The sequence below is a fragment of the Rattus rattus genome, chromosome 2 (assembly GCF_011064425.1).
Source record: "Rattus rattus isolate New Zealand chromosome 2, Rrattus_CSIRO_v1, whole genome shotgun sequence".
NCBI lineage: Eukaryota > Metazoa > Chordata > Mammalia > Rodentia > Muridae > Rattus > Rattus rattus.
The window spans coordinates 64466325-64537804 of record NC_046155.1 but is presented as its reverse complement, the minus strand read 5'-3'; the positions used below and the strand labels follow the sequence as shown (position 1 = coordinate 64537804).

Here is a 71480-nt window from a genome sequence, read left to right as displayed (position 1 = left end):
CTTATTTTTAAAAAAGCATTAATTGGGGGCTTATTTACAGTTTCAGAGGGTTAGTCCAGTACCTGAAAGCTATATCCTGATCCACAGCTGAGACAGCAAGAGAGACACTGGGCTTGGCATGGGCTTTTGAAACCTCAAAGCCTACCCCCAGTGACAAACTTCCTTCAACAAGGCCACACCTCCTAATCCTTCTAATTCTTTCAAAAGGTGCCACTCCCAAACAACTAAGTGTTGAGATATATAAGCCTAGGGGGGACCATTCTTATTCAAACCACCACATCTCTAATTGGTAATGTATGACTAATAAAAAATTACTAGGTATAATGATTTGTAATGGTTTGGATATTAGGTGTTCCCCAGAGTCTCGTGAACTTAAGGCTTGATCCCAATGCAGCAGTATTTTGAGAAGGGATCCCAGGTGTGATGGGTGTTTACTGCTGTAGCAGTGGTGGGCCTGGAAGTATGGAGCCCATAAATGAGGCAGACTAAAATCTCATGCAGTAGCCAACTTTATCCAGAGCATCAGACAATTTATACTCCAAGGGTTAAAAATAAACTAAGTTCTCATGAGTTCCAATATAGAATCACAAAGACAGTCTACATGAGGCAAAAACAGGTTTTTCCACAGATATGTAAAAGGATTAACAGCAGCAAGCAATAATGAGTACTCTGAGGTAAACTCTCTCCCATTTGCTATACCTGGGAGGAGCACACATTCCAAGAACAATTCCACATTTAGAAGAAACTGAAGCCACAAGACTCTTGTCTTGTTTTCTTACAAGCACTAAGAATTCTTACACAACTATGTTCTTGGACCATGTTCCAAGAAATGGGCAGTGAGGTTATTAACCTCATTAATAGAATCACAGCCTGATGAGCCAATAGGAGGCATGGCCTGACATCTTGTCCTCAGTCCCTTCCTCTCTATCCATAGGGAGGGTTCTTATAGCTGCATATGCTCAAAATGTTAGACATGAGTTATTGTGTATACATGATCCAGATCAAAAGTTGTAATTCCTGGGATACAATTAGTGACAAATTAGACACTTTCAAAGAAAAGGTTGGTAAGCTTTAAAAAAGCAATAGAAGTTCAGAAACTGAACACAAAAGATAACTTTCACTGGGTATAGAATTCTAAGTAGATAGGATTTTTTCTGTCACTGATGAAACTCTACTGTTCTGCAGGACCATTTCCCGTGTGAAGTCACAGCCCCTACATTTGTGTCTCAGTACACAGTGTGTCTTTTCGTGTCTAGCTACTTTTACATTTTTCTACCAGCACCTTTAAGCAATTTTCTCACTAGCTGTCTCTGCTACCATTTTCTTCATGGTATCACGCTTGGAATTATTGAGATTCACTGACCTCTAGGGTTATAGATGCCATCAAATTTGAGACACCTAGCTATGCCTGGTGGTACGAGCCTGTAATCCTATTTGGGAGCTAATACAGGAACATCACAAGTTCAAAGCCACATTCTTAGAGTCTGTTTCTAAAGAACAAATGGAAAAATTACAAGAGGAAGCAGTCTTTTCTCCCTAGAACTCATGAGCTAGAAAAATGTCTTGGCTCACCAGGGCATCACAAGTTTGGCTCTGCCCCACTGTCTTGCCCAGAACTGAGCCGTCTTGAGAGGAGTCAGGGATGGACAACTGGGTGGCAAGCACATTCATATGCTGTGGGCAAGCAATGTGACTCAGAAACTCGTATAGAGCTGTCTGTCACAGAGCAGCTCTTCAAGGGAGTTGTCTTTAACAGAACTCTGCAAAGCTGCTATCATTCCTGTAACTTCCTCTGCATTCAACCCCAAATGGTCTGATGTGACTCTTAAATCTTTCAGAGTCTCACACACAGAACTTGACATGACCTTTGCAACACCAATCCTTAGTAAACTTCAGTTCCAAGAAAGAGGAGACACCCCTGATGTCTTCTCGCCCTACTGCTCCATTTCCTCCCTATGGAAGCCCTGCACATCGCTGGCCTAAGTAAAGACCTCTGTGACTCCTTCCATGAATTTAGCCATGGGTGAGCAGCCAGACCAGTTTAATCCCTGTGACTGAGTGTGGTCGTTTGAACGAGAACGGCCCCCATAAACTCATATATTTGAATGAGTCGGTGGAACTGTTTGGGAAGAATTGGAAGGCATGGTCTTTGGAGGAAGTATGTCACTGGGTGCAGGCTTTGAGGTTTCGAAAGCCCATACCATTTTCCAATATCTGTCTCTCTCTCTCTGCCTGGTAGCTGTCATCTCACCATGTATGCTCTCAGCTACGACTCCAGAGCCATGCCTGCCTCCTGCCATGTTCCCTACGACAGTCATGGACTTACCCTTTCAAGCTGTAAGCAAGCCCCCAACTAAATGCTTTCATTTATAAGTTGCCTTGGTCATGATGCCTCTTACCAGCAATAGAAAAGTAACTATAATACTGTGCAAATGGTGGGCACAGGGTTTCTGTAGAGGAAACCTAACCAAACCTAGGGTCCACCTAACCAAGGCTATCACATCACCAATGCCCACAGCAATGTGTGAAATATAGCAGGTGTCCAAGGGAACAGAGGGACACTGTAGATATCCATTTGTCACACTTGTTACCACGGTAACTATTCTCAGTGCTAGAAACTTCTGTTATCAAGGCCAGGATACTGAGCACTACAAGAAGTTGGTGTCTAACTGGCTCTGCCTAAGAACCACTTGCCCAATGCTGATTCTGGCCAAAGTGTTTTCTCAGCTCTGCTGGTGGCTATTGTCTTAGTTAGGGTTACCTAACTGTGATAAAATACCATGACCAAAGCAAGTTGGGGAGGAATGGGTTTATTCAGCTTACATGTCTACATCACAGTTCATCATCAAAGAGAGTCAGGACAGGAATTCAAACAGGGCCGGAACCTAGAGGCAGGAGCTGATGCAGAGGTCATGCAGGGAAGGGGTGCTGCTTACTGACTTGCTCCCCATGGCTTCCTCAGTCTGCTTTCTTATGAAATCCAGGACCACCAGCACAGGATTGCCGCCCTTCCCCATCAATCACTAAGAAAATGCCCTACAGGCTTGCCTACAGCCTGGTCTTATGGAGGCATTTGATCGATTGAGATTCCCTCCTTTCAAATGACTTTAGCTTCTGTTAAGTTGACCTAATACTAGCCAGCGCAGCCATACACGAAGTGCAGAGGTACCCAGTGCAGAGGGCTACGGGGCTGTGGGCAGAAGCTGGCTACTAATCTCAGCTCTACAGGAACCAAACAAGTGCATTTGCATGTGGGCACCAGGGGTTAGACAAGGAGGACAGAAAGCCTTTGCACAAGAAGCTGCTTGACTAATGTCACTCTGGAATACTAGATCAAAGGTTAAGAAGCAGTCAAGATGGGGTTGGGGATTTAGCTCAGTGGTAGAGCGCTTGCCTAGGAAGCGCAAGGCCCTGGGTTCGGTCCCCAGCTCCGGAAAAAAAAAAAAAAAGAAGCAGTCAAGATACCTTGGGTATCATTTCTCAGGCACCGTCCATCTTGTTTGAGACAAAGTCTCTCACTGGCCTATAGCTAACCAAGTAAACTAGGCTGGCTGATCAACTAGCCCCAGGGATCTGCCTCTCTTTGCCTCCCCAGAGGTATGTGTAATTTGTGGTTACAAATGTGGCTTTTTCATTTGACCTCTGGGGATTGAACTTTGGTCCTCACACTTGCACCACAAGAATTTCATTGGCTAAATCATCTCCACAGTCCCACCTTTCTTCTTTTGTGTGCTGCTGGAAATTCAACCCGGGGCCTAGCGCATACTAAGTACTGGTTTTACCACTGAGCCACACCTACCCTAGTCATCCCTATGGTAAAAACAAAACAAAAATCTCAAAGTTGCCTGCTGGTGGAATGGTGGCTATGTTTGGAATCCCAGCAGTGGGGAGACTAAGATAGGAATATTGAGAGTTCAAAGCCAGCCTGGGCTACCAAAGAAGTTCCAGGCCACTGTGGGATACACAGAAAGGTTCTGTCTCAAAAAATGAAACCTAGAGTAAAAGTAACATTGTTGTGCTGACTAGAAAGACACAATCAGCATACATTATGTCTACAGCCTTGTAGCAGCAAGGAAAATTAAATGCTGCATACTTGTACTCCCAGCTCTTGGAGGAGGCACAGGCTCAGGAAAGGTCATTCTGGGCTACGTAACAGAATTGAGGCCAGCCTCAACAACAGAAGACTATATCTCAAAAATACTACTAGGAAGTAAAAAATGAAGGGAAAACTGAGTAGGAACTGGTCAATATGCAACGAGAAGAGGCAGCACCATTCTGCTGAGAGACTGCCTACTCCAAACCTGTTCCATAAGAACAAGTCTCAGCACAAAACCATAAACTTACTTAAAACATTGAGTGTTGTTTGAAGTTTATGATTTAAGTAAAAATAAGTTTATGTAAGGAAATCAATTCTTAGATTTTTAACCAATGAAGACTCGGGAGCCAGATGCTGGCACGAAAAAGTCTCCTTGGTCAGAGAGGTTCCAGAGAAAGCACCCAGCTGACCTTCCTCCACAGTAGATGTCCCAGCATCCATGCCCCTTCTCCCACACCTTCATCAAGACCCCTTAGACTGCATGTCCTTCTCTTCCACTTCCTGTGTATCTCTCTGTCCATCTCCCAGACTTCCTCTTACTGTCTATGGTGTCTTAATACTTCTATGTTCACTTCCTATCAATTGGTTGCTTGCTTCGCCTATTGACCATGGCTGACTTTATTTAATCCTGTTTACAATAGTCAAGCTGAAAGCTCTTGGATTAAAGGTGTGTGCTAAGGCCGTTCTCCCAGTAAATAACACAATCTGTGGATTTATCGTGTGATCAAATATCCTGCAACAATTGAGGGTTCTTTTGTTTTGTTTTGTTGGTAATATTTTTTTAACTCAGTTGTGCAGGTACCTAGTGAGAGGTTGTTGCAATGTCAGATGCCTTGCAGGCTCAGAGCACATGACACAGCTGGCTTAGCCTACCCCAAAACTTCCAACTCTCCTTCAAGGAATGCTTAACTTTCCCTTGCCTTTTCCCAAGGTTTGGGGTAGGAACTTAGGTGCCTGCAATAGACTGAGCCCCTGGGCTTTCACAGTGCTCCATTTATAGGCGTGGCAGAAAGGGAGATATTCTACAGGGACCAGTCCCTTAATCCCCTATCAGACTACTCAAACAATAGGTTCCAAAGAAATGTTAATTTTCCCAGGAATCTCAGGCTGGAAGAAAGAAACCATCCCAGACGGAGGAACTTGTCTCGGGGACAGAGATTTCACACCTGTCATACCACTTCACAAGATGACACTGAGCTGCGCCAATGTTGGCCAGACCACACTTTTGACACGGACTGCTTAGATATTCTTGGCTCTGTTTCAACCTTAGTCTCACTTTAGGACTCCTAAGTCATACTTGGGAGTGATTCCCTCAATCTTTGTCCCTCTTCCGACTAGCTGCATTACATCTTTTTCTGCTTTCCACTTTTAACCTGGCTCTTTCAGTTTATTTGTGAGGATAGGTGGCCAGACTGGACTTGTGGCACAAGTTGTGATCCAGAAACTGAGGCTACTAAAGCTTAAACAAAGTTCTTCACCTTTGCGCAAGCGTAGCAAGAGAGGTGGGACTGTGCACTGCCTGGCCCCGCCTCAGGCCCCGCCCCGGGAGCAGGCTTCTGCGCCCAGCCGGCTGGCCATCCGGAAGGGCCACGCCTCAGGCGCCCGCGCGCCCACTAGAACGCTGCCTCCCTCTGCCCACGCCCTGCCCCGAGCTTACCGCGTCCCCTGCCGCTGGCAGCTCCTCTGTCCTCCGCCGTCTCCATCGGCCCGGCGCCAGGCTGTCCATGCGGCTTAGCGAACCGCCTCTCAGGGCACCGGGAGGCGGGAACCACTCGACCACGTGTCTGGAGAAGCCAATGAGGAGGCGTGGGGCGTAGCCTGAAGAGCAGACTGTGCCTCACAGAGGGGCTGCAGGCAGGAGTAGCCGAAACCCGAGTCTCCTACGGCCTGAGGTGCCGGGAATTCTTCCACCCGCCACAGGTCGACGCCTCGCAAGCCGGGACTGGCTTGTCGCTTCTCCGTTCACAAAGTCAGTCCCAAAGGTCGTTTGTTTAAGATATGCCACACTTCTGCAACCCTTGGTCCGTGAGAGGCGCGCCCTCCTCTCATTCCTTGTGATTGGTTACTGAGTCCTGATAGATACACCGCGGACCAATCGGCACGCCCGAGGCTGCTCTGGGCGTTGTCTTCGGGAGTTGCAGTCTGACAGCTTTTAGTTTTGCTCTAAGGTACGAGAGGCTCGAATTCTCAACCTGGCATAATGTGCAAAGCCTTGCCACGGTTTTGCAGGCGGGTCGTGAGCAGGCACAGGAACACCACCTGGGGCAGGCACAGCCACAGGCGTCGGGGTTGGGGATGGCTTTCGGCCTGGCTTTGAGGAAAGCTACACATTTGACTTCTCCGAAGCTAGGCCTGGTTCCTGAAGCTTGTGCAGACTCTCTCCCGCCAGGGCCCACCGCAAAGTTCTGAACTGTTCTGTATCAAAGCTCCCAGACCCCCGTGCTTTATTGACGACTTAAAATAGAGCTAGTTCTTTGGCAATGATTGTCTAGCAGTGAACATGTGAACTGATTTGAACCAGTGGGAAGTAGAGGTTGCTTGGAGCAGAGACCATAAGATCCCCTTTCCAGTTCTAGTGAAGTGTTAGCTTCCAGAGATGATGGCAGCCTTCACATCACAAGGGCAGCTGGTGGCGTGAATTTTTAACAAGTTCTTCTGAACCATGTGGCGACTGGCTACACTCCACACTTCTCTCTTGAGACACTCTGAGCTTACCACAGGAAACCACTGTGGTGAAGTGCTTGAAGCTGTCCTTAGGTTACCTCAGGATCTCCAAATGGCTCTTCTACCTCAGTTCCTGTAAGAGATAACATTGATTTACTAATACAAGACTAAGAAATATTTACCTGTTTTAAAGAACTTCTCAGGCTGGAAGTAGTGGTGTATACCTTTGATTTCAGAATTTGAGAGGCAGAGGCAGGAGGATCTCTTGAATTTGAGGCAAGTGTGGTCTATGTAGAGAGTTCCAGGGCTGCATCTCTATCTCAAAAAATTAAAAAATAAAAAGTAAAGTATTCTATTTTAAGCCAAGTACTCACTAGGTGGATTGTCGAACTCTTGTGTCACACACCCTTCCTATCTGGTGTATCTTTGGAATCTATTGAATTTTTTAAAAGGCTGGGCAGTGTGTCTTGGTGTTGTTGGAGTGCTTGCCTAGTGTATTAATCAGTGTTGTCTAGAGGAACGAAACAGAAAGGATTTTAAAAATAGGAAGGTAGAAAGAGGAAGGAGGATCAGGCATTCAAGGGTCATCATCACAGTGAGGTGGAGGTTAGTCTAGGCTACTAGAAACTGTCTTAAAAACAAAACAGGGCTGGGCTTGTTGGTGCACACCTTTAATCCCAGCACTTGGGATGCAGAGACAGGCAGATCTCTGTGAGTTCCAGGCCAGCTTGATCTGCATAGAGAGTTCTAACCAACTAGGGTTACATAGAAAGACACTGTTTCAAACAGAACAAAACGAAACAAAATAACATGGCCTGGAGAGATGGCTTACTAGTTAAGAGCACTAACTGCTCTTGCAAAGTACATGTGTTCAGTTCCTCATACATATGCCACCTGACTCACAATTGCTTATAACTCCAGCTTCTGGGGATCCAACATCTTAGACTTGTACTCACATACAAGCCCCTCAAAAAAATTAGAATTAAAAATAATCTTTCTATAAAAAAAAAAAATAAGAAAAGCAGCGATGAGAGAATGCCAAATTGATCAAGATCCCTTCCCTATAGGCTGTGAATGAAGTCTTGTCAGCACAATGCAGTTTGACTTTCTGCTGATCTCTCAAAGAGTCGAATCTACAGATAAGTAATTAAGTGTCTGGAATCCTGGACAGCTTCAGGAGCAGCTCCTTTTTGAGCCTGCTCACTTTTCTTTACAAGATGCTTGAGCCAAGCCAAGAACCATTTCCCCACAACCTTAGCCCATGAACTGGGTACAGCAGTAGGTATGTGTAGAAAGGTGTAGTTTGGATTGGAGATGTAGCTCAGTGGTAGCCCAGGGTAGATCCCCAGTGCTGTAGAAGATGACTTTTAGCTCAGATGATATTTCCCAAACACTAGTCATTTCAGAACTGACTGCAAGATGCGTCTCAGACTTCTCCTGTTAAATGACTCAGACGTTTGTTGTTGATAGTTTAAGACAGAGTCTCATTCTATAGCTCTATCTGGCTAGGACCTCTCAGTGTAGATCCTCCTGTCCCTACCTCCTCATGCTGATTTTCCATCAAACTTGGTTCATCTTAGCCACTTTGAGGTGCACAGTAGTTAACCACACAGTGCAGGCAAATATAACTTCTCCCCATCTCCAAAATAATTCATCTTCCCCAGTTAAAGATGTCCCTGTTAAAACTGACTCCTGTTCCTACCCATCTTTCCACTGTCTTTGTAAGCCTGTCTACTCGGTTTGAAGCAGGGCCTTAAAAAAAAAAAAATTAGGGGTTGGGGATTTAGCTCAGTGGTAGAGCGCTTGCCTAGCAAGCACAAGGCCCTGGGTTCTGTCCCCAGCTCCCCCCCCAAAAAAAAAAATTAAAAAGATAATGCCAGTCAGTGGTGGAGCACACCTTTAATCTCAGAACTTGAAGGCAGAAGTAGATGGATCTCTGAGCTGATACAGATGCCATGGAGGATTGTTGCTTACTAGCTTGCTCGGCCTGCTTTCTTATAGCACCCAGAACCACCTGCCCAGGGATGACACCACCCACAGTGGGCTGGCCCCTTCCCCATAGATCACTAATTTAGAAAATGCCCAGCAGGCTTGCCTATAGCCTGATCTTAAAAAGCATTTTCTTAGATTCCTCTGGGATCACTTTAGATGTGTCAAGTAGACATAAAATTAGCTTGCAGTTGGGCTGGGATTTAGCTCAGTGGTAGAGCGCTTACCTAGAAAGTGCAAGGCCCTGGGTCGGGTCCCCAGCTCTGAAAAAAAGAAAAAAAAAAAAAAAAAAAAAAAAAAAAAAATTAGCCAGCACACCAAGGTCTTTGCTCTTAATGTAAATCTTATGTTTGGGAATCTATTTATTTATTTTATGTATTAACTTACTTACTTACTTATTGTTGTATGTGTGTTGTGACTGTGAACTCAAGTGGATAAGTTTCTCCACAAATGTGTGAAGGTCAGAGGAGGGACAGCTTCCAGTAGTCAGTTCCCTATTTCAACCATGGGTTCTGGAGATCCGATCCGATTCAGGTCATCAGACTTGGACAGCAACTACTTTTACCAATGAGCTGTCTTGCTGATTGTGTGTGTGTGTGTGTGTGTGTGTGTGTGTGTGTGTGTGTGTGTGTGTGTGTGCATAAAGTTAAAGTCCCTCTCTCTCTCTCTCTCTCTCTCTGTGTGTGTGTGTGTGTGTGTGTGTGTGTGTGTTGGTGCATACTTAAAAAGTTCTCTCTCTCTCTCTCTCTCTCTCTCTCTCTCTCTCTCTCTGTGTGTGTGTGTGTGTGTGTGTGTGTGTGTGTGTGTGTGTAGTGGCTGCATATTTATAGCCCCATATTTATAGAACCCTTCAAATTCCAGTGACTTTTGGACAAAGAGCTGCCGTTTCAGCCCGTCCCTCTGAGAGATGACAGATGACACCTACAGTGTCTTCTAGTGAGGAGTCTAGCTTGCAGTAGGTGTTTAATAATGTCCCTGCTTTCCTTGTCTCAGCTCTTCAGATGCTAGTCTAAGGATGCTCTACCTTTGATGCTCACAGTTGCTTGTGATATGGAGGTGACATTACCTTTTCTTAGGATGCCTCCCTTCTTTATACTGCACTTGATCCATTCATTCTCCAGGCCTTAACTGAAGGTCCCTTCCTCAGAGGAGCTCTAACTACCTGACCTAAAGTCCTGGTCCTCTGCCTGACCCCATCTCAGCTCTCTGACACTGATCACTGTACAGTAGTTTTCTTGTTCGATGTTTGAGGTCCCATGTCCTTGACCACACACCACAAACCGTTTGTTCCCACTGACCAGGGCCAGGTATACAGTGGGCACTCAGGAATAGACTCTCCCAACTGCAAGCTTCGTTTCTTACTTTACCATCTGTGACTTCACTATATCCCCACAAGACATTTCAGGACTGTCCTCATGTTTAGATCAAAATGACAACAAAACAAAACAAACAAAACCAGCCATGGTGACCAGAAGTGGAGGTTGGGGTCAGGGTCAGCAATCCAAGGTCATCGTGAGTCTGAGACAAGCCTGCTGGGATTCAGGAGACTTTAAAGGAAAGGAAGGAGGAGTAAGGAGGAAAAAAGAAGTTGAGGCACAGAGGTGCCCAAATCTGCAAAAAAGATCAAGTAACACGCCTGATTGTAAACTAGACCCTTTTTACTTCCCGCTTCTCTGTGGACTTCTGGTCTGCAGGTCAAAAACAAGTAGATTTGAGAAAACTTAAAATAACTTCATTCTCCTCCTTTGTCCCTGAAGCCCAGCTGGGGTGCCAGGGTAGCAGTGGCTACTGAGAGCTTTCATCTCTGACTCTGGTGGGTCCTTGCTGCCCTGCTCCCTGCCCCTCACTCACAAGCCTGGGACTGGCCAGTACTTCAGGGACCAGGAAGGAGCCCTTTGTGTGCTAAGGTCCACTTTACTCCTCTATTGGCCCTATCAATGTGGCCTGCTCTCTGTGCCATAAGCACTCATGTAGCACAGATACTGCTGGAGTATTAAATGAGAAGACCTGGCACGCCTGAGCTGGTCTCCATCACCATATCTTAAATGGCTGGGATGCACACTGGTGACCTCATACTCTGTGCTCATCTCTAGCCCAACCTTTGGCTCTGTTCTCTCCCCTCAGACAGGACAGTCATTCCATCCGAGAGTGTTAGTTAGATCGGAAGCTGCCCTTCTTCCTAAGCTTGTGCTGAGGAAGGACACAGCTTTCTTCCTATGCCATTGTAAATCAGTTTTACCCCCCCCCCCGACAGTGTCTCACACTGCAGCTTATGGTAATCCTCCTGCCTCAACTTCTCAAGTGTTAAACCTCTAGCTGTGAACCTTCAGTCTTGGCTTCAGTGCTAGTTTGCTTTCCAATTGTTGTAATAAAACACTATCACCAAAATTAATTTGGGGAGGAAAGAGTTCATTTCATCTTACAACTCCCTAGGAAGCCAGGGCAGGTTTTCAAGGCAAGAACCTGGAAGCAGGAACTGAAGCAGAGACTGCAGTGGAATATTGCTTCCTGGCTTGTTCTCCATGGCTCCCTCAGCCCATTTTGTGATACAGCATAGGGTCGCCTGTCCAGTAGTGGCACTGTTGATAGTGGGCTGGGTGCTCCTATATCGATCTTTAATGAAGAAAATGTCCCTATGCTTTTGCCTACAGACCAGTCCGATGGAGATTGCTCACCCGAGGCCCCCTCTTCCCAGATTGTGTCAAGCTGACAAAAAACACCAGCAACACAGCTTCTAAACTACTTCTGCCTCCGGTGAGACTTCAAATTCTACACATAGTCCTCATGACAGGCAGACTTCCTAATGGCAAACCTCAGGATAATAAACAGCACATGGTGCTTCCACTTTTCTGTAGACCTTCGTGAGTTTAGCTACTTCCTAAAAGATTTTCTGTCTCTGTAAATATGCCTGACAAAGCGACCTCAACAGATCAGATTTAACATTTGAGAAATACATCACAAATAACAATGCACACTGGAGCTGTAAAAGAGTGTACTACATGTATTGGGTGTATCCATTCTGCAGTATCACAGTAGACACTGAAAGCACACAGAAGGCCAGCCTTCCACAGCCTGTCATCTTGTGTCTTCTTCACAATACATAAGAATATTAATCAGTCACAAATGTGTCTTCCAAAATCATGGCTTCATATTTGAGTGGAACGCATTAATTATATCCCATTTTAACCTAGCCTTGCCTTTAATCACCGGGTGGCATTTGTCAAATGCCACATGCCCCTGCACTTTCTGGGTTATACTTTTGTTTCGGGAATAGATGGGAACTTTAACACAAGGTTTTATATTTTGTCCTAAATTTTTTTACTTGCAAGGATACGCAGTCACATTAGTTATGTCGGATAATCCATTTTGGGCATGCATTTTCATATAAATTATGGGGTATTTTTGCCTTTCGGCTCTCTCACATAAGAAAGGGAAATCTCCAGCATGTGGAAATATGACTGATGCTATGTTCGCATGTGGGTTGGAAATAATAAGGATTATAAATGACTCACTAGGTATAGAAAATAAGGGGAGAAGACTTATTGAGGAGAAGTAAAGAGCTTGCTCTCTTTATGCACAGCTGAGAGAAGGCACCATGAAAGATATATTGCTTTTCACCTTCCTTTTATTTCTAAGGGAGTTTTTATTAACCCCTTTTTATCAATCAAAATAAATTGATTGCTGGAGAATGCAATATTTCCTGACTGTTTAAAATTATAAAACAAAATCAAAGACATGCAAGGCCACATTCCACATCTCTGGTAACTAAGAGATCAACCTTTCCTGGAGAGATTGTTAAATAATGTTAAAGATTACAAGCATCTTTCAAAACAGAGCATTCGTTTAGGTAGAAGGCTGGGCCTCAAGATCGTCTGGGACTCCCACCTCTCCCAGCTGTGCTGGTGACCAGGTATGCCAGACATTGTTAGTTAATATTTATATTCCATCGTAAAAGAACATATTTCTGTAGGGTAAATACAGTTATACCCAATAATAATGGCTCTGGATAAGGAATGATGGTCTAATAATCCAATTCTCGAGGAGAGGAAACTGGGTGACGAGGGACACATCTGTGACTCACTACCCCAAGAGGGGGTCTGGTCATTTGTAATGTCACTTGTACAGTGATTTACAGAGGGGAGAAATCAAAAAATAAAGATTTCCATCACATTGGTGAGAAGATTTCTTTTGATCTCCACTTGTCTAAGTAGATGGTCAGAGAATTTGGGACAATAGGAATAAAACCTGGGGCAGGAGAGCTGGCTCAGGGCTAGGAACCTGTACTGCTCTTGCAGAGGACCTGACTTCAGTCCCCAGCATCTGCTTCAAATGCATTACAACTAAAACTCCAGCTCCAGGGAACTCTGATGCCTCTGGCCTCTGAGGGCACTGCACATGTGTGCACACACCCACATACATGTGCACATACCCACACACGTACACATGATTTAAAAATTGGTTGTTGGTTGGGGATTTAGCCCAGTGGTAGCGCTTGCCTAGGGGCGCAAGGCCCTGGGTTGGTCCCCAGCTCGAAAAAAAAGAAAAAAAAAAAAAAAAAAAAAAAATTGGTTGTTAAAAGCACTGGCTATTCTTCCAGGGGGCCTAGTTTTGATTCCTAGCATCCATATAGAGGCTCGTAATCCTCTGTAACTCCAATCCTAGACAGTCTGACTCTCTCTTCTGAGGGCACCAAGCAGAGATAATGAAGCACAAGCAGTACATGCAAGAAAGACACCCGTACACAAAATACAAATTTAACCCCCCCCCAAAACTGGTTACTATTCAAAATTAGATACAAACTTGCAAGACCCAGGGTATAGCTTAGTGGTAGAGTGCTTGCTTTTGCACACACAAGACTCTGGGTTCAATCCAAAAAATAAAACAAAACGAAACCTAGCTTAGAAGATGGGGCCAGACAGGGCTCTGGCGTGGAAGAGAGGAGTTGAGTAACAGGCTCCTGAAACCCCTCGAGGCTTTAGGCAGCTCTGCGCCTCTTGCTCTTCACTGCTAGGGCAATTGCTACTTCTTCAAAGGCAGATTTCTTCTGATGGACTTGGTACCCAGAGGAATAGTCACTGACCTGACTCTATACAGTTGACCAGACAGCAGAGTAGACATGGCAGAACAGGGCTGGGCACTGCTCTTTCCCTCAGCTTCATGAAGGAAAAGACCACCCATCCCCCCCCCAAGCCTAGAAAGGTAAATAGCAGCTAAACAAAAACCTGTTCCCGAGCAAGTAATGGGCCCTGCCTCCCACTCAGGTGCCTCTCAGAACCCCTGTGAGTGTGTAATTGTTAGGAAGTGAGCAACTTCATCTTGAGATTGTAAGAAAATTACATAGCAATTCACTTATTTAGATACACTCCCGGCTATTGGAGACTGTGAGTTCTTTTTAAAAAAGAGTTATTATCTTAATTATGTGCATATGTGTGTGTGTGTGTGTGGGGAGCTATATGCACATGAATGCAAGTGCCCAGAGGTCAGATATATTAAATTCCCTGGAGCTAGAGTTACAGGCTGTTCTAAGTCTCCTGATGTGGGTTACTGGGAATTGAACCCAGGTCCTCAGGAGGAGCATTGTGTGCTTTTAACCAGTGAGCCATCTGCCTAGCCCCACTGGTGGTTTGCCTTCGTGTCTATCTGTGAACATGCCAGACCTCCTGGAATTGGAGCTATAGATAGTTGTGATCTGTCATGTGGGTACTGAGAATTGAACCCAGGTCCTCTGGAAGAGCAGCCAGTGATCTTAAACTGCTGAGTGATCTCTCTAAGGACTCTGAATTCTTTTTTTTTTTTTTTTTTTAAAGATTTATTTATTTATAAGTACACTGTAGCTGTCTTCAGACACACCAGAAGAGGGCATCAGATCTCATTACAGATGGTTGTGAACCACCATGTGGTTGCTGGGATTTGAACTCAGGACCTCTGGAAGAGCAGTCAGTGCTCTTAAACACAGCCATCTCTCCAGCCCAGGACTCTGCATTTTTAAAATTCCAATCTCCTCCCTTCCTCTCTTGCTGGGTTCTGTGAGTTTCCCATATTTTTTGTAGTTTAGACTGGCTTCAAATTCGCTTAAGTAATGGAGGCTGGCCTTGAATTCCTGATCCTCCTGCTTCTTCCTCCTGAGAGGGATCCTAAGGGTAGGATACCACACACAACTTTTTCTTCTCATCAAAAAGAAAAATGATTTGTATGTTTATGTGTGTGAGTGTTTTGCCAGCATGGATGTACGCATGTGCAGTATGTGGGAGCCTGGCACCAGAGGAGGCCAGAAGGCACCGGATATCCTGGAACTGGAGTTATGGACAATTGTAAGCCGCCATAGGAATGCTGGGGAATGCATGCAGATCCTCTGAAAGAGCAGCAGGAGGTCTTAACCACCCTTAGGTCTCTCCAGCCCCAAGTTGCTTTTTGTTTGTTTTTGTTTTTGAGAAAAGGCCTCATGTTACCCACCCTGGTCTCAAACTGCTGATCCTCTTGCCTCCCACCTGACAGCTGCCATCACAGGCCTGGGTTATCTTGCCTGAAGCTTGTTTTCGTATCCTTGAAGAAGGAACTCTGTCAGTGAAGTTTTATAGAACAAAACCACAGAAAACATCCTGGCTGTTTAAGTCCAGGGTGGGGCTCCAGTCTGGAGAGCTTCCCATGGGAATGCAGGTCCAAACACCTTCTGCTTGCCCAGGTCATCTGATGACACTGCTTCCAAACTTCCTTCAGTCAATGCTGCCCTGCTGCCGAGGCCATGGAGTTGCATGAGGAGGGCTAAGGATGACACATTCCTGCCCGATCTGCCCAGCAGACTCTAGGGAGCTCAGGATGGATAAAAATTCAGATGACAGTAATGAATAGTAGCAAAGGATCAATCACTATTCCTTGGGCCTGGTGGCACAAACCTGAAATGCTAGGTACCTAGTAGGCAGAGGCAGGAGGATTAAGGGTTCAGTGCCACCCTGGGCTATTTGGGAAGGCCTATCTCACAGGGCGAAACAGCTGGATTTTAGCTGTGGTAGGGTGTTTGCCTAGGATCCTGAAGCCCTGGATTCTAACCCTAGGATTGGGGGTTGGGGGGAGACTCCATCCCCCCAAAAAGAAACAAGAACAAGAAGTCCTTATTTCTTTTCTTGCACCCTAGAGAAATATCTCTTGTTTATTAGAGAGGAAGCTCTTGTGACGGTAGTGGATGTTTGAGGAATGTGGCAATGATGACCGAGGTCATCGGCTTAGTTCAGTCTCAGTGGATCTGATTTCCATGCTAGGATGGTGTCTGCTACAGAAGAATCAGTCAATGACTGATTGGTTGGCCTCTGTCTACAGAGTACCCATACAGTAAGGGTGTGTGTGTGTGTGTGTGTCTGTGTGTGTGTGTGTGTGTGTGTGTGCTCCTCACAATATCTACTTTGAATCCTTCTGCTAGCAGGCTGGGCAGGAGTTGGGTCTCCTTTGGCTGCTCCAGGAATCTACTCGGGGAGATGGTATCTCTGAGCGCACACAGCAAGCAAGAGTTTTGTTGTCTTAGGGTTTTACTGCTGTGAACAGACACCATGACCAAAGCAAGTCTTACAAAGGACAACATTTAATTGGGGCTGGCTTACAGGTTCAGCGGCTCAGTCCATTATCATCAGGGCAGGAACATGGCAACATCCAGGCAAGTGAGATCTAGAAGCTGCTGAGAGTTCTACATCTTCATCTGAAGGCTGCTAGCAGAACACTGGCTTCCAGGCAGCTAGGATGAGGGTCTTAAAGCCCACACCCACAGAACACACCTACTCCAACAAGGCCACACCTACTTCAAAAGGGCCACACTTTCTAATAGTGCCATTCCGTGGGCCATATACAAACCATTACACTTGTGCATTCAAGTAGCTGACCAGAACCCTGCAACTGGAAGGTTCTGGCAGAAATGTGAACTCTTTGAGCCACTAGCCTGAGTCTGGCTGGCTAGTGCTTCTTAGCTTTGTAAGGAATTACTTCTAGCTCCACAGGCTGTGTTAGTTTGTGTTTTGCTGTTAGGATAAATATCTGAGGGGGGGGGAATCCAAGCAGGGAAGATTTATTATTTTCTCTTGGTTTCAGAGGTTGGAGTTTGTGGTCCACTAGGGACATTGCTGTGAGGACTTCCGTGAGGGAGTGCATCATGGTGGGGGCGGGGGCAAGGCAGAGCTTTGCAGCTCACTTTGTAGCAGCCAGGAATCAGAGAGAGGCAAAGAAGGACCAGGAATAGGGGATGTCTTTTCAGGGCACGTGCCCATTGAACACTCCCACTTCTAGGCCCAGCCTCTCAGTGCATCATATTTGGAATCCATGAAGGGGTTATTCCAGCCAATTTTCAAAGCCCATCAGCAGGCAACCAAGTCTCCAACAACGCAGCTTTTGGGAAACTCCTGATTCAAACCACTATACACGCTATTGCCTGTGGCAAGGATGGGCTCACCTATGTCCTTGTTTCTTAGAAAAGGAACAAAAATTACAGCTGCCACACACCTTTAGTTCCAGAACTTAGGAAGAAGCAGGCAGAGGCAAGCAGATCTCTGTGAGTTCGAGACCGGCCCAGTCTACGTAGTGCGTTCCAAGACAGTCAGGGCTAGATGGTGAGATCCTGTCTGAAAAAGAAACAAGACTTACAAATAAGAACAGAACATTAACTCTTAGTGGACTAGGGGAATAAATGCATCTGTGTACACTGTTTATATGTAAAGCACTTTGACTCAGAAAAGACAGGATGCACGGCTGCAAGCTTAGGCTGTGCAGTATCCTCAACCGTATGTCTGGGGTGGTCCCTTGGGCATGGACCCCTGGAAAGTAGCTTTGCGCATGGAAATGTGTGTGTCAGTGATTGTGCGAGGAGTTCTTCCTTTTCTCACCCTTCCCATCTCTGTGCTGGCAGTGCTTTCAAATATGCAGTCCAGATGTGGTGGCATTCGTAAGATCTCAAGTACTTAGCTGACTGGAGTGGGAAGGGTCGGGGAAGGTATTAAAACCTCGTAGGTCAGGAAAAAAGCAGGAAGTACCACAAGCATGGACAGAGCCTTGGAGGTGTTTGTGTTAATCCTTCCTGGGCCTCTTAGGTTGAAGAGAGAATCCACTCAACAAAGACACTCTCCAGTCTCGGGTGGAGGCTGATGTCACCTGCAGCTTGGAAGCCGGCTCTACACCACACAGCTCCTTCTGGGCCCGGGTAGAGAGAGGATATGGGTGATTCAGGCTGAGGATGGAAGACTTGTAGACCCATTAAATGGTTTTAACTGAAGACTTCGGGGACAGGGCGGGGTGGGGGGCGGGAACTGCAGCAGCTGGATTAAGTTTGCTGAGCTGCATTCTCACTGACGGACTCTTCCTGAGTTGGCCTTTTGGGATCTGATCATTCAACCCCGTCCAGCCCCAGTGTTCAGCACGAGCTCCTGGTGGAGGATATGCCCGCTCATTCAGCCCATCTTACCTACTTCGGGGAAACCAGATTATGCGGAGCCCATCAGACAGCACCTGCTCCTGAGAAGAAATGGAACACATTTTATTGGCACAGCCAAGATGAAGTATGTCTTGAAATCTGTTTTACAAATAAACTCGCACATAAATTGTCCATTCTCGGCTTGGAAACCTGCTTTTTTTTTGTTGTTGTTGTTCACATTCGAGGAGCTGTCAGAGGTCCCTAATAAACACTGAGCCTTATTTAGTTTACTGGATATGTAATTCTTCTTTTCTTTGGAAATAATTATTTTTCAAGCAAGTGCAGCAGAAATATAACCAATAAACATCTAGCAATGACAGCATAAACAACCTTTATAGCAGGCCCATACATCGAGCACTCCAATAAAAGCCCCTATACCGAGAAGGGAGCGGCGAAATTGGCTGTCTTGTCCCCAGACGGAGCTCCTCCTCCTGAGAATCCAGAGACTGCTCACAGCTACTTTCCACATCTGTGCTACAGAAGTGTCTATCGGCGTGGCAGGCAGACTGTCTAGCCGCCAGAATGGCCGTGGGGTAAGGAGGAGGAGTCTGGCCTCACGGCTGGGCCAATGTACAACGAATATACCTACATGGTTTGGTGAAACCTGCCTCTCCGGGTCCATTGTGGGGTAAAATTCCCCATAGGAGTCCAGAGGGGCCATATGAGGACCCCAGCCTTTGGCCACGTTCACTGTCAGTTCAGGCCAGATGTCACACAAGGTCTGGACGGCTATACCTATGTGTGGAACAAGAATAGCCTCTCTAGAAGACTCCCACCTCAGGATTCTGCTCAGGGCTGGGTCAACCTGATCCTCACCTTTCCAGGACTCTGGGAGAGGGAGATTTCTTCAGGCCTTTCCCAGCTAAGAGCTCAGGTTGCCTCTCACTGTGCCCAAACTGGTGGGCAGCATCCGGCTGTGGTGGGGGAGACAAGATCCTGCTGGGCCAAGTGGGCTCCAGGCTTCTCCTGGGGAGCTGTGTGTTGCAAGTCCCCAGCAGACTTGCAGGGCTCATTGGGGCTCATTTATGCTTTTATGGTAGCTCACAAGATGTTATCGCAGCTTGAGAACTGAAATTAAAATATGTATCCTTCAGGTGCAAATCCTGTACTAACAGCTTTACCGCTGCTCAGCGGGGGGCTCCATTAATCTCGCACCAGTGAAATTCCTAAGGAAATTAATTCCCTCCAGTTGGGGTTATTCTCAACTGGTCTTTGGGGGGCGGAGTAATTGGAATTTAAGAGTCTCTCTTAAAAGAAGGGAAACCTTGGCCATTTTACTTGTGCGGCAGCCCTTTTCAGTGCCATAGTTTCTCCTCCCCCACAACTCCCCCAATATCCCTTTATGCTTGTTGATTCTCTAGGTAGGGTTTACAGATTTCTACCCATGGGATGGGTATGGTCCTTGACAGAATGGTTTGTTCGTGGCCTCGCAGTCCTGGCACTGGGCACGCTGAGTAAGATTTGACCATAGGAACTCAGGACAAATCATTAAAAGCTGGTGGTTAAAATACTGCACTAACAACAGTAACTAAAAAGAGCTTGGCTGTTCAGGAGCAGTAAATATCAGCTGTCACTGTCCAACCCAGCAAAGCCCTGCACCCCTGCAAGTTTATAACACAGTTGAAGGCTGAGTGACAACTAAGTGGGTAAGGTGCTCAAAGCTTGCCTCAAGCATGAGGGCCTAAATTCTATGCCCAGAACTCACTTGAAAAAAGCTGGCTATGGGGTCGGGGATTTAGCTCAGTGGTAGAGCGTTTGCCTAGCAAGCGCAAGGCCCTGGGTTTGGTCCCCAGCTCCGAAAAAAAGAAAAAAAGAAAAAAGAAGAAGAAGAAGAAGAAGAAGAAGAAAAAAGCTGGCTGTGGTGGCCCACTTGTTTTTCTTTTCTTTTTTCTTTTTTTCGGAGTGCTGGGGAGACAGACATTCAGATCCTGTCTAGTCAGCCTAGCAGCCTTCTTAGAGAGTTCAAGTCAGTGAGGCTTTGTCTCAGAAACTAAGGTGGATAGCTCCTGAGGACCAGCAGAAAAGGTTGTCCCCTGGTCTCTACAAGAACATGCACACGCATGTCACACACACACACACAGACAGACACACAGACAGACACACACACACACACACACACAGAGGAGTACACACACGCATATGTCCTGCAGTCGATTGCAAACACAAGATGGAGTTCCCTGGCTGCCTTCCCATTGAAGCATTCTCTGTCCTAGGCAAGGACTTTAGCTCCCTGGCCACAATCCCAGGTCCTGTTTCTATGTTCAGAAGTACCTCACAGCACTCCTGGGGAAGCTTCATTGTCTTAATCTACAGGTAAAAGCGGCTGCTGTGCTGGGAGGGCTGTTTCTGGTCAGGCAAATCCAACAGCTCAGGATAGCATCTTAGCAGAGGGGGTTGAAGGTTCAGGTGTCAATCTCAGGTGGCTCTCAATTAGGAGTCCCAGCGCCTTAAAAAGGCATCTGACAGGGGTTGGGGATTTAGCTCAGCGGTAGGCGCTTTTGGCCAAGGCCCTGGGTTGGTCCCCAGCTCAAAGAAAAGAAAAAAAAAAAAAAAAAAAAAAAAAAAAGGCATCTGACACCAGTGAGTGTTGTACCCAGAATGACTCTACAGGGACATAGGCCCGGATCAACTCCAATCTCTTGCTTTCCTATTTTTTTTCCCCACCTGCATAGAGAAAGGCCATTTGGCCATTTTCTTTTACAATAATAGCTTCTAGTTAGGGTTACTATTGCTGTGATAAAACACCATCAAAGCAAGTTGGGAAAGAAAGGGTTTGTCTAACTCAGTTCTATATCACTGTTCATCCCTGGTGGAAGTCAGAACAGGAACTCAAACAGGACATGATCCTGGAGGCAGGAGCTGATGGAGAGACCATGGAGGGATGCTACTTACTGGCTTGTTCAACATGGCTTGTTCAGTGTGCTTTCCTACGGAACCCAGCCTAGGGATAGCACAACCCACCATGGGCTGAGCTCTGCCCCATTAATCACTAACTAAGAAAATGCTCTCCAGACTCACCCAGAGCCTGATTTTTTGGGAGCATTTTTTTAAACTGATGTTCCTACCTCTCAAGTAATTTTAGTGTGTATCAAGTTGACATAAAATTAGCCAGCACACTATAAGTGTGGGTTGCTCTGAACAGGCCCAAACCACTGAACCTAAAAGTGGCCAGTGTTTCCCCAAGGTTGTCTGAAGGAAAAGGTTTGACTTGAGGAGAGTTTGCAGTGGTTACAAGGGGAATTCTGGTATTGTCCTCACTGCTGTGAGTGGTCAGCTTCCTTAGCTATAAATGGGGTGAGAGCCATGATGCTCTACACTCTATCAGCTTGAGGGATGCTGAGGGAGAAATATGCACTCCATCTAACTGCCTTGAGGGGCAAAAATCCTCTACCCCCTCGACCAGCATAGATCTGTATACAGATGTAACTTGGGCACATCAGTTTTCTAAAATGCAGCCTGTTCCCACCCATCCTGAGCTCACTAGTCTTAGATGCTGAAGTCAGAGCATTTTCTAGGCATCGAGGCGCCTGCTGCCTCCTGGGTTATCAATATTGGCAGTGGTAACTGCAGAAAGGGTGGTGGGAGAGTTTCTCAGGATATGTCCTGCTGTTTTCCTCTGGAGCTGGTATCTGCCACTGCCATGTGCAGCACATTCCATTCAGAGGGAAAGTCAGAGTTAAAACTGCCAGGTGAGAAGTGGGGCCACATCCTAAAAAAAAACAAACAAACAAAACTCTGTAACTCTGTAACACATGTCTCGCTGAATTACAATGTTACTAATCTCAACCCACAGAAGCAGTCTGAGTTCTTCTGAGGCAGACAGAAGCAGGTACAGTGGGTGCAGTGGTCTTCAACCTTCCTAATGCTGGGACCTATTAACACAGTTCCTTATGCTGTAATGACCCCCAACCATGAAATTATTTCATTGCTACATCATAACTGTAATTTTGCTGTTATGAATTATAATCTAAGTATCTGATATGTAGGCTATTTGATATGCGACCCCAAAGGAGTCGCACAGGAACTGCACAGGTTGGAAACTGCTGGGTTAGAGAATGAAGGGCCTCTCATTAGCACCCCAGCTCTTCTTGTTCTTTGATAGGGAGCTCTTACACTTTGGGGAACTTTCAGGAGACCTTTTTAAATGCCACATTCAGCTATATAGTTTATATACTTAAATAAAGTAATCAGAGTGGGTAACCTGTCTTAATTTTATTTTTTATTCTTTTATTAAGGCCAAGTTTCATAATGAAGCCCAGGCCCTCTGGAACTTACCATGTAACACAGGGGAGCTCAAACTCTTGATTCTCCTGCCTTAGCTTTCAGAGAGCTGGGATTCCTGGCCTACCCCATCCTGTTTCTGCAACATGGTTTTCTCCTTTCTAGTGCATTTTACCTCCAAAGTGTTCGCCCACAGTTTTTGTTTTCAGTCAACCCACTCTTTATTTTAAAAAAATGTAGATTCATATATACTTAATGTGAAAAGAAAAATGCTGGGTCTAGGAGCACATACTTGTAATCCCAGTACTTAGGTGGTGGGGGCAGGAGGATCAGGAGAACACAATAAACTTCAGCTACAACTTCAGCAAGTTGGAGGCCAGCCTGTGCCACTTAAGTATGTATTTCAATTAAAAACAATAATAAATTTATGATTGACTAGACACACCTCATAGGTAAGTTTATTATCAACTAGGTGGCACATACATATAACTCCAACATTTGGGAGGTAGAAGCAAGTGGATCATGAGTTCAAGGCCAACCTTGACTTCATAGTCAACTCTAGGCCATCTTTCAAAATAAAAGCAGGGGTGGGTTGGGGGGAGCAAGACACAGAGATAATGTGTGTACTGTCTCCACTGGGGGCTAAGATCAAGTATCTGTTCTTACAGAGGACAATATATTAAATGGATTTTGGAACTAGGAGTTGGAATGTCCGTCACTCCACGTCATCGACCTGGTATTGCAGTACCTCTGCACCCCCCTGGGGAACAATGATGGTCAAATAAAAGTCAAACTGAGAAAAAAAAAAAAAAAAAAAAAAACCTTGTGTCTTAGGGTTTTACTGCTAGGAACAGACACCATAACCAAGGCAAGTCTTATAAAGGACAACATTTAATTGTGGCTGGTTTACAGGTTCAGAGGTTCAGTCCATTATTATCAAGGTGGGAGCTTGGTAGTGTCCAGGCAGACATGGGGCTGGAGGAGCTGAGAGTTCCACCTCTTGTTCTGTAGGCAGCTAGGAGAAGACTGGCTTGCAGGAAGCTAAGAGGAGGGCCTTAAAGCCCATGCCCACAGTGACACACCTACTCCAACAAGGCCACACCTACTCCAAGGCCATGTCTACTAATAGTGCCACTCCCTGGGCTAAGTATACACAAACCATCACACCTTGCAAACCTGTAATACAATATTATAATCAGAATGATAATGTCTGTGTGTGATCCTGATGCTTTTCTGAGGTTTCCGTGGCTTTACTGGTATTTGTGTATTTTTATTTCTTACAGTCCAAAGTTTGGGTTTCTAGCACCCAGCCAAGAAGCAAAACAATTTGACCTGTTGCATTTGGAGTACTGTGATGTACATTTTTAGGAGCTGTGTTTCTCGAGGTATGTGTGACACGGCTCCCAGGGCTGTTCGCAATCACAAGAGCAGGGCTGCCAATATGACACAGGAGTGGCCACCACAAGGGACACAAGTGAGCAAGGTAAAAGGAAATCTTTAATTCCCAATATATCCGAAATAAAATATTTCAACATGTAATCGGCTACTGTTACTCAGGCTGGCCTGGAACTCACTGTATGGCCAGGCTGGACTCAAACTTAAGGAACTCTTCCTGCCTTAGCATGAGAAATGGTGTGGAGAAGATACCGCTGGAGAGTCACTGCCCATACAGGGAAGGAAGGCGAGGGTCATGGCGGCAGGGTCTGGGTGGGAAGGTGCAGGAACTCTAAAAAGTAGCCTAACGGTTCTTAGAGGCAATGGGGCCATTTAGGCCTTGCCGTATCAAGGTTGCAACGGGGATCACAGGGTTGTACCGAAGGGTTGATTTTGGGGTTCCGAGGGCACTTCTAGAAGAGTTCGAGTTTCCTTCAGGACTGAGGTACAAGGACTATCAGGGTTATGCTCAGATACTATTGGTTTTAGTCTTCGACTTCCTAGTTCATCTTTATGTAGCTTCATGTGAGATTTCAGCTTGCCAATATTCTGACTTCACTCTGATTTACAAAACACACATACTTACATCCCTTCCTATTGTAGGTTTATGTGCTCCAGAGCTACAACAGCCAGGGGTCAAGGCATCTAGCTAGTTAGCACACCAATACAAAACAGGGAGGCTCCACTAGTCAACCCAGCGCCACCAGTAGTGCCTCCAAAGCTCCCAGTTCTCCTGGCCCGAGGGAGTACCCTTCAGAGCTGGAAGGAGTGGTATAGTGTGTTAGGGGTGGGTCCCCACCGCAGCGGGCGTGGCTTCCCCGTGCGCAGCCTCCTCGCGTGTCCATCCCGCCCTATCGAGCCTCCGGCGCTCGACTGCTGGCGTCTGGCGGAGGCAGCATGGCGGCGGGGGCGGCTGAAGCAGCCGAGGCGGCCGTGGCAGTGGTGGAGGTCGGCTCTGCCCGGCAGTTTGAGGAGCTCCTGCGCCTCAAAACCAAGTATGCGGGTCGGCAAGAGGGCCCGGGGACCAGAGGGCGGCGGGCTGGGGGTCTTGAGGGCGGCCCCGAACGCCGCATGTGCGGGGCTGAGCTCGTGGTCCAACGGCGGCCTTAGTTGGGCCGCGGTGATACCCCCTCCTAGGGAAGCAGAGCACAATGGACCCGCCCTCCGGAGACCCGCATGTGGGCGCCTCCTGAAGGAAGTCTTGGTTGGTGACCAGCCGGCAGGCCGAGCCTAGTCCCTAGGTCCGGGACTTTCCTGAATCACCAGCTGACTTAGGGAGGGTCTGCTGCGGCCGGGTGCAAGCGCGGTTCGCCTTTGGACAAGACTTCCAAAGGCCAGCCCTGGGGATGCGTGGGAAACCACTACCTCGGCGCTCTGTGATGCTGCCCAGCCTTGGTCTGCAGAGTAGTGAGGGGGTTTCGGGGTCAACTGCCTGGGATCCCCAACCTCTCTCCCTAATCCTCCTTATGTTCTAGTAACCCTGGGGCAAGTTTCATAACGTCACCTTTGGCTTCCTCCCGGGTGAATGGACCGGTACGGTTCAAGTGCTGCTGTGGTTGGCGTACCGGAAGCTCTCTCCACTTATGTGAGGCCTTGGTGTCTTTACAGAGCAGAGTGGGCAGGTGGGAGATTGACTGGCTGACATCTGCTACTTTATAAAGCATAGAGGGGAGTTAAAATAGCTCATTCAGAGGCTGGCGGTTGTAGCTAGTGCTTAATATACAAGAAGCCCTTAGTTCAACTTTTAGCACCGAAAACAACAGATAACAACAATAACAAAAACCTTCCAGTTCTTTAAAAAAAAAAAAAAAAAAAAAGGAAAAGAGAGAAGGAGAATAACATTTGCTCGTAGGTAGAAGCTGGGCTCTGATTGATCCAGCCAGGTCGTTTACCAGGCATTGTGGAGGACGTCAGAGATGGCCTCATGGAGTGATGAGGGCTTGTGTGGACATGTCCTGCAAAGCTTGAACTTAAGTCATCTGAGAAGATTCGTTTATGTGTGTGTGTGTTTCACATGCTTAGCTTGTTTTTATGTTTCATGGTTTAAATAGGCCTTAGTGGGTAAAAGTTAACATGCCATTTATTCTGCAAGTTCAAGGTCAGTTTGGTCTTCCTAGTGAGTTTCAGCTAGCCAGAGGTATATGGGGAGACCCTATTGGAAAAAACCAGGAAACAAACATTGATTTCTCTCAGTGAGGAGGGGGACAGAACAGGAACAGCACAAACCCCGAACCCATTTACACATATTCTTGTCACTGGTGTGTGCCTGAGATGACTCAGGAATGGGTATCATGGGAAGTGCTGTGTGACACTCAGTGAAGGAGCTGCACTGTGTGGATGTGGAAGCCATTAAGAATACAAATAGTGGGGCTGGATAGATGGGGCTGGAGAGGCGGCTCAGTGGTTAAAAGCACTGACTGCTCTTCCAGAGGTCCTGAGTTCAAATCCCAGCAACCACATGGTGCCTCCCAACTATAATGGGATCTGGTGACCTCTTCTGGTGTGTCTGAAGACAGTGACAGTGTATTCACATAACATTAAATAAGTAAATCTTAAAAAAAAAATCAAAACAAAAGATATTTTAAAAAAAGAAAATGCTTTAAAAAATACAAATAGCACTTGTGAGTGCCATCATTCCCATGTCAAGACTTTTCAATTTTGATGTGGGTTGAAATCTACCTTTTTCTTTTATTGCTGGTGTGTGTGTGTGTGTGTGTGTGTGTGTGTGTGTGTGTGTGTGTGTCTGTGCACCATATGCATGCAGTACCCCAGAAGCCAGAAGAGGGCATTGGCTCCTCTGGAATTGTGAGCCTTTGTGTTGGTGCTAGGAATGGAATCCCGGTCTTCTGGAAGAGCAGTTAGTGCTCGTAAAATCATTGAGTCATCTGTCCAGTCCAGAAATTTACTTTTTATATTGCGCGCACACACACACACACACACACACACACACACACACACACACAGAGTGTAATTTTTCTGTATACGTAAGTTTTTATGTTTGTGTAAGTTACTGGAATCTTAGTTTTTGTCTATACAGTGGAGGTGGGAATTGGGTATCAGAGTTGGTTTATGAATTTGGGCCCATTCATAAACCACTTAGAATCCAAAATATGGTAGTAGTGCTTAGAATTTGTACTGTAATTTGCAGATGAATAACTGGAGTAATAGAACACTGTAATAGAACAACAAATGACTTTTGAGCTAATTGTTTCATTGATGGAGAACTGAGACTCATTATGTCTGCTAAAATAGTCAAATATTCTGGGGTGTAGTGCAGCTCAGTAGTGGGGTGCATGTTCAGAGCACTGGTTTGAATGTTAGTGCAGGGTATAAGGGAGTCTTATTAGTAAAGTTTTCAGCTTGATCTTTCTAATTGTTGTCCTAAAACAATGCATTGGACATACTGGCCTGACTTATGAGGGAGAGACTGGTTACATACAGTATAGAGGGTGACATCATCCCTATCACATGTACGGTTGGCATCCCTTGCTTAAACGGAAAATAAGAGCTAGGAGTGTAAATATAAGGATATCTTGGGCAATAATCATTCACGTTAAACACATGCAATGATGTTATCAAAACACATTTTTGTTTGATCTTTCTATCATCCCATGGTGTAAGTTATTACTGTTTATAGTTGTGGGTGTTCAAAGAATTGAAAGCCATGTTAGTGCCCTTGGAGCAAAACTTAGCTCTTTCTTCCTCTTCCCGCCCTTCTCTTTGAAGCCAGGGCTCAATGGAGGCTGGCCTGGAACCCTAGATGTAGCTGAGTGTCGGGGTCCAGCCTGGACACAGGATGGGAGTTCTCAACTGGAAGCAGGGATATCTGGAGGGCACATAATAAATATACACAGACTACTCTTTGGGTACAAACTGACAGGCAGTTTCAAGGCTTAAAGTTTCTTCTCTCTCTCTGTCTCTCTCTCTGTCTCTCTCTCTGTCTCTGTCTCTGTCTCTGTCTCTCTCTCTCTCTCTCTCTCTCTCTCTCTCTCCAAGCTTGAAATGCACAGGATGCATTCTTGGGCACTCTGCTTTTTTTTCTATTGCCCTTTTTAAACACATGTACACCTCTGTTCATTACCCTTTCAAAACACACTCTTTTTTGTTTGATCACACACCACATGCTTTCATATCATCTCACACACACCTTCATACACACCTCACACATATCTCACACACACCACATGCCTTTCACACACAGTTGTGGGTGTTCACACATATCTCACACACCACCATGTCGTGCCCTTACACACCTCACACTATCTCCCACACACCACTTCCTCTTCCATACACCTTCACACATATCTCACACACCACAGGGCTCCTCCACTCACACACACAGTCTTCACACACCCACACATATCTCACACACCCATGCATCTCCTCACCACACACACAGTCTTCACACACACCTCACACATATCTCACACACCCATGCCTGGACACACACAGTCTTCATACACATCACACACATATCTTCACACACATGCACTCTCCTCTCACACACACAGTCTTCATACACAGGGATATCACACACCACATACTCCACACAACATATACAGACTCACACATATCTTTGCACAGTCAAACCACACACCACATGCAGTTTCACTCACACACCACCACACCTCACACATATCTCACACACAGTCTTCTCCTCTCTCTCTCACTCTCTCTCACCACATGCACTCTCCCTCACACACACTCTACACACCTCCACATATCTCACACACCACATGCACTCTCCCCACCCACACACACTCTCTCTCTCTCTCTCTCTCTCCTCTCACACACCTCACACATATCTCACACACCACATGCACTCTCCCCACACACACACAGTCTTCTACACACCCTCACACATATCTCACACACCACATGCACTCTCCCTTTTCTATTGCCCTTATCTCACACTCCCACTCTCCTCACTCACACACACACAGTCTCATTATCTCACACACCACATTTCCTCTCACACACACAGTCTTCATACACACCTCACACATATCTCACACACCACATGCACTCTCCTCACTCACACACACAGTCTTCATACACACCTCACACATATCTCACACACCACATGCACTCTCCTCACTCACACACACAGTCTTCATACACACCTCACACATATCTCACACACCACATGCACTCTCCTCTCACTCACACACACAGTCTTCATACACCCCACACACATCTCTCACCCCCCACACACTCTCCCCTCTCACACACACACTCTCATACACACCTCACACATATCTCACACACCACATGCACTCTCCTCACTCACACACACTCTCTTCATACACACCTCACACATATCTCACACACCACATGCACTCTCCTCACTCACACACACAGTCTTCATACACACCTCACACATATCTCACACACCACATGCACTCTCCTCTCTCACACACACACTCTTCATACACACCTCACACATATCTCACACACCACATGCACTCTCCTCACTCACACACACAGTCTTCATACACACCTCACACATATCTCACACACCACATGCACTCTCCTCTCACACACACAGTCTTCATACACACCTCACACATATCTCACACACCACATGCACTCTCCTCACTCACACACACAGTCTTCATACACACCTCACACATATCTCACACACCACATGCACTCTCCTCACTCACACACACTCTTCATACACACCTCACACATATCTCACACACCACATGCACTCTCCTCACTCACACACACTCTTCATACACACCTCACACATATCTCACACACCACATGCACTCTCCTCACTCACACACACAGTCTTCATACACACCTCACATTCTCTCTTCACTCACTCTTCACGTTCTCTTGTTATGCTGTCTCATTCACTTCATCTTTTACTCCTTCACTCGCTCTCTCATTCACTCTCACATTCACTCTTCACATGCTTTCTAGCCTTTCTCTTGTCCCAGTCTTTTATTGATAATCCAAAAGCAGGTAGAAAAAACATTGTATAATCATTGCCAAATCAAATTCAAAAGAATGACCACATCCCACAAAGAACTAAGAATTACAATTGTTCCCCAAAGTTTCAAGCTTCCCCTATTCCCAGGCCTGTGGCCAAAATAATAATTGTAAACTTATCATTATTTAAACTTTAACTTTTGACTTATTATACTTCAGAGCTCAGAGCTCCAAAGTCAGCTACTTGCATTTTCCTGTGACGCTCTAATGATAAATGACATGGGCAAAACTGCCAGGCAGTGGCCAGAAAGGATCAAGTTAACCCTTAACTCAGTAGTTCTGCTAGCTTTCTGTTCCTTGCACACAATGACTCTTGTAAGAGTCCCAATATTTTGACTTAGTTCTTAGTATATAATTTTATGTATTCTATGCTTCCTTATCCAGGAACCACTCTCAAATGTTATGTAAAACTTATTTCCTAACTTCAATAATTTTTTCCTTTCTTGAGGTCCCAATGTTGGCTCTAATTCATCTTTTTTTTTTTTTTTTTTTTCTTTTTTTCGGAACTGGGGACCGAACCCAGGGCCTTGTGCTTCCTAGGTAAGCGCTCTACCACTGAGCTAAATCCCAGCCCTCTAATTCATCTTTTAATAATTTCTTTAAAGTTTTTTTGCAAGTCAAGCATTAATCTGGAACTACTATTGTACAGTTATTACATTATTTCCAAGATGAGCACACAGCACGCACCTGGGCCATTAGGACTGTGCTGTGCTGTGCCCCTATGCCTCAATTTCCAATTGTTTAACAATCATTGCATCAAGGACCATCTAGTTTCACAGAATTCACCAGAGCAGAAGGGGAAAGAATTAGGAAAGTCAGATATAATAGAATAATTATACACACCAAGGCCTACTGAAAGGCAGTCAGGCACAAATGAAATCTGTATAGCCATTGTCCAGGGCTAAGGTTAGGAGAAATGGGAACAACCAGTTTTTACATAGAGCTGCTGCGGGCTACTGAGATGTCTCCATCCCGGCCTACTGCTGGCAGTCCCTGTCATCCTATGCTGTCCCCAGCAGCTGAGGATAACCTTGAGCTTATGATCCGGCTGCCTCTACTTGGGAGTGCTGCAATTGCAGGCAGACATCAGCACACCTAGCTTTCCTCTTTTGCTTTTCACACTTGGGCTAGTCCCTTGTTGTTGTTGTTGTTGTTATTATTATTATTATTATTACTATTACTATTACTATTATTCTTTTAACTCTGCTGCTGGAATTAAGTCCAAGGCCTGAGGCATACTAGCCTCTGCCATGAGCTACGTCTCTATCCTCCTACTGTAATTTTTAAAAGCAAGCCAATATTGTCAGCATTTTCTTATGTCATTAAAATTTCTTTGCAAATTTGGTTTCTAGTGTATATTAAATATTTAGAAATACTTTAATATTTTAAAAATACTTTAGTTATTTGAAAGCTGCTGTGAGATAAGAGTTTATTTTGTTTTTTGGGGGGGTTTATTTTCTTCTGTAGTGGTAGGAAGATACCTGTCTTCCTAAATCTTTGTATTTTTAATTCTTGGAATAAACACCTTGTGGGTATGGACTTTGTGGAGGTCTGGTTTTTAGTTTCTACCAGCAGGGTGAGAAGGTGCTTCTTACACTTCCTTTTAGAAATCCTCACTGAAAAGTGTATCTCACCTTTCAAGACTACTGCTGCTCATGTGGGTTTAGCTGTCTTGAAGGCAGGCTCTTGAACTCCTGGAGGCCCTCGTACCCCTGATCTATCAGCATGGCTTGCCTTGTTCTTGGACTTATGCATATTTTGTAGTTTCTGCCCTCCCTTCCTTTCTTAGGCTCTCCTTTCGCTCCTGTGGTGACTAATAGTGATTTTCTCCTTGGCAGGAGCCACAGTCACCAAGAGACCTGTCATGAGGGTTTCTGAGAGGGATCTAGATTAGGTAAATTGACATGGGAAGACCCACCCTGAATGTGTGTGGAACCCTTCCACTTCTGCTTCCTAAGAGCAGGGATTAACTGTGCACTACCATGCTGTGATTTTTTTTTTCCTTTTTCAGAATAAGCCCTTTTAAGTTGCTTTGTCAGGTGTACTGCCACTGTCACACCTGGGCCAGTTGCTCATATGCTTCCCCCTTTCCTTGTAAGGATTTTATCTGCGCCGCCCAACGGGATCGCCTTAGTTCTGTGAAGCCAAGTTAGGATTTACTGCAAGTAGGCCCTGCTGTATAACCTTCTGCTGTTTGAGTCATGAGTGAAGTGATGGTAGTTTCAGTCTTTGTGATCTTACATTTTCAAGCAGTTTACCACAAGCTAATTTGTAGCAGGTATTTGTGGCCAATTATTCTCAGTTTCTGTCACAGTCTCTAAACAAATGTATTAAATTGTATTTGTTCATAGGCTGTTAGGCTCGTGGAGGAGTACAGTGTGTGGGTTTGTTCAGTGAGTCAATGCTAGACATGTTCTCAAGTTAAAAGCCTCCTTTTAACAATGGGTATCTTGATGTAATCATGTCAGAATGAAAACTGTATGGTTGGACTGGATGGAGGGTAGCCAAGTCTTTCCTCTTGTGTTGCTGCTACCTCAACACTGTAAACTGTCCTGGCAGATGATTCTTTTAATCTGGTATCCTTGGCTTGGCTTGTTTTCTAGACTTGTCTATGTGGTTGTGTGTTTCTCTAGAACAGCTCTTTGGGGTTTTGTTGTTTTGAGACAGGGTTATTCTGTGTAGCCTTGCCTGTCTTGCCTCTGCCTCCCAAGTGCTGAGATTAATGGCGTATGCCACCATCAACAGCAGCCCCCCCCCCCCAGTTGAATAGTTGGCGCATGTTTCATTGTTGGAGTGTAGGGTGCTTTTTCTATCTGTGGGCATTTGGGTGTGTTACAGACTGCTTGGATGCTCCTTGTCAAGGTCTTGTTGACTTGCTTTTCTTGCCTCAAGTAGGCCTTGGGACCTCGCTTAGATGCTCTGCTGGGCTGAAAGGTGTGGTCAGAGCCTGCACAGGCTTATGAGGGAGGGTTTTAGTGTTCTGTAGGCTAGAACTTATTTAGTTCATGGTCCCCAGACAACTTTAAGGAGGACTGAAAAATGTCTAGCTGAATGTGTGACCGAGAGGCAACACTGCTTGATAGAGCAGTTGCCATCAGCTGAGGCTCTTCAAAGATCTGCCAGATACAAGTCTGTCTGGTGTAAATTGTAACCCATTTATGGAACATACAATGTGTCCTTTCTTGCCTTAGATGGATCCTCCTTTTTGCCTTTGGTATCCTTTCAAATGGCTTTCCCTTCATCATTTCTAAACAGTCCCAGTCTTCCACAACTGTCTGCTTCCCCTCCCTCAGCCCAGTCCCCACCATTTTTGAGGTGGTCCTACTGGCTCAGGATGGCTTTGAACTGCTCATTCTTCCACCTCAGCCTCTGTAGTGCTGGGGTTATAAGCATGTAGCTCCACACTGAGCTTCCATTTCTTTTTCAGTGTGTGATCTAGCATTTTGCTTGAGCAAATCCAGGATTCCAGGTAGCTTCTTTCTCAACCCTCCCTATCCCTACTTTGTACCTGTCATTTAATCTTCTCTTAATTCTTTGGCTCTGAACTGGAAGGCACTGTTCTTCTTTTTTTTTTTTTTTTTTTTTTTAATTTAATGAGAGAAAAGTAGAAAAAGAGAGGAAAGGTGGCCGGCCACGGGCACGTGGGGGGCGGGGGGAGATGGAGTCAAGAACAGAGAAGAACAAAAAGCAAGAGGGGTAAGAGAAAGCGGCACTGTTCTTCTTGCTCTGGCTGCCTTTCTCCTTCCCTAACTTCTTGGAAACCTTGCACCTACAGCTGTCTCAGATTTTCAACTCTGTCTACACTGGCATTGTTCCTGCACTATACAAGCATTGCACCGGCGTTAAGCTGAACCCCATGCTCTTGGGTTCCTCTGTGCAGTCCAGACCTCTTGCGTTGATTTCTGTGGCGGCCACATCCAGTCAGCTCCCTGTGCAGCCGTGGCTCTTGGCTTCTTTTGGCAATTGGCCACATTCACTGTTCGTTGTTACCTTAGTGGTTGGAACGTCTCCCTTGCCGTTCTCTTGACTTCTGGGAGACTGATCTTAAAACTCCTGAAACTGTCCCTCTTCTCTCTGTCCCTCCATCCGGCCTGATGTGTGCAGTGTTGATGAGCCCCAGAGACACTGATGTCCAGTCTCCTCTGTCCCTTCTGTGCCATGGTTGGCTCTCTGTTTCTTGATTTCCAGATCTGTAGAGAGCTGAGGTTCTCTGTGCTTGAGCCCTGGTCCTGATATTAAGTAGACTTCGCTTCCTCTTAGGACATTCACCATCAGTGTTTAAGCCAGGACTTGTAGTCAACCTTTGATTGTGGTCTGTCACCCTTTTTTTGCTCTTTCTGGCTGTAACCTTCCTCATCCCATATATCCCATATGTGTCTTGTTGTGGGTAGGGTCCCACTTCTCATCTGTGGTTTTTTTTTTTTTTTTTTTTAGATTTAATTTATATGTGTTTCTGTGTGTGCACATGTATATGTGTACAGGTGCATGTGGGTAACCATGCAGGCCGGAACTTTGGAGCTGCTGTCTTTGGAGACTTTTGTGAACCGTGTGACCTGCATGAGTGATGGATCTGACCTCTGTCCTCGTATAGATAGAGCAGCAAGCACTGCTCACGCCCAGCATTTCTCCAGCCCTCGTTATCGTTACTTATTCTGTTCCTTGCTGGGAGGTAAATGTTTGCATCTTTCTCCATATAACACTTCTTTATGTGTGCCCCCCCCACCTTGGAGGAGGGTTTTATTTGAATTTAGAATTCTGTAAATTCACGTTTCAGTTAAATTTGAGGTGGTTTCAAACATAGGTCTTTGTGAAAGCAGTTTTGCATGGAAATAACTAAGATTGGTAACATGGCCTAGGAATCAGATGACGCCGCTGACCGCCACATGGAGGGTTCTCTGGTAACATAACTGCACAGGCAGCCATGACCATGATTGCAGCTCTGCTCTCTTCTGCCTTGCCTTTACTGTTAAGACTTTTTTGCTCTTCTGTGGTTACAGTTGTATCTCTTTGTCACAATATTATGTGAGATTAATATTAATAATGCGTTTATAACCATTTCTCAGCAGCAGCTTGCTTGTATAGAAATTCAGACTTTCCTTTCATCATGGGTCTGAAAATAAAATTGATGTGTGTTGAGATGGATGCACATTTAGACCCACTCACTGGGCTTAATCTTGACTTAAGAAATCCTATTAACTTGAATATTCATCCAAATAGTCTGAAGACTGGCAGTGATGCCACACGCTACAACAGAACTCTGTTTCCTAGGTAGGAGAATTTGATCTACACCCATATTTGCTTCTGGGATTATTATAATAAAAAATGTTTTTTTGATTTACAGGTCACTCCTTGTGGTCCATTTCTGGGCGCCATGGGCTCCACAGTGTGTACAGATGAACGATGTCATGGCAGAGTTAGCTAAAGAGCATCCTCATGTTTCATTTGTGAAGGTACTATACATTTTCAGTCTTATGTCCTTTATTAATATCTGACTTATGGGATAGACTAGAGTTTTACAGTGTAAAAGGAGAAGCTGTGAAGTTCCAAATACTTGAACTTTGTGTTGAATTCTGTTATATTTGCAGCAAGTTATTGTGCCAGATTTTTTTAAAGGTTTGTTTGTTTGTTTGTTTGTTTATTTATTTATTTATTTATTTATTTTTATGAGCACACTGTAGCTTTCATCAGACACATCAGAAGAGGGCATCAGCGGGATTGGGGATTTAGCTCAGTGGTAGAGCGTTTGCCTAGCAAGCGCAAGGCCCTGGGTTCGGTCCCCAGCTCCGGAAAAAAAGGAAAAAAAAAAAAAGAAGAGGGCATCAGATCCCATTACAGATGGTTGTGAGCCATTATGTGGTTGCTGGGAATTGAACTCAGGACCTCTGGAAGAGCAGTAAGTGCTCTTCACCGCCAAACCATCTCTCCTTGACAGATCTTTTAGTGTTGTATTTCTCACATAGTTTAAAAAAATCACTACAGAGTGGGCAAAAGACAGAAGTGTCTGACAGGACAAGCAGACCAGATAATTCACTGGATAATTTTAGCTTGATAGTAGTTGGTGAACATTGAGAAGGTAGCTAGCTATGTTGTGAAAATGATTCTAGAAAGTGCATGTATAAACAGGTTGCTGGGGTCAGTTGTGTCTGCCTCTCCTCTGTACGCTGAGCCCCTGTTTTATTCAAGTCTTGTGTCTACGTTTCGTGCTGTCTTTTGAGAGGCTGGGTTCTCAGAGGGAGTCGATAGCTGGGCCTGGCAATAGCAGAGTTACTTTACACACATGTAGTCTAGCCATTCAGGAAGTAATACTGGTTCAGGTTTTTAAAAGAGCAAAGTATTTGTTGAGAATTATTGGAAAGGGAGAATTATTTGTTGGGAATTATTGTATTCGAAAGTCTTAATTCTTAGAGTTGATTTATTTACTTTGAGACAGGGTCTCACAGCACAGGCTGGCCTCAAGATCTCAGTGTTTTTGCTTCCCAAGTGCTGGGGTCAGTGTTTTGTGCCTTTTTTCTGAGTGCTAAATCCTTAGGATTTAAAACAAAAACAAAAACCTTCATTTTAAAACTATAAATTGTGAGTTCAAAATACATGTTGACAGATGTATGAGGTTAGAAGCCATGTAAGCTCTGGTTAGATTTCTTATATCTAGTTTCTTAATTCCTTTTTATGGTAGGTAATTATGTTTTCTGAGAGCATTTGCACAGACTGAGTTTTTGTGCTTTGAATAGGTAGTGTATTCTGATGGCTCAAAATGCCAAGCAGAATAGCAGGGTGGACACTGAGAAGGTTCACTCCATGTCTTCCCTGCCAACCTTTGTCCGTCCCTGTAAGTAACCAGTTGTATTAATTTTGTATGAATTCTCTCAGTGTTTCTTTATGCAGATAGCACAAATATGAATATAATAGTTAGCTTTTTAAAATTTAAGGACTTATTTAAAATTCTGATGAAATGCATAATGTAACCCTAGAAGGTAACCCTAAAATGTCCAGTATAAATAATAGAAGGGAGCATTAAAACTGCATGTTTGGTCAGTGAGAAAAGATAATGACTACAAGTGTAATGAATGATTAAACACTTCAATCATAGAATTAGTCAGGATGACCGTAATTGTCCCATGTCTGCTTTCATACGTATAATGTTACTGGTTTAGGTAACACGCTGTTCTCAGCTGCCATCTGAATGATTTATTTAAAGTCACTGTAGAATGGCTTCTCACATTGGTACCAGACTTGGCAGTGAGATTTCAAGTTGTTCAAGTGCTTAAATGTAGCAGTGAGCCAAGAGTCCGAGGTGTGTGGTACTGCTGGATTGTCGGGGATGCCTAGGCCTGACTGTGTAAGGGTTTGCAGCAGTGTGTTTGTAAGTAGGAGTTCTGGAAATTTCTGGAGAAAGGCAAATACTCTACTCATCAGTGACTTTTTTATCTCTTGAGTTGGGAGTTTCACTGTGTTTCCCGGGCAGGTCTCAAACTTTTGGATTCACGCCAGACTTTAGTATCAGCCTCTTGTAGCTGTTACCTCAGGAATGGCTTACCACTCCTACTTTCTGTCCAGTTGGTCTTTTAAAAAAAGGTGTATTAGTTTGGCTTTTTTTTTTTTTTTTTTTTTTTTTTTCTTTCAAGACAGGGTTTCTCTGTGTAGCCCTGGCTATCCTGTAACCCACTCTGCCGACCAGACTGGCCTCAAACTCATAGATATATCTATCTGCCTCTGCCTCTCGGGTGCCACCTGTGCCCAGCTAGTTTGGCATTTTTGACTTGCAAAATGAAGTGATTGTTCCAGTCTTTGGTTGTAGGCTCACAAAGTCATTTAAATAAGCGATTTCCTTTTAAATAAGTTTTTTTGGTTTGCATGTAAATTACTATTACTACTACTACTTCTTCCTCCTCCTCTTCTTCCTCCTCCTCCTCCTCCTCCTCCTCCTCCTCCTCCTCCTCCTCCTCCTCCTCCTCCTCCTCCTCCTCCCTCCTCCTCCTCCTCCTCCTATTTTGAGACAGAGCTTTACGTATCCTAGGCTGGTTTGGAATTTACTGTGGAGTCACGGATGACTCTGAGATTTTGATTCTCCTGCCTCTATCTCATGAGTGATGGGATTGTAGTAGGTCCCATAGTGCCCCAGTTCTGGTGCTGAGGATCAAACCAGGGCTTCCTGCATTGCTAGGCCAGCAGTGAAACAGCTCATCTACACCTCCTTCTGGATCAGCTAGAAGATGATCTTTTAAATTGGTTGTAACTACCAAGAACTAGTTTTCTAATTACTAAGATACACCAGCTCAGACAAATCAGCCACACATTTCTGCTAAGAGTCGTGAAGCTTGTTCCTACCAGGACTGAAAGCTGAGGGGCAAGGCTTTCGAGTTCTCTGCTGAGACCCTTGTTCTTCCCCACTGTGATGTGGCTGTAAGATGCTAGCTCTTGCTGACGGGCTAGGTCCTTCCCTCCCTCAATTGCTGCCGTAACCAGTTGGATCCTGAAACTTGGGTTTTTCTGTAGGTTCTTACATCTCTAATAACTGAGGAAATACATGAATTACTTCCATTGGTAAATGCCTTACAAAGAGTCAAGCTTACTCAGAATAGAGTGAAATGGCTAATTAAAATATTAAGTGCCTTTTCTTTTCAAAATACATAGATCTGTACCTAAAATGGAAGTACCCTTTATTGATCTGTGGATGTGGATGTGTCTGGGTAGGTGGAAGGATGAATTTATGATCTTCTGCTTCAGCTTCCTGGGTGTTGAATAGGCTTGTGTACCATGCTGGTGAGAATACATATTTATCATTTGATTGAATCTTTCAGATTATGATATTTGGGAATGAGAGATAGTAGGAAAGAGACAGAAAATTCCACGGCTTTGCCCATGATGAAAAAGTGGGAGAAGATCAGATCCTGTTTGTAGGAAATTATCCTCCTCTCCTGCATTTCTCATTTGCCATTCATAGTTGCATTCCTATTGCTGCGATGCTATACGCTGGCAGAATCAACTTAAGGGAGAAAGGTTTATTTAGCTCATAACTCCAGGTCCATCATAGCAGGGAAGTCAGCTGTAGAAATGAGGCAGCTGCTCAAATTACAGTCAGATTCCCAAGAGAACAAGAATGACACATGTGATTGCTTGGCTCAGTTCTCTACTTACACAGCCCAGGATCCCCTGCCAAGGGATTGACACTCCCACCCCCCTTGGGTAATTAGGATAGTCTCCTCACACTCATGCCCAGAGACAGTCTCTCAGGCGTTTTAGACTTTCATCAAGTTGAGAGTTAACACTGACCATTACTAACAATTCCACTACAGTATAAACATTTTCAAAGATTAGAGTCAGCTGTGTAGGGAGAGTTTTATGATGTTGCTCTGGTCAGTATTATTTCATTGTATGGTGCAGTGTCACCTAAGACCATCAGCAAACCCAGATAATGACATTCGATTCGTAACAGTAACAAAATTATAGTTATGAAGTAGCAATGAAAATAATTTTATGTGAGCATAATAACATGAGGAAGTGCGTTGAAGGGCCTCAGGGTTAGGGAGGTTGAGAACCGCTGCTGTGCTGAGAGTCAGGCATGGAGGAGTTACAAAGTTACAGTGTTGTGCTTTGCATCCCTACACCATCCCTTGTGCTGTTGGACTGTTCTGAGCACCTCACATTTATGTTGGGCTAGTGCTCTCCTACTGAGTTACATTGAGGTCATTGCAGGAATCTTCGTGGCTCAGCAATTAAGAGTACTAGAGACCCTTGCTAGGGAGCTGGTTTCAGTTTCTAGCTCCTACACAGTGGCTCATAACTGTAACTGCACTTCCAGGGTACCTGACCCCTTCCTCTGACCTGTGGGCACCGGGCATGGTGTAAACATTTACACAGTATGATAAAAATATAAAATCTTAAAAAAAAAATCCAGGTTTCTTTAATATCTGAAGGCAAGTGTCTTAAAGTTAGAGTTTATGCTACTTTCCAAATGTTTGCACAGTTGCTCTGTATGAAGTAACTGAGATGGTAGTGCTAGCTATTACCAGGAGTAAATAAGTGACTCAGTGTACTAAACCCCAGGCGTTATCTAGCTTAGAGTGACTCTCAGCTGTGAGCCATTTGATGATGTCACTGACCTGTAAAATGGAGTCTGAGAGTGAGGACCCTGCTGGGCGTGTTGGCACACACCTCTAATCCCAGCACTCAGGCAGACGGATCTGAGTCTCTGTTTTCAATGATCTGAATTTGAGGCCATCTGTTCTACATAGCAAGTTCTAGGCAGCCAAGACTACGTAGGGAACCCCTATCTCAGACCTCCCACAATGAAGGAGGAGCTCCCTCCCTGCCTGCCTGCCATGTTCTCTCCTGTCTCTCCTTCTCACAGGCACACCATGGGAAGGCTCTAAGAGCTCAGTTCCCAGCAGAGGCATTGTGAAGATGCAGTGTGGGTAAACCAGTCCCTAAAGCACAGTCTTTCTTCTGACTGTAGCAGTAGAAAGCTGCATGTGGCATAATGACAGAAGCACAAATTTTATATTTAGGCTTCGTTTCAGAACTGTTATTTCTCTGAATCTGATTATGTCACCCACGTTACCTTTTACATCAGCCAGGCTTGTCCAGGGAAACAGCCTTTGGAACATGGAGATAAAGATAAGTAAGGAGATTTGTTATAGGAATCTGCTCACCTCATTGAAGAGCTTTAGAAGTCTCTTAAGCTGGAGAAGCAGGGGTGCTGTTGTGTAGTCTGCCAGAGGCCTGTGACCAAGGAGCGGATAGTGTAGAGCAGGGAGGAGCACAAAGACTCAATAACTCGGGGTTCTTATTCCAGGGGTCAGAGATAGGTGTTCCAGCCTGAGAAGAGCATGAACTCACATTTCCTTTGTTGGTTTGTTGTTGTTGTTGTTGTTCTGTTGAGGCCTTGGAGTTTGAGGACAGATGAGTCTTCCTTGCTCAGTCTGCTTCTTGTTGGGTGAAACACTCTTATAGGTGTGTCCACAAATGATGGTTTTTAAGGTTATTAAGTTTATTCATCTAGTTTGTAGAAGGGCTCATAGTATGGAACCGGTGTTCATGAAAGATAGCTTTGAGCTCTTGTACATAAATGAAGGTCATTTAAACTATTTTCTGTTTTTATTACGAAGACCATTATACTCTGCTGGTGCCATATTTTTAAAGAATTTTGAGTGTTGCAAAGGTTCCTTTCTGTGATGCTAGGGACCGAACACAGGCCCACAGGCATGCCAGACAAATTCTACCCCAGCTCTACAAAGGTGTTAGGACATCAGATGGTGATGTTTTGGAGAACTTTATGGCTGTAGTGGAAATCCCATCACCTTTTCTGTGTGTTTGTGTGTCCCCATTGCCTCTATGAGGAAGAGCTAGTCTTCTGGAAGCTGATTTGAGGGGAGGCACTTTTAGTTGATCCTCGGTCAGGAATGGCAGCAGAAATGTAGTTAACATATGTAGGCCTGTGTTAAGAGTTAGGGTGTTTTTGTTCTGGTCAAGGAACATGTTTCTTCTTAGTGTTGCTCAGCTATATGGCAGGTAGGGTCTCGTTCTGAGCAATGCTCAGCTGATCAGAGAGTTGAACAAGGGTCAGCTATTGGGTGACATCATGGGCATCATTGGTCTGAGTATGGAACTGCCCCTAAGGAAAAAAATAGCACATACATTTCTAAAGCTATAGTTTGTTCAAAATATTTTTGTCAGTCTGGTCTCTCTTTAAGTACATTTGAAAAATAGAAACAATTAAAAACATTTGTGAAGGCACTAAAAGTGTCCTCTTTAAACAAAGTCTGAGAACAGGTGAGCCCACGGGTGAGCGAGGCCACATGAGACATCAGGCTGGACAGTGCCTCTGCCCGCCAGGACAGCACAGGTAGCCTGCCTGGCTATAGCAGAGGCAAAAATCACATTTCAAGCCCAGTGGAAATCTCACTCTTGGAGAAATTCAGTATATATATTTTAAACACATTTAACAATATAATTTATCAATAAATTTTATTTCCTATAGGTATAATGTGAATACAGGTTTTTATTGGTTTCTAAAAGTTTATATTAAATTGACAGTCCTATGAGAGAAAAATATAATATATCTTGGTTTTCCCTCAAAGGATATTTATAAAGACCTACGTAAATATTTTACAGTAATTGTGTTCTAATTATCTAGAAATTGTGTTTCTAAGTCTGTTCGAAACCCATGTGCCAGATACCACATCATACCATGTTTGATGAGGGGCCCCAAGGAAATGATCAGACCCGATATAGTCATCTTAGTCAAAATGAGTTTACATGTTTGACTAGACTGGAGTGCAAGCAACCTAGCAGGCTGTTTGTTTGCATAGTGTTCAGCAGCCATGCAGGGGTTAAAAGTAAAATTCATCAGACATCAATAGTTTATTGAAGAAATACTCCTTTTTGCTTCATAATTTGCAGAAAGCTGCAACTGTCAGTCATGATGTACTGCCTCTTGAAATTAGTCAATAGAGCAAACAGCAAGGATTGCTGTGGGCAGAAAATAAGCACTGTAATCATGACATAACTGGGGTCAGTGATTTATGGATTTCAATATAGTAGTAGCTGCATATGATTGAAAATTTACTAGGTCACTAGTGCACCAAAAATTTTATTCACAGCCTCCAGGCATCTTTTGAAATGTGCAACAAAATAAAAACCTCTGAACCTGTTTTGACACTGCAGACTCCGTGGATGACATGGCAGCCCAGTGAGTCTCATTTAAATGTAAATGTGTCATAAACTTTTGTCCTGTAGTCTTAAAGTACCTGGACTTGAAGGGACAGTGCATGTGAAATGATTTACATAGCAAAGTAGAAAAGGAACCAGTGATAATGAAGCTTGGGTTCTTTTGTTTTTAAAGCTGGAAGCCGAAGCTGTTCCTGAAGTATCTGAAAAATATGAAATTAGTTCTGTTCCCACCTTCCTGTTCTTCAAGGTAAGGATGAAGGAGGCCCCAGGGACGGTCCACCCAGGAGGCTCATGGGAATCCAGGAGGCTCATGGGATTGTGTGTCTCGATTCTTTTATCCTCTCCTGGCCGCCTTGGTTGCTCCTGGCCTTGTACCTTTTTCTGGTACTCTCTTTTTTCTCACTGATGAAGACCATGCTGGTTGCTTGCCGTGGGCAGTGGGCAGCTCACAACTAGAACTGGAGCCTCCTGACCAGAATCCAGTCTTCTCCTACCGACTCGCACTCCCTGACCCAGGTTTGAAGTGGGTTATTGAGGACATGTGCCTGGATGTAAGGAGACATCTGGCTGGTTCTAGTTGATTAATGACTCCTTGGGAATCGAGTGCAAATCTGTGCTTCAGGGCACCCATGGGTATTATTACCACTTAGCACAGCTCTCCAGAACTTCATTTGTGTTGAGTAGGTCTATCACGCTGGGCTTACTTTGAGATGTCTGTTTCCCCAGCATGCTCCAAAATAGTGTTTCTAAGTGAGAAGCAGAGCAAGCAGCTGCTGGTCAGACTCTCACTTCAGCAACAACAGGGAGACCTTTAAACAGGAGCTAGAGCTGTGGGTCCTTCCCGTAACCTCGGAGTCTGGTAGAGATGTGTAGACGATGTGAGGAAACGCCACTTTATTCTAAATGACATTTCAAACTTTAGAATTCTCAGAAAGTCGACCGGTTAGATGGTGCACATGCCCCAGAGTTGACCAAAAAAGTCCAGCGACACGTGTCTAGTGGATCCTTTCCTCCTAGTACTAATGAACATGTTAAAGAAGATCTCAACCTTCGCCTGAAAAAGCTGACTCACGCTGCCCCCTGCATGCTCTTCATGAAGGGAACACCTCAGGAACCACGCTGTGGTAAGAAGCTGATCCTGATGATTGGAACAGAATGACCTTGCCTGCATGGGTGCTCTTAACGTGCATAGAGTTAGGCTGGTTACACGTCCCTGTGTCGTCATACAAGTCATTGATAGCTGCCAGTGACTATATATTTGGAGGACATGGGAGCTAGAGCAGGGTTCTTTGGAAATCATCGGGTTCAGGCTGTCTGTGTTTCCCATCTGAGTCCTCAGCTACAAACATAACTTGCTCACATGGCAGTGGAGCTGGGAGGGATTAGGTTCCAGCTACCTGTCATATTGCTATCTCTGTTAATGGGTCTTTGGCCTATGAAGGTTTCTTTTTAAATGTGTGTGTATATGTATGTATGTCTTTGTATGTGTGTGTGTCTCTTTGTATGTGAGCATAGCATGTAGGTCCAAAGAGGCTAGAAGAGGATGTTGGATTCTCTAGAGCTGCAAGTAGAAGTGGTTGTCAACATGGGTGCTGAGAGTGAGACCTGGGTCCTCTGCAAGAACAACCAGTACAAGCACTCTTAGCCTCTGGGTCAAGTACAAGCACTCTTAGCAGCCCTGTAGCCCCTCTGGTGTGTGTGTGTGTGTGCCCTGAGAGAGAGAGAGAGTGTGTGTGTGTGTGTGTGTGTGTGTGTGTGTGTGTGTGTGTGTGTGTGTGTGAGAGAGAGAGAGAGAGAGAGAGAGAGTGTGTGTGTGTGTGTGTGTGTGTGTGTGTGTGTGTGTGTGTGTGTGTGTGTGTGTGTGTGTGTCTGGGTTGTCCCTCTCCTGGCATGCCTGTGCCAGGAGGACATTGGAGGTTCTTTGTCAGATTGCACCCATCATTTGAGGCAATGTCTGGAACCTGCTAGGCTGGCAAGCCCCAGTCGTATTCTTGTCTCCATCCTCTGGAAGCTGGAGTTATAATTGTGTACTGACTCATGGGTTATGTGCGTGCTGGGATACTACTCCAGTCTTGATGGTTGTGTGGAAGCACTTTTTATCTCCCGAGTATCTCTGGCCTGTGTAGTTCGCTCTGAACAGTTTCTTTCTTGGCAGCCTCCTTCTCATCTTTTTGTTTAGATTTTATAATTTAACGGCTTGAGGGCTTTCATTAGGGCCTGAGTCTGCTCTGTCTTCCTGCTTCCCCTCTTGTTCTTGTGTGATGACATTTTTCACCCACTGCTGTCACTTCTAGATAGAGGATAGCTGTTAGTAGACCACTGAGTCTTGTCTTATAGGCACATGTACTTTCTGTACATGAGGGTGCTTGTAATTTTACCCTTAAATAAGTTTTGTAATTATTTGACCCTCTGGTATTGAGCTTATGTTGTTTTCTTTTTACTGTGCCTACTACAACATTATTATGCTACATAATTGAGTTTTTAATGCCTTTTGATGATTCTATTGAGACTCTAAGGGTATTTATTTCAGCTGCACTAGAGGGGATTTATTAAGATGGGTGGCAGTAAAGTCGGGTGTGCTGTTGACAGGATTCCTGTGTGTCCAGTGTGACTGGAAAGAGCCATGTGCCATTCTGAGTGTGCTCCCTTCTAAACTCCTCTGTGGTCAGGAAACAGTCCACTTCTAACAGTAAAGGGTCTTGGTAAGCTCTATTAAGAGATGAAGAAGAGATGCCTTTCTCTCTTAGTTCTGCCTGAAAGATCTCCCAGGCAGTGAGTGTCCTTTTGAGTCAGCCTTGCAAGCTTGCTGGGTCTGCCCTTGAGTTAAGTAGTGACAGGGAACAGGTAGTCTTCATGGTGCTTTTTTTGTTACTTTATTTTTAATGAGGGTTGGAATTATTGCCCTCTTTGGTGCTTCATGTTGTCTAGATAAGGACTTATCTTATTCCAGTCTAAAGGACAGTAGGAAGGCCTGTAAAATATGGGTAAACCTCCATGGCAGGTTATACACAGCAGACTGTCTATCTAATACCCTATTCGCTTTTGAAATTCAACAGTACCACTCTGTAAATCTTCTGATAATTTAGTGAGATTGGCAGGAGGCAAAATTGGCTGGCAAATGTTACCAGGCAGCAGAGGTAGGGGTTTTGTGTCACTTGCTGGCTTTAGCCCTGCCATTGAAGTTGGCCCTGCTTAGGAACGGGGTACAAATCAGATATTACAAGTACCTTGTCTTTCAGTTGCTCTGGAGGGCTGGGATGGGGATTGTCACCGAAAGTCTTTCAGTGCAGGGACTTTCTAATTTTTCAAACACATTAGTGACAAACAGAAATAGTCATTTTTAGAAATGAACTTTTAGGTTAGCATACATTGGACTGTGATAGGATCGTTGCCCCTCCCCCACCGTCTGAAGCCTCTTCTGGTTCCAGTTGGTTCTCTTCCTTCCTCTGTCAGCTCTGCTGCTTTCTTTCTTTCTTTTTTTTTTCCCCCCGGAGCTGGGGACCGAACCCAGGGCCTTGCGCTTCCTAGGCAAGCGCTCTACCACTGAGCTAAATCCCCAACCCCCAGCTCTGCTGCTTTCTTGTTCCCGGTATCTCACCCCTCTGTTTCCCACTGTCAGAGCTGGTGCTTCTTCATGGGGACATGCTTGTGGACATCTGTATACAAACAGGTACTCATACACTGACACTAAGGCACAAACACAATTTTAAATCTAGTTTCTGCATACAAAGGAAAATATGTTACTTGTTTTTCTAAGTTTGGCTTATTTAGAAATAGTCTATTTCTCTAAACTGAATTTATGACCTATTTTTTGAGGATTTTTTTTTAAATGTTGTGACATTCTGACGACAAATAGAATAAAAAGAAAATTTAGATATTTTAGAACAATAAAAAAGATTTTTAGCTACTGGCTGATTAAAAAAAAAAAGTAAAGAAAAAGATTGTTAGCGCATTAAGGGTTAACTGCCAGTTCTTTTTGGTGCCATCTTTGTAACTTTTCTAACAGTCCTAGTAAGCGCCCTTTCCCTGACATTTGGTTTCGTGTTATGTGTCTTCCTTCCTGGCACATTGGAAAGTCCGTAATGGAGTGTCCGTGTCGGGTCAGCCGAAAACCTGTGCCTGGGGTCTCCCGGTCACCTCCTCTGCTTTCTGTGCAGGGCTGTGCACTCTCTTCACCTTCCATCTCCTGTCTTTGGGAAACAGAAGTGAGCTGCCTAGCGCATAATTGTCTGTGCTCTGTACTGCCACACCATTGATGAGTGTGGGTTAGCCCCTTTGGGCCATCTCTTTGGTCTTGAGGTTTCTCTCACGAAGCAGTTGCTTTTGAGAGAACTCTGCCACTCAAACTACTCTGCTTGTGTCTCGGCATCTGTTGTGGAGTAGGGTTATATTTGCATTTGAATTGGTGGCCCTGACCTCGCTTGTGTTACCCAGAAAACTTACATTTGCACTTCATATCCTAGAAAGTGGGAAACTATTTCCAGAGCTTGTCTGTTCTAGAACCAATACAGGCCACAGCCGCACCTTATGCTTTCCTTATAGACTCCATCTGCAGAATTTATGGTGACTTACAAGCACAGGTGTAAGATGCCGCTCTGGCTTCTCATACTGGTAGGAAGAGAACTTGCTTACTTTCAAGGAAGTTTTTAATCATCCAGCATCTTTAGCAGGGTAACAAGGTTATTGGGGACTCATAGCCATTTCAGGTAAAGCTCTGGTAGATGTTTGGCTGTGGAGTGTTGAGAGTCGGATGCAAAGCACAAGTGCAGAAATGCTCTTAGGGTCTGCTTTCGGTAGTTATTAAAGGTGGCAGTTAGGCTTATTACTCATGTCACAAGTGGAAATGACTGCACATAGAAATGGTGATTTCGTGGTAAATGAGATTTTTTTTTTAAACTTTTAAGTGTTTCTGTTACATGCATGCATTTTTCTTCTGGAGTGTATAAATATTTTGTTATTAGAATAAAGCCTTATTACTACTTTATCCTTAAGCATAACATTTCCAGTCTGCCACTTTAACCCTTAAAAATGAAACCCTACCAATCAATCTTTCTAGTCTGCATGTAATTGCCTAAAGCCAAAATAAAGCCTTTTCTCAGCCAGTTACAGTAGAAACGAGCTAATATATTGGGAACAGAATAACCATCAGCAGTCAGCCGTTAGCTGTTTACTAATGAACTCCCAGATGAGTGAAAACATTCAGAAACAGTGTTTGACTTCAGGCTGTGCATGAACGCCACACTTCAGTTGTAGGAAAAGCAGCTTATGTGCTGCACACTCCTCCTAGTGCTTCATCTCAGCAAACGGCAGAGCTGGGAAGCTTTTGGAGCTCAGCTCTGATCCATGTTCTTAGTAGTAAATGTACTTTTGGGTGACGTCAGGTAAGACCATTGCAGTTCCTCTTATACTGAATGTCATGATTTGTTTTTATTTGAAAATAATTGCTGATGTGGGGAAATCTTGAAGAATAGTTTACATTCCAGTGAAGTAAGAGTATCTTTCAAAGAATGGTGAAGTGAGAAAGAGGAAGGTGGTTCTGATTTTTGGTAAGAATTAGCATCTGGGAAGAAAAGTGACAGTTTTTCAGCCTATACTGATAGGTTCATAAGACTGATGAGAACCCTGGAAGAAGATGGCTTCACCAAATTCTAAATTCCTAGGACACATTTGCCACTATAGTGTAGCTTAAAGAAAACTGTCATCCTACACAGTAAAGGGAATGTAGATAGTTTTAGCAAAGAATCTGTCGAGTCATAACAAAAGCTGAGAAGGAAAGACCTCAGTCTACAAACAGTTTACATGTGACAACAAAGATGGTTTAACATTGACTGGATTGCTGATTTCAGACCCAAAGAGAGCTCCTCTGATTCTGATTCCCATTACCCTACTCAGAGGTGAAATGAGAAGCACCTGCAGAAGTGTGCGCACGGACAGGCTTGCTAGAGTAGTAAGGAGGGAGGGAAGGAGGGAGAGAGTGAGGGAGGGAGGGACTGCACTTGGGTCTCACTGTGGCCAACCAGTGGTGAAAACCGCTGTTTTAGGTTCCTGGTCAGCTGGTGAGTGAGAGGGAGCAGCCATAGAGGCTTTGTCACTGTCAGGGTGGAGTCTGTGGTAGGCTTTCTTGGTTCTGCTCTTTGACAGACGATGCTGTGCCTCCAGTTAAAGGGCAGCTTTGATAAGCACACACTTCACTGTAATTATGCTCTGTGTGAGGCTCTAGGTCAACCGAATTTTTAGTATTTACTTTGTCTTATATTATCCAGTTATGCTGATTCAGTCACTACGCAGGCAAGGGTGGCATGGTATGCGGGAGATGCTGAATCTCTGTTCTTGTTCTGTTGCAGGTTTTAGCAAGCAGATGGTGGAAATCCTTCACAAACACAATATTCAGTTCAGCAGTTTTGATATCTTCTCAGATGAAGAAGTTCGACAGGGGCTCAAAACATACTCTAATTGGCCCACCTATCCTCAGCTCTATGTTTCTGGAGAGCTCATAGGAGGACTTGACATAATTAAGGTTAGATTCTTCATAAAGATACTTTGTTTAGAGCACCCTTTTCTAAAGCGTTGTAATAAATTGAAAGCACATATTTCTTATTGTACCTCAGGATTTACTAATGAGAACTCAGTATTTCTGATAGACATTTGTCAGTATGCCACAGTGGGGCTGGTCGTGGTGGTTTATGTTGTCACAATGTGCTTCTTTCAGGAGCTGGAAGCATCAGAAGAACTAGATACAATTTGTCCCAAAGCACCCAAGTTAGAGGAAAGGTAAGTGCTAGAAATCTGACAGCAGTGTGCTCTGTCTATCTTAACAGTCTACAAATCCTGTTAAGGCATTGTTCTGAGTAGACACCAAACATTTAGTGTTTGCCTGTTTGGGTTATAATGTGGTGTTCCTTAGCACCTTGTCTTGCAAACTTGGGATGCTCTCGTGTGGACAGGAGATGTTTTAGCAATTATGAAGAGTGTACTTGATACTGTAGAAATGTCACTTTCAGTGGGTCCAGGGTCCTATTTGGTTCTTGCTCTTTTGTATGAGCATAGCACCTCTGTTTTTGTGTGCCCCTCAAGTGCTGTGTTCAGTCCCAGAATGTGGTAAGAGTTTAATGGGAAAAGCTAGGGTTCTCAGAGGCTTCTTTAAGCCATAGTCACAAAACTCAGGCAGACTCTGGAGCTGTGAAACCATCTTTCTATTTATGAGGCATTACAGCCGGCTTTAGAAGTCTTGTAGAAATGGTAGATTTTGGTATAGAGGGATATGTGAAGGGAATTCTATCGTAATAAATGTGAATTTATTAATTCACATTTTTATATTAATTAAAAATAATTTATCTTGAAATGCATCAGAGTTCAACAATTATTGGGCCTTGAGTTTGTAATTTTCTTGCTATTTCACATTTTGAGAATTTCTATGTGTATTTAATAAAGAACATTTGTCTAAACTTAATCCAAGTACTCCTTAGGAACAATATTCTATATATGTCATGCTGGCCCAATGCCACTGGTCTGTACCCTGTATCATCTGTTGTGATGAGAAGATAGTGGTGTTGTGGATACCACACGGGCCTGTTTGTGTTCTTTATCATGGCCCATGATATCCTTGCCCCCTGAGGCTGTGCTGTTCCTAGGGAGGCTCTGCATTTCATACCCCTGGATTGCCTCTGACACTGTCCTTGCTGCAGTTGCCCGGTCTTCCTCAAATCTTCTTTCCTAAAGTGCTGCTCCTGGCTCTCCCTGCTTCAGGCATACACAGATCCTGACTAGAGCTACATGTTTTGGGTAGCAATTTAAAGAGCTCCTGTCTAGCAACATGACGAGTATTACTGGAGATGATTTAGCTAGATCATGGTGGCTAGATCATCTGGTGAGTGGGCTTGGCTAGCTTTGCTCCTGTGGAGGGGCTGGAAGTGTAAGTGTCATGGACTGTGTGATCTGTGTACTTGACCAGAGTCAGCTTTCTTCTACAAGATTTTGACCTGTGCGGCCTCCACAGCATGAGAAAAGTGAAGAGAAAATGATGTGACCCATTGTCTGTATACTGATTTTTTTCCTGAAGATTTAATCTTTGTTCCAAATTTGGGTGATTAACATTCCTGATGGATAGCAAGTTAGATTGTGCTTTTGACAGCTGGTATATAAGATTAAAACAAGGACTGTTTATTGCTCGTGGTTAGTGTGGGGGAGGACTAGGATTTTGCTTTCTTAGGCTCACTGCCCTGCTCTGGTGTGCAGAGCGTTATGCACCATCGTGATGGGAAGTGCTCACTGCTTCATTTTAGGAACTGGTAGATGGCTCGGTACACAGGCCCCCCATCGAATAATTCCTTACTGAATTGGTTATTATTATTTTTTTAGTACTACAAGTTGATGGGCTTAAATTGCAACTTGAAAGAACATTCGTTGCCTTAAAAAGCCATATTATGTTTTACAGTGGCTCAGGGAGCGCATGAAATAAAGGAAAGTGTCAATGCTTTTGCTTGTTTAGTACCACTCAAAGCTGTGAGCCGTCATCCTGCTATCCCTCAAATATGCCTGCTACTCATGAAGCAGAGCAGAAGTGGTGTTTAATAATTGAGCTGAGCCATTTTATATCAATTTTCTCTCTTCAGGCTCAAAGTGCTGACCAATAAAGCTTCTGTGATGCTCTTTATGAAAGGAAACAAACAGGTAAAGAACTCAAAAATGGTTTTATTTGTAATTTCTTTTGATGTTAACATCTGCAGCAAGGGGACAGTTAAGTCTTTTTTTCTGGTTTAGCTAATGAAGCTGTAGTGGTATCAGGAAGTTATCCAGGCTTTAATTGGTGCTTATGGAGATCAAACAAAGTAATCTCCATTTTGCTTGACTTTATCATCAGCATCTCAGCAGGGTGCATTTCTTTCTGCTGCCAAACTTTGTCAGCTGAAGTGGTCAACACTGCCAACACTTAGCCAGGACCTTTTTTGAGGATGTGGACTGTGGGTAGGTGAATGTCCCTGGTAGTCCTGAGGGTCTTGTCCTTAGGTCCACAGAGTAGGAAATAAATCCTGACAGTGGCCTTAGTGCTCTGAGGGAGCATGATTGGTTCTTGTAGTCCGAAGAAAGTACATACTGAATTAGTTTGCTAGGTTTCCTTGCACTCATTAAGTGGTGAAAGCAGATTCTCCCCTGTGTTGGGATTAGATTGGTAATTTCAAAAAGCTAGTCCTGTCATTTCTCTTACACTTTGAAGTTAACAGTTGAGCCTCAGCTGTTGAACTTCAGGCAGGCAAAGCTGTGCAGTTTGCTTTTCTCTCAGGATAAGGAGACTAAATCTCAGAGAGCTGAGGCAGTGGAGTGAGGCAGCTGCTCGGGCTCTGGACAAGCCACCTTTGGCAGGTGACCCTTGCCTTCCATGTGCCTTTTTGTGAATGGATCTATTGATGCCATAGGACTGTTTTAACCTCAGGTTGCCATGGTATCAACACAGGGAAGGCCATTAGTTAAAGCAGCAACTAGTTAATGTAGCTAGTGTGATGGAAGTAATAAGGGAGACACGAATATTAATGTTAGCATATAGACCCCACTGTGTTAGGACACAGACTCTGTAACTGGGACAACGCACAATGGTGATAACGTGTAGTAATGATGAAGTGGTACTCTGGCTCCATGGCTGTTGAAAGCAGACTTTTGATTCTCCACATTCCTTGTGCCCGTCTAGGAAGAGTTTGTATGTCTTGGGAATGGTGTCCTGGGGGCTTTTAGGTTATTGTGTATTGTCAGTCTTTTTCCCCCAGACGGCTGGGGCTTGGGGGACTCGCGTAGGATTTCAGTCACTTCAAATAGCTGGTGTTGCAATGCAAAGGTCTGGCTTAACTGTGCTCTGTCATTTTGCATATGGTAAGGAAAAGAGTCAGGGGACTCTGTGTAGGTGATCTGCATTTTATGTAGGGGACCACCCCGACCACACAGATCTTAAGCTGCTGCGTGTCACTCGACTTAAAAGGTTAAAGCCAGTGTCGGTGGGAAGGTCGTTTGGGATGATGACAGAGGGGACAGAAGAAGCACAGGAGCTGCCCACAGAGTGGTCGGGCGCTAACTGTGGAAACAAATGCACAATGTACTTTTTTTTTTAAATATAATTTAGGAAGCAAAATGTGGATTCAGCAAACAAATTCTGGAAATACTGAATAGTACTGGGTATGTAAATCTTTTGTTCCATTCTGCTACTGATACTTCAGTTTTAATGTTTAAACATATTTGTATAATATTTATTGACACATTTCTAATTTTTATAGTGTATTTTCAATGCTTTAACTTAGACCAAAAAGGAATTTTCAGTTCCTTGTTCTTACCATGCATAAAAAAATGCAGGGAGACTATCACATAATCTAAGCTTTTATTTGAAGTCTGTGCTTTCAGAGCTGGAAAGATGGTTCAGTGATTTAAGAAGATGAGAGTCGTTCCTAGCACCCATTTCAGGCATCTCATAGCTGCCTGTGACTCAGGTCCTGGGGATGCTTTGTGTGGAGTAGGATGGACTGTCTAAGTCTCTGCTTGCTCCTGGGTTGGAGCTGGGTTGGAATTGTCCGGCGGGGACTCCCTGATTGGTTTTTGTGGTTAAAACCAAATCCATCTTCTTGGATCCACAGCTTATGTTCTTTTGGATTTTCAAATGTTTCATGATTGCTTTTCAAATTACAATATGTGTTCTGATCATACTTTGAATAGATAGCCTGCTTTCTGAAGTTGTAGATCTGAAGTTGCAGGATGGAAGGCAGTATATAGCACAGTCTGAATGTGACCTTCAAAAAAATGGCTCTTTGTAAAGAAATGTTGGGGCCAGCAAGATGGTATAGAGGATAAAGGTGCTTGTCCCCAAGAGTAATGCCCCGAGTTTGATCCCTGGGACCCAAATACTGGAGGGAGAGAATTGACTCCTCGTGTAAGTTGTCCTCTGACTGCACACAGATATCGTGGTCTTCTACTGTGCCCATAAACATTTAGGAGAAATTTGGCAGGTCCCACTGTAGCTAGTGTTGTCATCAAAAGACAGTGATTTTTGTCTTCGAATGACCAGTCTGACAGTAAAAGTCATTTCCATTTGCTTTACAGCAGATTTTCTAGAGTAAAGCTCTGTTAGCGCTGGACTGCTTTTCTTGACCCTATTAAAACACTAGGTAGATTTTATGTGTTTTTTTTTTGTTTGTTTGTTTGTTTGTTTGTTTAAAATGAACACCTAGTAAAATGCTTTCTCCTTTTGCAGGGTTGAATATGAGACTTTTGATATACTGGAGGATGAAGAAGTAAGTTCTAGGTTCTCTGTTTCCTCCCACGTTTTAGCTTTGTTCACAGGGTCTGAGGGGAAGGATTCAGGATTTCTGTTGTTTCCTTAGGTGCGTCAGGGATTAAAAAAGTTCTCAAATTGGCCAACCTACCCTCAGCTGTATGTGAGAGGGGATCTTGTTGGAGGACTGGATATTGTCAAGGTAGGAGCTTTCTGCTGTTACTCTGGGAACAGACATACGTGAGTGTTTAAGCATCCACTTTGGTGTTGCCTGGCTCCTCCCTTCTCCAGCCTCACACCAGCCTCACACCAGCCTCGTTCATGGTGTAGTATCTCATGCTCCCTCCTGCTCCGAGCCTTCCTCAGTCTTCGAATGCTGCCAGCTGCCAGTGAGAGTTAGACGCTGTAGCCGACCGAGTGTCTAGATGACCTCAGAAGCCCCTGATGTGCTAACTACAACACAGCTAGCTTCCTTCCTTGTTTTCTTGTCTGTCGGTACCTGGTTCCCGTCACTTTGTGTTTTCTTGTATCTTCCTTATTTAATTCTTTTTATCTCCATCCTTTGGGGCACAACTTTTTTTGTAAATGTATTTTTCCTGCCGGAAACACTTCTCTGCTCTAATATTCTTATGCATTTTCATTTTTTGTTATTGTAATTGTTTCTCTGGGTCATTTTTCTTTTCCCATAACCGCCCATAACGGTGCAGGCCTGAGGATGAGGTCTGTCTCAGCCTTCCCAGTTCTGAGATCGCAGGTCTGAGCCATCAAAGCTGGTCTTGCATCACTTCAGATCCTTCCTGATGCTCTGTTTATGTTAGGAACTTGATAAATGGTTATTAGATAGTCAAAAAAACTTGTTTCTTGGGGTTGGGGATTTAGCTCAGTGGTACAGTGCTTGCCTAGCAAGCACAAGGCCCTGGGTTCGGTCCCCAGCTCCGGAAAAAAAAAAGGGGGGAAAAAAGTTTCTCTTGTCTTTTAAATGGACCTGGCATTTCTTTTTAGTTTTTTGAGGCAGAGTTTCTCTGTGTAGCCTTGGCTATCCTGGAACTACTTCTGTAGTCCAGGCTGGCCTCTAACTCAGAAATTGTCTACCTTTGCCTCTTGAGTGGTGACATATGCCACCAGTGCCTGGCAATGGACCTGGCATTTTTAAACGTGCTACAAAGTAACTGCTAGTAACTGTTTATGAGCTGGGCTGGTTACCGTAAGCTTACAGAGGGAAGCTGCAGCTTTTGTGGCCCTTCTCTTACTGCTCTCCACCTTGGCCAGTTGAGGGTGTGAATCAGCAGATGGTAGGGCAGCTCCTTCTCCAGGGCAGGATATTGCCCTCTGGCCTTCTGATTGTCTCTCTGAGTTTTAAGTGGAAAAAAATTTTTTAAATGTAGTTAACATTATAAGGTAAAAGCTTTAAAAACAAGGCTCTTATAATACGGACAATCTCTAGACCAGCCAACAGTCCTTGAAATCAGGGATGAAGGCAGATTTCCTGCCAAGTGCAGAGTGTGATGGCACTTTGAAAATTAGGAACAAAAATAAGGTAGAGATGTAGTTTTCCTAGTAAATGCTCTCATTCCTGGAGGAAAAGAAAGCACTATAGCTTTTAGGAGCCCTGAAGCAACTAGGTAAGTGTGCATTTGTTACTTTATATGTAGGTGCACAGTATCCTATGTAGGTAGACATCTTACTAAGTCGCAAACTGTCTTTAGATCCCAGATGCTTTTGAGCCTGTTCTTGTCTCAATGTCTCACAGTCCATGCCTTAGCCAAAGGGTCTTGGGAGACCAGGAAGTAGTTGGAGCCTTTTGGGAACTACATGATTTTATGATCCCTGCTCAGAACACATGCCTTTGCAAGTTGATGCTGCTGCTCCTACTTTCTGTTGAAAGTCCATGGAACTGTCTGTCACTTTGTGGTCCCTGCAGAGTACAGTTTCTCATCTGTCATTAGTACACATTCCATACGGCAATTCTGGTTAGCGTCTGTTCGAGTGCTGGTACTTTTTGTTGACTTAGTAACTCAGTAACTTGTTCAGTCTGTGAGCTGCTGACAGGCTGTAGATGAACTGAGGAGCTCTTAGACTTGGTACCCTTGGTTGAGTGACTTAAAATGCTTAGCGAAGATGTGTGAGCTGCCTGTTCTCAGAGAAGAGAGAAGCTCTCCCTCCCATACAGACTCGGAGGGGAGGATTCTCCCTATGTAGAGTTAGTCATCCACTTTCCACCATAGCTTAGGTACAATCTGCAGCCGGTGCTAGCTTGTGTAAGGGGAAAACTTGGAAGACCTGATGCTGCTGTGGCTACCTGATCAGTTACGGACCTGAACTCTGGCTGCCTGGGCTTAGTGGTTTTGTGTTCACTAATCTATTGGTATAGAACATCCTTTTAACTTTGTAATGTGAGATTGTTTGCCAGCTCTCCCCAGGGCTGATGATTCAACCACTGATGATAACACACACACATACACACACGCACACTACTGCTGAGCCTTGTGCTCTGTTTTATGGTGTGAGATGTTAGCATGTTGAAAAGCGTATGGGTTTAATTGAGTGTGTCCTTTCATGTCAGACGGAGGTACACGCTTGTTGCTTAGGTGCTTTCTTTTTTGTATGACCATACACACTCACTCACTTATACATGCTTTTTTTTTTTTAATTTTTAGGAACTGAAAGACAACGGTGAATTGCTGCCTATACTGAAGGGAGAAAATTAGTGAACGTTAAGCACGGTGTCCAAGGACTGCAAGAAGTATTTAATTATCGTGAAACAGTTGATGACTTGGTCCTGCGAAGTGGACTGAGAGTAGAAATGCGACATAGTCAGCTGTGCTCAATGTGCTTCACAAAGTTGTGCTGAAAAAAACATATGTTACATTTTCCACGAAGCATAGAAGGCAATAAACTCCAGATTCAGCTAAAAACGACTGTGTGTAGGATGTGTGTTTGTACTGATGTGTGTGTATAGCATACGTCTTTGTAACTTACAGTCACTGTCACTAATTCCTTTAAATCCCTTTCTTAACACAGGGCCCTCTTGTAGCAATTAGGGAAGACCATCAAGCAGTGAAGGCCTCTTAGAAGCAGTGTGCTGTAGAGCTTAGATAACTCCTGTACCAGTCCAATAGCTCCCCTCACTGGCCAGAGGGCTCCTCACAGCCTTGGAAAATGCAACCCAAACTATCCTGCTGGCAGTGAGGAGTCCCATACATTGCAAAGCCAGAACACCTTGCACCAACACCCAGAAGAGGGAGCAGTAGTGACCAAAAGAGAAGCACCTTTCAGTCTTCACTGCAGTGAATATGCTCATTTTGCCTTCCAATAGGTGGAGTATTCTAAAAGCCATGGAAAATTTAAATGCATTTTCGAGCCCCGACTAGTGCATAGGAGATACTTGTCCCATTAAACTTTGCTGTGCAAGCCTTTCTTTTACTTTCTGACTTCACAACTGTGGCTTTGGGTATTTGCTGCCTGTGGGGGCAGGGGGGGAGGTGTTGTTCTTAAATGATCATGGCCTGCTGATCTGGGCTGTGAGGCACTGTGCATGAAAGGAAAGCAGTCAGGGGAGGAGTGTGAACCCAACCTCTCCAGAGCTCAGTGATTGCTGCCTCTCAACCTTCGTCCTGCTGCTTAAGGTAGAGGGGTTGGAGCAGCACAAGCTTTGGAAGTGGTTGGGACCTGGCTTCCTAGGGGTTAGGATGCCTATGAGGGATTTTATGGGAAAGAAGGCTCTTCATTTTACTGAAATGAAAATCACTGGATAGCTAAGACCTTTAAACACAGGTAGATGTAAGTATAAGTGTCTCTTGGGTTCTTACCAGGGCTTCCTGAATGCCTCATGGAGGTCTGACTATATTAGTTACTTTCCTGTTGCTGAGATAAAACACTGGGACCAAGGCAGTTTCTAGAAGAAAGTATTTATTTGGTCAGGGAGATAATGGTGGTAAGCTATGGGCATGGTGTCTGGAACAGAAGCTGAGGACTCATAGTTGGAACTTAAGCATGAAGCAGAGAGAGGACTTATGTGGTACCAGCCTCAAAACTCCCATCTCCAGTTTCATCCTCAAATATGGCCACCTAAACCTCCCAAACAGCATTGTCAGCAGGAGGAAGGCTTCAGAACCTAGAGGTATGGGGGCCTCTTTTATTCGGACCATTTGGAGGAAGACTGGTTTTCTTTAGTGTGTGTGTGTGTGTGTGTGTGTGTGTGTGTGTGTGTGTGTGTGTTTAATTTGCCAGTGCCTCCTGTTCTAGTCCATTATCCTCACCTTATGCTGCGTGTCGCAGTTTCTTGTCAGCTGTGATAGAAGACCCTGACAAAAATAACTTGGGGGAGAAGTGGTTTATTTGGCTTACAGTAGGGAAGCCAAGGCAGGAACTGGAAGCAGCAAGAAGAGGGGGGAAATGAATGCATTGAAGTCCACTTAGGTTCTAGAGTCAGCTCTGTCCACACCTATTCCTTTCCTGAGGAAAGGCTGCAGTGTTTGGATGTTTTATTGGGTGTCTGTTGGTGGAGACTTCTAAGTGTGTGCTGTGTGGAGTTGAGCGTGTCTGGGCACATGAAGGCCCCAAATGGGACATCTGTGACACCTCTTCCAAGACCAAGGGAACATTCCAGAAGAGGGAGTGAAAGTACTACAAAGTCAAAGATACTGCAGTCAGGATGGTAGGAGGCAAGGGCTGGATGGGAAGAAGTGTCGGGAGGAGGGAAGGAATGAGTGTGGTGGGTGTAGCTTATATACAAGGACAACATTGCCAGGAGTCAAAATTCAACCCCCAAATAGTATAACATGCTCAAAGTATATGGTTTATGCAGAAGTACACATAACACCCATTCTGACAAAGCTGAAGCTCAAAGCTTAAGATTTTCTGGGCTTGGTGGCACACTGGTAATTTGGAAGGATCAGGAGGTGGATGGAGACAATTCAGTTAGCCTGAGATACATAAGACTGTCTCAAAAAGAGAAGGCTGGGGGACAGCACAGGACTTGAGAACACATCCTGCTCTTGCAGAGGACCCTAGTTTAATTGCCAGTTTAATCGTCAGGTGTCTCAACTGTGTGTCATCATAAACAAGTACACATACCTACACACCCAGAAGGCCATAACTGAAAGTGAACAATTAGAAGAGTAGAGAGAGCCAAAAATGCTTAAGATTTCAACATGAAAGAAGGTTTCATTTCTGATTAAAATTTAAAACCGTTTTTCTTAAAAATGGAAAACTGGGATTTGTTACCAAATCCAAACATGTCTGAGTAAAAATGACTTAGTTCTTGGTAAGCACGTTCCCCCTTTTACTGCACATGTCTGATGTTACAGGAATGGCCCCGGCTCAAATGATGAACTAGTTAAGTTTCCATAGCTGGTCTTCACAGCTGTTCAGATTTGAAGGACTCCTGGTAAGTTGTTTTTAGGGACTTTAAAGGGCTGGACAAGGAACAGGTCATCATAGACCTTTGTCCCAAACCTGTTATCCTGTAGGAGTAGTATTGGTGTGCATACGTTCCTTTGCAAAGGTCCATGCTTTTAGGTTGATTTATTGTATGTGCACGTGTGTTCTGTCTGCATGTGTGTCTGAGTGGGTACCATGTGTGTGCTTGGTGCCTGTGGAGGTCAGAAGAGGGGTCCGATTCCCTGGAACTGGATGTAGGGATGCTTGTGAGTATCATATGAATGCTGAGAACCAAAGCGATGGTTTCAGCAAGAACAAGCTTGCTTAACCACTGAACCATCTCTTCAGCACTCTATGGTGGCTTAATGGGGGGGGGAGGGGGGAGTCTGGGCTAGGGCAGTATAGCCTTACTGCCTCTGCCTTCTCTGTGTGCCATTAGGTCTAGCAGCTGCTGCCATTCAAGCCAGGCACATTTCCAGCCCTCGGCTATGCCTGAAGCACTGTGTGCATTCTATAGGAGAGCTGTGCCATCTAGCGGAAACGGGAAAGCCTCTGGTTTCTGAATGATGTATGTGTTTAGCCCTGTGTCAGGAGGAGGGTGGCTTTTCAAAGGCACTGTGACCTGGCATATTCTGACTCATTAAATGTGCTCTTCTATGGTGCCCCACTCTCATCTAAATGGCTACCAGTGACTAATTTTTAAATACACCTAATAGTTCTTTAAGGAGCCACACTTATTTAGAAGAAGTTGCAGTTTTCCCACATGGACACTAGGTGGGGAGCTTGCCTGGATGATGGTCATGACCTGGGTGTGGGTGACGTTTGTCTGAGAAGAAGAGAGGATTGATTGGTCACTTGGGGCGTTAAACTAGCTTTTATACTTTCAGGCCAAGTTTTTTTTTTTTTTTTTTTTCTCGAAAGCAATGGCCATAGCATGCTGACAAAGCTAGAAGAAAATCCACCCCGTATTAAACATTCTTTTTCTGTTTTATCGAGATGTGTCTCCCTCTGTAGCTGAATCTGCTAGTCATGTCAGAAGGGTCTTGTACACCACACAGCAGAGGACAGCGGGGTCCAGGCTGGTCTTGGATGAAGGCCTGGGCTTGGAGGTGGTGGTCACAGTGCAGCTTGGTACCAGTGTTGTGTCCCAGTGTGTCTTCCATGGCAGAGAGTAAATGACTTGGGCATAAGTATGCACATGAGGAAGAGGACACTCTGGGGAGTGATGGCAGGTGTTGCCCCTCATCCTACAGCTGAGACCTGATGCCTGGAGTTCCCTGGAGTTCCTCTTCAGACCTGTCCATGGCCATCTCATGGGAAGGAGCCTGATTTCTGTGGGGCTTACCTGCATCATCTGCTGTGTGAGCTGTGGCCCCTTGTTCAGGAAGCAGGCAGGAAACATATTTAAAGGTGGAGTGGAAATAAAGCTTTCTCCTGGCAACCTCTTCGCTTTTTATTCTTCTCTCATATATTACATCCCAGCAGCAGTTCTCCCCCTCCCCAGCCTCTCCGAATCCCTCCTGCTGCCCTGACCCCCACCCCAGGTGTCTTAGTCAGGGTTCCTATTCCTGCACAAACATGACCAAGAAGCCGTTGGAGAGGAAAGGGTTTATTCAGCTACACTTCCACATTGCTGTTCATCACCAAAGGAAGTCAGGACTGGAACTCAAGCAGGTCAGGAGGCAGGAGCTGATGCAGAGGCCATGGAGGGATGTTTCTTACTGGCTTGCTTCCCCTGGCTTGCTCAGCTTGCTTTCTTATAGAACCCAAGACTAACAGGCCCAGGGATGGTACCACCCACAATGGGCTGGGTCCTCCCCACTTGATCACTAGCTGAGAAAATGCCTTACAGCTGGATCTCATGGAGGCATTTCCTCAACTGAGGCCCCTTTCTCTGTGATAACTTCAGCTTGTGTCAAGTTGACACACAAAACCAGCCAGTACATCAGGTTTCACCTCCCCTTAGAAAAGAGCAAGTCCTGCAGGGAATCAACCAAGCATGGCACAACAAACTATATACAAATAAGACCAGGCATATACCATCGCATCAGGGCTGGGCAAGGCAGCCTAGGAGGGGAAGGGGAAGGGTCTGACAAATCGGTACAAGAGTCAGGGACAGTCCCCAACTCCCAGTTAGGACTTCCACAAGAACACCAAGCTACTCAGCCGTGACACAATGCAGACTGTAGGTCAGACCCCTGCAGTCTCCCTGATCTCTGTGAGCCCCCTTGAGTCCCTGCCATTTGCTTCTGTGGACCACTTCCTCGTGGTGTGTCCCTGACCCTCTTGATTTCTTCCTCCAACCTGTCATTCCCCTCGTCAACAGGATTTCCCAAGCGCTGCCTAAAGTTTGGCTGTGGGACTCCGCATCTGCCCCATCAGTTGCTGGATTAAGTCTCTCTGGTCTCTTCTGGCAGGACGAACTGTAGGTCGAAGGTTTTGTGGCTGGGTTGGTTCACTTGTGTTTTCTTTTTAATATTTATTAATTTATTTTATGTGAGTACACCATCACTGTCTTCAGACACATCAGAAGAGGGCATCAGATCCCATTGCAGATGGTTGTGAGCCACCATGTGGTTGCTGGGATTTGAACTCAGGACCTCTGGAAGAGCAGTCAGTGCTCTTAACCCCTGAGCCATCTCTCCAGCCCCACTTGTGGTTTTGATGTGCTGTACAGTGTCATGAATAAGGACAACAACCTGAGCATGGATGTTTTCTTGCTGTGCACAGCGAGTCTTAAACACAAACACAAGAATGTTTAACCCGTATATGGCACATTAGCCTCTGTGGGAGGGAATGGTGGATACTGCACAGAGTGGGTGCATGGCCCCCTTCACACTCTTCCTTTGCTGTGGGAGGAGTAGGACATGGACTGTGACTGGGTGGGTTGCTTCCAGGTTCTTTGTGTAAGAGGAAGGTTGGTTTAGGTAAGATACGCATCTCGCTAATGTCACAGGCTCTGGGGTTGCCATGCTCATGATGTTCTTGCTCTCTGCCACGTCACTGTCATTCGATAGGGAGATGCGGCTGCTGAGCTGACACCTCTCTCAGTGCCGCCAGGTGTAGCATGCGATCTCCTCACATCCTCTGACCACCGTCGGCCTTGACCTTGGAGAATGGCAACTGTCCTCTCTCCCAAGATACACAAGTGGGCTATTGACTCCTCAAGTCCTGGGGGTAGGATGAGGAGGGGCATTAAGAGACAGGGGACCCAGGGCCACATCCCCGCTATACCACATTCTGTGTGACCTTGCTGGGTCTTGCTCTTGGTTTGAGCTTCTATGCATCATGGTCCACTAGGATTCTGTACTGGGATATGGGCCTACTGCCATCCAGGAAGTCCTGCTCACAAGCTTGCTGCCGTGCCTATGGTAAGTCTAGAGGTAAGACTCGGGGTCGGAGACAACAGTATGACAGCCCTCTGAGTGCACAGCCTGAGGGTGCCCAAGTCACAGATAAAGATTCTTCCCATCATGTGCATGGTTAAGGAGGATCCAGCCTGTTGGTATCTTCTGTGCTTCTCTCCCTAAATTTGATCAAGGAGTTCGAGGAGGAGTCTGCACTTGACTGAGTGTCAGTGCCACTCGCCATGGGGGAAGCCTTGTTCAGGGATCATTCCTGACAGAGCACACTTTATACCTATAGCTGGTGTTAAACAGCCAACACACACACACACACACACACACACACACACACACACACACACAGTATTGTCCAGCAGTGACCCAAGTACTCAATTCAGCAGGAGTCACTGCTGTCTCAACACCACAGTAGAGGAAGAAGCAGGTTAAGCAAATTGCTCAAGGTCACAGAAATTGGTGTAAAGGAATTTGAACCTAGGTCAAGCCATGCTTCCAAATGGCCTCTTATCCCCAATGGATGTGGACTTCTAGTCCAGTTGTGTAGCTTGCGGGGGGGAAGACATTGGCCCTCAAGGGTCAGGGCCAATGATAAGTAGAGGATGAGAGGGGCTGGATGGTTTTCACTGGAGTAAGAGAAGCCAAAGATGAAGAGAACTCTACCTGAGTTCCCAAACACAGGACCAAAACGGATGCTCCCTGTCCAGGCTTCTCAGCAAACAGCTACTACGTGAATGAGAATGCACCTTTGAGTGCTAGTCTCCCCCGGGGCAGATTGCCACCTCCTGTGAGTTATGTTCTTGTGCTCTTTCCTCAAGGGCCTTGGTATGCACAGGGGAGAATGCACAGCCTGCAAGAAATCAGCATTGTCTGTGGCTTTGAAGGTCTGCGGAGATGAGTACATGCCTCATTAACGCTTGCTTCTAGAGCAATAAGTTGGGGAATGCGACACTCTGGAGGGGCTATTCCCAGACTGTTGGATCCCTGATAGTCCAGGGCTCTCCACTTGCTCCCTGTGTGACTGCCCAGCTGGTCCAGTTCCAGCCCAGTTCTGAGATGTTAGCATCAGGGCAAGGCCCCCGGCCTGACTTGCTGGGATTCCTGTCCTTGACTGCTGGAGGCCCTTGGTGTCCAGACACGGCTGGGCTGGGGTGTGCGTGGTCAATCCCTAACCCCAAGACGGGTAATGATAGGCAATGCCGGGTTTCCTGTGCTAATTCAGCTTCTCTGCCTCCGAGGTCCGGCTGAGGCCTCTTGTGACTTTGCAGGAACTAGCCTGGTGTCCTCTGGTCACTACTGGTCTATGAATGTTAGAATAAGCTCCTGGCTTAGAAGGCAGCGGCGGGTGGTGACAATATGTGTCCACGCGAGGACGCTGCGCACCGCGGGCCGATCAGCTGCGCTGTCTGCAAGGGCGACTTTTGGGCACCAGGGGGCGCGCGAGGACCAAGGCTAACGCAGCACCGATCGTGCGGCGGTGTTGTGTCTCTCCTGCCTCGCCTCCGCACGTTGGAACCGCTTGCTTTGAAATTCTACCTCCCCCTTTCCTTTACAGATAAAGCATGTGGAAAATGGAGGTTGACTAGGTTGGGGAACAGAGTTCACAGACCTGTATGGCTGTCGCCTGTTGCCTGCCCTGTTACCTGTTCGAATATCAGAGCTGAGCCCTGTGACTCCTCCTGCCTACCCATCCCTTGGTCCTCCCTGCGGGAGCCATCGATCCTGTGGAGTGAAGCCTACCTGGTGGGTAGTCATCTGCCTAGCCTGTTTCAATTGTATATATGGAACAGCACACCCCATCCCCCGGGTCCACTTCACAGAGGACATACCAGAGAGTAAGATGCCACTGTCTCATTGTATCGTGAGACTGTACTATCCCTATGCTCTGTCACAGCCTGAAGACGTTTGTGGATGTCTTCATGGTGACACAACACTCTTTCCCTTCCAGTGCTGTATTGCTTGGAGGTCAGAGACAGTTCATACCTGAGGGGCAGGCATCTTTAAGGGGAGGTACAAAACTGGGGTTCTGTTGGGAAAATTTTGGATATTCGTCTGTTTCCCCAGCTTATTCAGTTGTCTAGCCATTCGTTCATATCGGGGTGTGCTTGCTGGTATTTTATACCTGCTGCCGAGTTCTGCTCTCTGGGTATGACACGACCACGGCTATCTCAAAATCATTAGCAGCTCCAATTATCTGCAGAAGACCCTTGGCCACTAATATTCCCTGCAGACCAGTGGGGCTGATAGGCTATGGCTCAGGAAACTGTGCTTGTGAGGAGGATATAATTGATTAACAGTTAGGGGCACTCTTCTTTGGAGGTATGGCTGCCACAAACTGCTCATGTTTCTGTAACTCACTCCAGTTAAATGCGATGATTAGTCAAGGTAGACTTTGGGGCCGTTGGGTCTTTGGTCTATTGCTGGCATCCTGTCTGGAGAGAGATGTCCATTCATATCTTCCGAAGCAAAGTTTAGCAACAGTGGCCAAGGGAGTGAGGGTGTGGTCATGGAATGGTGGGAGGTGTGGCCGCAGGAGGCTGAGAGGTAGGCTGGTGGTACACAGAGGGTGTGTGTGTGTGTGTGTGTGTGTGTGTGTGTGTGTGTGTGTGTGTGTGTCCGTCCGTCCGTGTCCTGATTTTAGTCTTTTTGAAATGCAATATTTCAAAGGAGGAAAAGCCAAGGCAGGTTTAGGATAAACACTGACCAAAACAAGCTGAGGTAGCCACTCACCATAATCTGGTCAGTAGAGTAAGGAGGTTTGGGTCTGGGTGGCACAGTGTCCCTGGTTTTATCTGTCCCCAGTCCTGGCTATGTTTTTTTGTCTCATCTAATGGCTGTGGTCATGTCAAGAGTTCCTGGGACACAGGTGTGGTTCCTGTTGGCCTCCCTTACCAGCTCCAGCCAGTGCCCTTGCTCAGGTGATTCAAACTTTGCCTTCCTAAGTGATGTCCCCACAGGGTGCTTCCTCAATGCCTTTCACGGCCCCCAGTAACACCAACATGGCGTCCTGTAGAAACCTTTCCGCAGGATCTGCCAGGTGCTTGGAGCTGTGCCTACAGAGCCGTTTGTAGGGAGCCATGTCTGTTCTCTTGGGACACACCCTAGTCTCTTTGCATGGCCATCTGCCTGGGTGATGGATGGAAGCTTATTGTGTCTGTCTGGGCGGAAGGCAGTCGCTTGGCAGTTAACAAAGGGTTTTAATTAAAGAGAAACGAATTATTTTGGCAAACTAGTTTTGCTTCTAAACCCAAGTGATCTGTCAAAGTTATAAGTTTGGTTAATTTCCACATAAGCCTCACGGTTTGGGGGATTTCACCCTAGAGTCTGTGGGAGACAGAGTCCCAGGTCCAGGTATCTCCGGGAGAGCTCTTCTCATTTTCTCCCTCCCCTGTGGAATTCTCCAGAGCTGTGCCCATAGGTCTGGACCTTGCCTTGACCCCTTCTCCAGGCATCTATCTATCCTTCTCACCCTGACCCAGCCTGTCATGACATGTCTGTCCTCAGCTGCCTTGTGCTTTCTGCATTGTCAAACCGACACAAATCTACACATAAACCTGGGAAGAGAGAATCTCAACCGAGGGATCGTCTCTACCAGACTGACTTGTGAGTATGTCATACTGAGCCCTGCCTCTCTGTGGGGGTACCCGGATGCTGGCACGTTGCTGGGAGGAGACAGGGCAAAGTTTGAAACTGGCAAGTCCACAGTGGTTCCAGGTCTCCTCTCTGGGTACCTGGGTACCTCCAGCGTGCCACTAAGAGAGGGAGTTAGGAACTGGGGTCCATGGTCCTCCTTTCATCCATGCGCCAGGCAGGAGGGGGAAAGTGCAGCCCAGGATGAGCAGAATCCTGTCTGGTTGAAAGAGAGGGCTGAGAGTATCAGAGGAGTTGGAGGGGAGAAATCCTTCCTTGGGAGTCTTAGGCTCGACTCTTTGGTAGGAGGCCTTCCCCTGCTTCAATGGTTAATGAAGCAACTCTCTGAGACAACCCTGGCTTGTTCACATTGCTTTATTTGATGGTGGAGTAAACACATACACTTTATTTGGGATGAACCAGGGATTACATACCTCTTGTGGGAAGGAATACCCAAGAAGGGAAAGTCATTGACTAAACGATTCAGATACCTCATTAGCATGGAGAAGAACTCCAGTGTTAGGCTACATGAATGGGTGCCTATGGTCCTCTCAGTGGAGTGTTGTGGTTACTTGTCCCAGAGCAGGTACAGAGACAGGTGGGGAAGGGCTCCATTTTGGCTGTCAAATCTCTGAGATGTCCAGGGTTTGAGCTCTTTCAACCTTACCAGTTTTTATATCTGTCTTATACAGTGGCCCCACACCCTCAATGAGTGTGCCAGCGAGCTATTTCCTTAATTGCTAATTAGTATAGAAGGGCCCAGCCCACCGAGTGGGCTATCTCCAGGCAGGTGGGCCCGCTCTGTGTAAGAAAGCAGGGCGATTGCTGTAGCTAGAACTTTGAGTGCTATATTGAACAGATAGGGAGAGAGTGGACAGCCTTTTCTTTTCCCCGATTTTAGCAGAATTGCTTTAAGTTTCTCTCCACTTAGTGCGATGTTGGCCACTGGCTTGCTGTATATTGCCTTTATTGTATTTAGGTATGTGCCTTGTATCTCTGATCTCTCCAAGGTTTTCACCATGAAGGGGTGTGGTAGTTTGTCAAAGGCTTTTCCAGCATCTAATGAGATGATTATGCTTTTTTTTTTCCCGTTCAGTTTGTTTATATGGTAGATTACATTCATGGATTTTCGTATGTTCAACCACCCTGCATCCCTGGAACGAAGCCTACTTGATTATAGTAGATGATGACTTTGATGTGCTCTTGGATTTGATTTGCTAGTATTTTATTGTGTATTTTTGCAGCAACATTCAGAAGGAAGATTGGTCTGAAGTTCTCTTTGATGAGTTGTGTGGTTTAAGTGTCCAGGTGACTATGGCCTCATAGAATGAATGAATTTGGCAATGCTCCTTCTGTTTGTATTTTGTGGAATAATTTGAGGTGTATTGGTATTAACTCTTCTTTGAAAGTTTGGTAGAATTCTGTGCTAAAACTATCTGGCCCTGGGCTTTCTTTGATTGGGAGGCTTTTAATGACTGCTTCTATTTCCCTAAGGGTTATGAAGACTATTTATATAGTTTACCTGATCTTGATTTAACTTTAGTAATTTATATCTGTCTAGAAAACCATCCGTTTCATTTAGATTTTCCAATTTGTGGAGTGCAGGCTTTTAAAGGAAGACCTAATGATGTTTTGAATTTTCTCGGCTTCTGTTGTTATGCTTCCCTTTTCATTTCTGACTTTGTTAATTTGGGTACCTTCCCTCTGCCTTTTAGTTAGTTTGTCTATCTTGATGGTTTTCTCAAAGAATCAGCTCTTGGATTTGTTGATTTTTTTTTTTTCTGTATGTTTGCAGACAGGCCTAGCATAACTGTCCTGTGAGAAGCTTCGCCCAGCAGCCGATGGAAAGAGATTCAGAGGCCCACAGCCAAACATTAGATGGAGCTTGGAGAGTCTTATGGAAGAGTTGAGGGAAGGATCGGGGGACCCGAAGAGGACAGGGAGTCCACAGGAAGATCAACAGAGACAACTAACCTAGACTCTTGGGGACTCCTAGAGACTGAACCACCAACCAGAGAACCAGCATGGACTGGACCGAGGCCCCCTGCACATATGTAGCAGATGTGCCGCTTGGTCTTCATGAGGGTCCCCCAACAACTGGAGCAGGGGCTGTCCCTGAATCTGTTGCCTCCCTGCCTGTCCATGGACCACCGTGTCTGGCCTCAGTGGGAGAAAACGTGCCTAGTCCTGCAGTGAGTTGATGTACCTGGGGCAGGGGATTGGCAGTGGCAGTTGTGATACCCAGAGGGGGCTCTCCCTCTCAGAGGAGAAGGGGAGGGAGGAATGGGAGAAGGATCTACATGAGGTGGTACTGGGAGGAGAAGGGGGCTGACACTGCAATGTAAAGTGAAAAAAATAAATAAACAAAACCCAAAACCAAACCAAAACAAAAGAAAGCAGGGTAACGTAGGGTAAACAAGCCAGTGAACAGCCCTCCTCTGTGGTCTCTGCTTTAGTGTCTGCCTGGAGTTCCTGGCTTTGCACCGTGGAGGGCTGTAACCTGTAACATGCAATAAGCCCTCTCCTCCCCAAGTTGCTGTGGGTCAAAGTGTTTGTCACAGCGACAGAAAGGTGTGTATATTCCATGTATGTACCAGCTGAGGGGGACTTTGGGAACTTTTGACCCCATCCCCCTGATGCTGGGAATTAAACCCGCAGCGTTACACATGCTAGACAAGCACTTGACCGTGAGTTACATTCCTACCTGCCTGGGAATTTTTCAAGATGGTTGTTGGTCCCCAGAGAATGGCGAGAAATGGTGACTTTCAGTCAGTTTTCCCCAAGAGGAGCATCTTGCAAAATTGAAGGAATAGCTCAGTGGTAGGGCATTTGCTTAGCAATGCAAAGGCCCTGAATCTGATCCCCGGCCCTGCAAATCAAAACCCTATAACATAGCAATACATCCCCATATGGCTCACTCAATCCAGTGACCTGCGAGCCTCGTTCAAAGTTGCCCGTTCTGTGTGTGCGTAGCTCATGTGCTTGCCTTCCCAGTCAATTACAGGGCAGCCGGTTTCCAGGAGCTCCTTGCTCTGTCCCTTGGCACCGACGTCTCTCCCCAACCCCACAGGTCAGGACACATTCACCGATCCCCCTTGCCCCTCCCAGGCTCCACCCACGGGACTTTCATGTAGAGGTAAATGTCACTCCTGAGTCATGGAGCCCTCTGCCTCTGCCCCTGGCCTGCTTCAGCTTGGCCCACCCCTTCCTCTGTTCTCCTCACACATTCCTGCCCCCTTATGCTGCACCTTATCTCACAAAGACCTATCTTTGTCTTTCTCTACCTCTCTTCCTGTTTGTTGTTTTCTCCCTCAGTATCTATCTTTATCCCTGTTTCTCTCTCTCTCCTTATCCATCCTGTATATTAAGTTCATCTTTTACCTCTTTCCCAAAACTCCCAGATTGCTGAACAGAGGTCACAGTCCAGAGTGTTGCTATTCTTTCTAAGCTCCACCTCCACAGCTACCTGGCAACAGCCAGGTATGCTCCGCCCCATAGTTGCCTAGCAACAACCAGGTATGCCTGACTATGAAAGGGGCTGCTTGTCCCCTCCTCTTTCTTTTGCCCTTACTCTTCTCTGCTCTCTTTGTCCTTGTCCCTTCTCTCCCCACCCCTTCCTTCCACGTGCTCAGGGCCGGCCTTTGTTCTTCCCCTCTTCTACTCTTCTTCTCTCATTAAACCTCTCCACGTGGAACCATCTTGGCTTGGTGTGTTCTGTCTGGACGCGGGCTGAGATCTAAACCCCAACACAGAGGACAGTGACTGCCTTTGAATGTGCATCCTACTCCCTGCCATTCTTCCCCTGAGCTGACTCCAGGGTTTCTGTTGTGTGGGGTCAGGGAGTCAGGTCACCCTTAGTGTTGGACTTTTTTGTTGGTTACTTTTTTTTTTTTTAAGATTTATTTATTCATTTATTATATATAAGTACACTGTAGCTGTCCTCAGACACACCAGAAGACATCGGATCTCTTTACAGATGGTTGTGAGCCACCATGTGGTTTCTGGGAATTGAACTCAGGACCTCTGGAAGAGCAGTCAGGTGCTCTTAACCACTGAGCCATCTCTCCAGCCTCTGGTTACTTTTTTGTTTGTTTGTTTGTTTGTTTGTTTTTTTTTTTTTTTTTTTTTTTTGGTAATTCGTTCTGGCCTCAAACTCTCACTCCCTCTGGTCACCACCCAAATACTACAATAGCAGGCATAGGCCACTGCAGACACACCATCCCTGGCTATCTTTTAAAATCAAGCATGGTGAAACACACCTCACCCCAGGCATCAGAATCAGCAGTGACCAAGGCCAGCTGCTCATTGATCATTGAGCTGAGCGCATCTTTGGTTACTTTGCAAGAATGTGAGTAATTGATTTCAGATTTAGCACAAAATAGAAACTGTGAGAAAGTCATTGAGTCTTAGAGCTGTGTGCTCTTCGCCAGTAGCCTTTGTGCTTTCTGAGGGGTGCTGAGGACCCCAGGCAGAAGGGTAAGGCTGTTCTGTCTGGAGGGTTCATGGCACACCAGATTTGTTAGAGGAGACTTTAAAGAGGTACCTGGTAAGATGACGCTCCAATAAAAAGCTCACTGGTTCTCGGTGAAAAGTTGGACTTGCAGCATGTTGAGAAGGCAATTTGGTTTCATTACCTCTAAGTGCCCCGTGCGTTACAGACGTAGGTGGAACTCAGAGGCCCCGAGCAGGCTAATGGAAATGCTCTTTTACTGTGGACATTCCAGAATGCGTTTTCATAAACATAAATATAAAAATCTTACTACTGTGAAATACCCTTTCATTTGTAGTCACGAGTTCCTGAGGCCTTGGTTCTAATGAAGTGGGGATGCCACAAGACCATGCTTCCGGGAGAGGGGGGAGGGGAAGAGGGAAAGAGGAGAAGGGAGACAGGAACCAGGTATAGTAGCCAGATTACCAAAAAGTAACCACAATTCCTGCATTATATAAGGAAGAGCCTCTGGGAGCAGGGCAGCCCAGCCCCTGGGTATAGGGCTGGTATGGGGTGTGCCAACCATAACAGGTTGGGACTGAGGGGTGCTGGGAGAACCTGGAGACCAGGTTCACTTTGATGTGTTAAGTAGGCACCTCAGCCATTTGTCCTAGGTTTGAAACTTAATACAGGAGGGCACCCCTGTCCTGTTCTTTATAGAGTCAGGACCCTCAGGAGGGTAAGTGGTGTGGGGGAGGAGGAAGAGAGGAATGGAAAGAAGAATCCAAGTCACATCTTCCCATCGGGAGCTTCACAGATTGTGGAAGGACCCAAAAGGGCAGCCAGCTCTGTGGGTAGAGGGAGTCCACAGCTGTTGGATGTCAGCCACGAAGGCTTCTATGGGACAGGGTGGA

The 71480-nt window shown here is 45.3% G+C and overlaps 2 protein-coding genes across 2 annotated transcripts in view; one reads left to right on the top strand and one right to left on the bottom strand.

The window, feature by feature from the left end:
* C2H10orf143 (chromosome 2 C10orf143 homolog) overlaps positions 1–6102 on the bottom strand; it is a 34854-nt gene extending 28752 nt beyond the window's left edge. The window contains exon 1 of the mRNA XM_032892377.1: positions 5754–6102. Coding sequence (XP_032748268.1) covers positions 5754–5822 — 69 coding nt within the window. The 5' untranslated portion in view covers positions 5823–6102. The remainder of the gene's footprint in view (positions 1–5753) is intronic.
* An 18609-nt stretch (positions 6103–24711) lies between these two features.
* Glrx3 (glutaredoxin 3) lies at positions 24712–56684 on the top strand. Its single transcript, XM_032892376.1, has 11 exons — positions 24712–24844; positions 35191–35299; positions 42691–42765; positions 43441–43642; positions 48863–49035; positions 49228–49289; positions 51131–51188; positions 52627–52679; positions 53746–53785; positions 53876–53968; positions 56424–56684. The coding sequence occupies exons 1-11, from the start codon at positions 24747–24749 to the stop codon at positions 56472–56474; spliced, it is 1014 nt and encodes a 337-aa protein (XP_032748267.1). The 5' UTR covers positions 24712–24746; the 3' UTR covers positions 56475–56684.
* Positions 56685–71480: the final 14796 nt, after the last annotated feature.

Coding starts and splice junctions, on each gene's coding strand:
- Glrx3 (XM_032892376.1), top strand. CDS start 24,747: ATGGCGGCGGGGGCGGCTGAAGCAGCCGAGGCGGCCGTGGCAGTGGTG. Junction 49,290..51,130: donor GCACCCAAGTTAGAGGAAAG/GTAAGTGCTAGA, acceptor TTCTCTCTTCAG/GCTCAAAGTGCTGACCAATA. Junction 53,969..56,423: donor GAGGACTGGATATTGTCAAG/GTAGGAGCTTTC, acceptor TTTAATTTTTAG/GAACTGAAAGACAACGGTGA.